This window comes from Typha angustifolia, chromosome 5, assembly GCF_048772165.1.
Source record: "Typha angustifolia cultivar Huaian chromosome 5, ASM4877216v1, whole genome shotgun sequence".
Taxonomy (NCBI): domain Eukaryota; kingdom Viridiplantae; phylum Streptophyta; class Magnoliopsida; order Poales; family Typhaceae; genus Typha; species Typha angustifolia.
Window position 1 is genome coordinate 2,109,307 of NC_133243.1, and position 50,947 is coordinate 2,160,253.

General features: G+C 37.1%; 1 protein-coding gene across 1 annotated transcript; it reads right to left on the reverse strand.

Moving 5' to 3' along the window:
• Positions 1-8,848: 8,848 nt before the first annotated feature.
• Positions 8,849-20,970, reverse strand: LOC140760504 (EH domain-containing protein 1-like). The gene is made up of 16 exons (XM_073097487.1): positions 20,771-20,970; positions 20,593-20,672; positions 19,785-19,853; positions 19,642-19,699; positions 19,474-19,526; positions 19,328-19,370; positions 19,188-19,249; positions 17,643-17,756; positions 17,384-17,486; positions 17,232-17,281; positions 13,190-13,318; positions 12,867-13,118; positions 12,708-12,787; positions 12,273-12,399; positions 12,050-12,193; positions 8,849-9,138 (listed from the first exon to the last, which is right to left on the reverse strand). The coding sequence occupies exons 1-16, from the start codon at positions 20,853-20,855 to the stop codon at positions 8,953-8,955; spliced, it is 1,635 nt and encodes a 544-aa protein (XP_072953588.1). The 5' UTR covers positions 20,856-20,970; the 3' UTR covers positions 8,849-8,952.
• Positions 20,971-50,947: the final 29,977 nt, after the last annotated feature.

A 50,947-nucleotide genomic window follows, 5' to 3' on the forward strand; every position in this document is an offset into this window, starting at 1 on the left:
GCATAAGCATCTCTTGTAGTAGGTGCACAGAAAAAAAATAATAATAATCTGTTTTTCCGTTTCATATCACCAATAAGAAATTCTGACCAGTTTCCTTGTAATATTTTTCACAACTTAAGCAGAACTTCATCACAATATTCTAGCAATTAATATAACTAACAGCTAACACTGTGAAAAGGGAAGGCTGCAAATCATAGGTTGCAAGGAGATTGGACAAATAAGCACAAAGCTAAATTAAACAAAGATTAACAAATTTAGAAGCAATTTAGAATATAAAAGAACGATGGTCCAGAACTACAACTAAGGTGCAAACAAAGAATTCCCACAATCATGATAGTATTGAAACAGCTTAACTAAAAAAGTTCAAGGGAACTAGCAAGAGTACCTTATGTTTAAGTTTATTATCACACTGCAGGAGACGTATTCTCTAGTATATCTCCTTCAGTCTTTCTTCATACACTGCCACATCTGTAAAATCTGACCGAAATTTACTACATAACCAGTGCCTAAGATTGCATTTCCGAAATCTCTTTTGTTGCAACTTCTTTATTTTTATCTCATTCTAGAAGGTAAAACTTGAATACTTTCTTTCTCTCCCTCAAGAAAATAATAGGAAGGATAAAGCAAAGATGACGATGTAATACAAGTCGGAGAAAAGAGGACATTGGGTAAGTTCAAAAGCAGGAAACACATACTCTGCTCATTTGAACCTATGGCAATCAATCAAAACGATATCCTTCAGACTATATGGGCAAACGAGAAAAGCATAATGACAGGAGGAAAAAAAAAATCAAAAAGGAAGTTGCAGCTTCAAGCAGGAAGTAAACCATAAGATACTCTTAACATAAATGCAGCAGATAGGAGCTCTGAGCACTAGTGTAACCAAAAAAATATAAAATCTGAGAAACATAATGTTTCTGGAAACTAAGATTAATCCAACATGTGAATCTGTCATTTATAATTACTGAAATGAAACACTGAAATAGAAACTGAAACTTGAAATACAAAATAAAATAATCACAAGTGATACTAAATGAAATAACATATAAATACAAAACCATATCTAAAACTAAATTCAGATACTAAATGAAATTTGTTTATGCATCAAAACATTCCAAGTTTATAAATAAGTATTTATCCTTTCAGTACATAAAATCGAATATGTCATGGTTCTTTTTTTTTTTTCTACCTGGGCAATCTTGGGTCATGAGAAGTAGAAGGTTTCTGCGTGAGTTGAGAAATAAGCATGTCTACATCTGCTCGTTGCTCATCTGTAGTAGTCGCCTCCTCTATAGCCAACTCCATAGTAGATGTAGCATGCTCCGCAACCTCAGTAGCATGCTCCGTAGTAGATGTAGCATGCTCCTCTATAGTCTCTCTCTCCCTCTCTGTCCTTTGCTCTGCCTCTACCTCTATCTAATGGTACTAATTGATGCACTGTGGGAGCTAGTATAATCTGTAGGTAGTCCAGCCAAAATTTCTTCTGTGCATACCTCTCATATAATCTGCAAAAAAGTAGAGCAAGTTTAATGTTTAATGTTACAAGTATTTTTACACATTTACAAATATTATCTATCATTGTTTTGCTAGCCTATTTGATCTCAATAAAAATGCAACGTGTGGTGCTGAATTTTGCTCATAAATTTGCTTGCACTGCTACTTGGCACCAAGTGCATCAAGCAAGATGAGCTGGTGTAGGAGCGGGCAGTCTATCAGGTCTGCCCACATATAGTTGCTCCCATGGCCAAACTTGCAATTATTTTAATAAGATAAGTGAGATATACAACTACATCTTGTACTGCTAATGATATATGAACATATAAATACTAGTAAGAAAACAAGTGGCCCAACTATCCCTCCCGCATCATGTCGACTAGCTTGACATAGCTTCCGGTAAAGTACTACTAATGTGGCACTCCCCTAACTAAGCATGCTAGTGTAGGCAAAGTCTCGTAGTAGACATACATCAAATGTACTACATCTCCAAACTTGTTTGCAAATGTCAACCTCCATATGATCACCAAAATGTAAGCCCTAGTGTACCATCAAATTATCTGATCATCGTCATCTATAGGAAGGTCACCAAATGTCTCTCTCAACCACTTTATGGGTAACAACAAACCACGCCTCGCTATTTGAGGTGAGATAACTCCTAGCAGCTCCTGACAGATGTCATCCCATCGAATACTTGGGGTACTCATCACGGTAGGTCCATGGATGCATAGACCTAACAATATCACAACATCTTGTAATATAACAATGACATCTCCAAATTTCATATGGAATGTGTATGCATTTCTAGCCGCCAATGCTCGACTAATATAGTGATCAATGCCCAATCAATGTGTAGCCCAGCGAGCCGCTATATATAATAGAACTCTATCTACACTAAGATATCAACTATCCATAGATTAAATTTCCACTGTCTACTAGTACGAGTGAAGCGATGCCTACATGCCAGATGCCCTGGCTCTTGAGAATGAAATATAAATAAGAAAATTGAGCCCTAAAATAAAAGTTAGGCATAATCATAAATACAAACCTCACCTTTCCATATCACCTCGGACCTATGGTGTTTCTGTAACCTCAACACAAATGTATCAACTTGGCCTGGGTCCTCGTGTGCAGCCATCATAAGTCTAGAAAATATAAGTGAATAATGAGTTTACTAAAATACTATTGAAATAACTTATGTAAAAGGTAATTAATCATAACTATTTTCTAAACTAAACATGTATATAATGTAAACACCTTACAAATGATTTAGGAAGGCCCTATACTTTACCCTTACAACTATGTCAATTGTGCCCTTCTTGCCTACAAATGTCGTATAAGAAATAATTTTGGACCTTCAGAAGGTGACCAATAATCTTTGTCACAGGGAGGATGAAATTCAAGCTCCTATGTACTCACATATGTTTACACCATATATATATGATGAATAAATGGTCTCCAATCTAAGTTCATAATTTTGCATGCGGCAAATACATGGGTGCATAGATATTTATATTGTTGCATTTTGTCACACGTGCAAATCTGGCTATTTAGATCAATAATTTGAGATAGTTCACCTCTCAAGTTACTCAAATTAGGCCATGCAGTATTAATCCTAAAAATATCACTACAATGATTGAATTCATGAAGTGTATGCATTCTAGCATCCTCATAAGAACTTGCCATAATAGCGGTGATAGAAGGAGTAAAATCTTGATGGTTGGTCATTGCTGCATCTCCCAATTTTTGTCTAGTATATGAGAAACTTACTGCATAATATTAAGACATTTCTACTAATGCCATTATTGGCAAACCGCGTGCACCTTTCATTACTTTAATAATTATCTCTGAAAAGTTTGTAGTACTGACACCATACCGATGACCACTATTGTGACCTAAAGACCACTTCTCCAGTGGAATATCATCAAACCATTTTTTTCAGTTTGGATTACTAAAACACCCAAACCTCCAAATACACGTGTAAACTGCGTGGATAAATTCTACCACGCGATGCGTCATATGACTTGTCAGTAATAGGTTTTCATAAGGCACATAGCAATATAGGTTCATACCATAAATAATCTCATCAATATGAGTCCGGATACAAGTTCCACAAGCCACAACAAGCCTTCAAGATACACATCCAAAATACAACTCTAAAGTCTAAAATACAACGTCAATCATAATGCCCTCGTAGGGGCTCAATACAACTAATAGACATAGACATAATTGAAATAAAAAGGCAGCTATTCCTCGCTACTTGCACCTACTTCCCCTAGCTCTGAAATGATGCCACCAAGAGATGGTGAGCACACAGCCCAGCAAGTAAAATCCATACAATCTATAATAATGAAATCACAAGTGCATATCCAATGTATGTCTATAGTTGCTAATAATAACAATACGCTTGTTTAAATGACTTACCATGAGTTACTAAATCAATGCAATCAATTAAGACTACATGTCACTATCTTGGAACATGCCAATTCCTAATCATATCAAGATAAGTCCACATAGATATAAAGCTTAATACAATCTTTTATTTATACAAATCTCAATCATAGTGTTTACATGTTATGCTTAGCAATAAAAGAATAGTTTAGTCATTTCATGCTCACCAAGATATTAATCATATTTTATCATAGCTCACGGAGCCACTCACCACACAGTGTAGATATTCTCAAGAAAATCATCCATCACATAACCATCCATCATCTCATACACCGAGGAGGGATATATACACATCTAACGGTAATGCCATCTACACATGCATGGCGACACTGTATGTGATCGATTGTCTGTAGCCATTAAACTAAGGACCTCGGTCGTGAGCCCATATCTCACTCTCTCTAAATCATCATCGCCCTCAGCAAGAGAATCGACAACCTTCGGCTCATCAACGGACGCCCTAACCCTACGTCATTAGGTACCGCTAGAGATATATCTCCGTCTCACAATCATGTTCTTCTATCATCATAATCTAGTTCTGACTATGTAGTATAATTACCTGAATGTCACACAGGCTCTCGACCTCAGGTGTAGGCCGCTAATAGTATAGTCATATATGATACGCTCTACCCTTAACCTGAGGCTGAATAAGTAGGGGCACTGCCTAGTTAGAACCTAACTACTAATGATAAGTGAAAGTGGTGTAGTGTCTGTGAGTGTATAAGGCACGTCATAATCATCATGATCATTATATTCTATATTCACAATAGATATTTATGCAAGAGTTTATTATATAGGATACATGTAGAGAATCATTACACTATGCACATGCTAACATTCTCATAATATCATGATGAGTAAACTATCAATAATTGCACATGTCAAGATACATCATAGTACACTAGATGTATGTACTAATACTAACATTCTTACAGTGTCATGGAAGGTATAATAGCTGTAACTATATTATTCTGGACTTGTATAAACTCTACTTGCCTAGGGGGTCTCCACAGTACTCTAGTTTTCCTCAACTAGCCGGCTCCTCCGGAATTCCAAAATCCTCCTCACGCAGTGTCGATCCAACTAATTCATACAAGTAAAGTCATACGTAAGGTTAGTGAATTAATAGAATTAATTACCTTTATTAGAGAATTTAGGTTTAGGCATATACACTATTTAAATGATAATAAATTATCTTTAGGGGACTGGTTAGGCTAATTAATCGGGTGGAATAGATAAATGGGTCTATACGGTCCAAATGATCCCAAATAAGCCTATGCTGGGGTGTTAGGTTGGGCTCAAGCCTAACCCAATAGGGCAAGGGAGGCCTTGGTACTACAACCCACAAGGTTGGCTAAGATGGGCTGGGGTTCAACCATAGCTACAGTCTGCAGCCCACCCAAATCTTTGGGTTAGTGGGCTGCGGTCTGCTAAAGGCTTGGGTTGGTGGGCTACTACCTGTAGCTCACCAATGCTCATCTCCACCCATCTCCTTCGAGGGAGGAAGACAGAGGGGAAGGGAAAGGAAAGAGGAGGAGGAAATTAAGGAGAGAGAGAGACACGGGGCGACCATTGTGGTCGATGGCATCGGCGGCGCAACCACGCGGTCGAGAGGGTAAGGCACGGCGGCAGAGGGGGGGTACAAGGAAGAAAGAGAAACAACAATAACAACAAAAAAAAGGTTTACCGAGAGGGGGTTGCGTTGTTGGCTTTGTCGGCCATCGGCTTCGGGCTTCGTCTTCGGCGTCAGCAACCCAAGAGAAAGAAAGAGAGAGGAAAGGGAGAGAGAGAGATGGCGGGGTGGAGAAGAAATAGGGGAGGGGAGCGTCGATGGCGTGCACGACAGGGGAAGAAGAAGAAAAGAAGGGAGGACGGCCGAACGCGGGTGGTAGGGTTGCTGGGATGCACGCACGCGTGCGCGGGTCTCAACCCCCCCCCCCCCCCCTCCACTTTTTCGGGTGTTATAATTATACTAAGCTATTCTACCCATATGAAAGTTAAACTTTTGAATATGAATATAGTTCTTTAAGCTTATATCCTAGAATTTCTTATTAATGTTGCTAACCATATGTTGGAGACAAAAAAGGTGATAGACTAACGGCTCAATCCATCCATTCTTTTTATCATTGATAGCTACTATAATTCTAGCATGATGATCTGAAATCAAACATATATTTTCCCTCTAAAGTACAACCCTAGAGCGCAAGCAAGGAACAAACCCTAATTATCAATATTCTCACTCTCGACAATAGTATATACGAGAGAAAACACACCATCATTCGCATTAATAGCGACAACAATAAGCAAAGTCCATCTATACTTTTTATAGAAGTGTGTGCCTAACACTGGATTATAATACCAAAATCTCTCAATGGAAGAACTATGACTAAAACATATGTTTAAATAACTTTATATTTGGTTCATCTGAATAGACTTTTTTCTACAACACAACTATACCCAGATTCTTATGTTATAGTTCGCGTATGAATGATGACATTTGGTTATAAAAATCGGCACAACCATTAAATACAACTTCTATGGTCTTTTGTTTTACATTTTTAGGCCTTTCTATATGAAATTTGATAGCAATATTTTTCAAAAATGTGAGTTTGCAACTAAGCAACACTAATTGTTGTATCGTTATTGACAAACATTTTAATCTCACGAATGACAAACTTTATATCCAACAAACAGTGGTCTTTATTCAAAGAAAAATTGAGACAATTATGTGGACATTTATTTTTAGTAATTTCTCACATTCTATGGCTCTTACATAACACTGCTCGTAAGCTCCGTTGGCATACATCCTCTTATTCACACTTAACATATGAAAATTGTTAGATTTAGAAGTCTTAACTTTGAATGAATGATGCGTGCTAATTGTATTTCTCTTTCGACATATTTGTACTTCTTTACTCATAAATAGCATTCCAACACCGCAAATCACTACCTATATACCTCGAAGGAGCAGGTAGGCCGACAAGTGGATTAATAACATCAACACTCTACATTGTAGAAGAATTGCAACATCGGGTCAAAACTACCGATTGGATCGACTGCAATTCTATCAGACTCGTCATTAGTTGAATCACCTACTAATAATGCATCAATATCCTCTTCATTAGGTATTTCAAACTATTCGTTATCCCGTAGTGTATAATAGATCAATCAATAATGCGTGCAATAGCTGTATCAACAGATTGATTATCCAAACCTATATGTGATAGTTGACGACAGCCTTCCTTACCTATATCAACAACTTCACTAATTTTAGCAAATCCAAGTTGTTCACTAGGGCCTTCATGGCTTGGTTGAGAAGACCCTTTATTAATTGGTTGACTAGGGTCCTTCATTAGGTATTCATGTAACATCAACTGGCGTATCAATATGGTTGTATAGTGGAGCTTCAATTGGTAAATCAGTATAGTTGTTTTCTTCGTTGATAATTGATGTTCTCGGGTTTGATTGGAACCCTGCTAAAAATGCTTAACTTATTGGCATTCTAAGCTGCAAATCACTAGTAAGTCGCTAAACTCTTTTGTGTTTTAATTAAGTCATCATTAAGTTGAGCATTTATTAATTAAAAACACTTAAAAAGATGAGCGTCTCATCTTATTTAAGACGCTGTTAATTCAACATTTATTTAGTATTAGACCACTATATAACCTTGACGCACGAGAAAGGAAGGTGTCACATTGGTTGGATCCCTGATAAATATGCCTAACTATTGAGTATCTTATGTAAATGAAAATGCTTAACTGATGAGCGTCTTATGTTAATAAAAATTCTTAACTGATAAGCATCTTAATGGCAACCAATACTGCTAAACCACCTGCCAACTAGAAATCGAGCTAAGGTAATTATTAGTAAATGCTAAACTAGTCAGTGTTTCTTTCTGCAATAAAAGCGCTGAAGACTTCAACGATTTATCAAAAAGAGTAAACACTAAATTGATAAGCATTTTTATTAGAGTTAATCTAACTCTTTTTGGTAATATATTTGGGCAATAGTCTATTTCAATAAATTAAAGTTCAAACTATGCTATTTTGATCAACTCAGTATTCGTTGCTACTTAATCTATTATAATTTATACGATAAAGAGTTTCATAAAGGGTGTTGGTTGCTAAAAAGTTTAAAAAAAAAAAAAAGTCATTTTTAGAAACTTAACTACTTCTCATATTAGATCAGAAAAATAAATCAAATATATAAATTCCTTACCTATCAAAAGCAGTCACACTTCTTCATTTGGAATTCCTTTTACAAAGGGTCACTTTGTTGAAGTCTAACACAGTCAACTACGTGCATTGGGGATTAAATCAGAACACAAAAGTTGAAAAAATGAACAGAAATCCTGGCTCATGTTCGGCTTCTTAAAAAGAATTCGAGCTCGTTTGCATTGAAAACACCTCATTTAAATCCATCTGGTTATAAAATAAGCATAAATTTATTCTAATATAATAAGATCTATACTAATTTAATAAAACACATTTCTCCCTCCCATTACTTTTGACTGCCAAATTAAACCAATATAATAAAAAAAAACGTTATCATTTTACTCTTAGAAAGACATCAGTACATCACTTCAATTAACTATTTATTTCAGTTCTCCCTCTCTCCTCACAAAATTTTTTTACTAAAATATCTCTTAATCCTACTTTCCAATCCTTCATGCGCATACATCTGCCACCAGTGACACATACGTCTTTGTAGCTCATACCTCCCCCGGCAAAAGTAGATGGATTAAGGATATACCGGGGGGGAAAGAAATACTGACCATTAAGAAGACTATTAGGTCACTGGTGACCAAACATCTAAAACTTGTATTCCTACGCCCTAGGATTTCAGTATAATATCTAATGTCATTCTACTTGCAGCCTACTACTTATCCAAAACTAATAGACAAGAATAAAAGAAAATGCACATCGCTCTTTCATGCAAAAATAATCTGTTTACAACTCAATCGTCCTTGTACTAGTGATTACAGTTGTATATATTAGATAAGTGCTTTAATCATTCATATGGGTTTCTGAAGCTCTTGAGGAGTTCCGGTATGTCGTAACCCAGCATATCATCAACAGCCTGTATCATCTTGGGCTTAAGTTTCTCAAACTTGTCGATGCTGTAACCACCCAACACCTCTCTGAAGTGGTCCACGTTGGGGAAATCTCCTATTGGTAGATGATATTCTCTTTGAACCTGTTTCAGCAGCTATCAGTAAATATGGTTCAAATTATCTTATCCAAAATAAGAGTTACATGCTGGCTGATCAGAAACTTATTCAAAAACTTGTTATTACCACAATTAACAATAGTTGACAAATTAAAACTTGTGGTTAGCTGAAGGACCATCAGAACTTAATTCACCAACTACAGATTTGCAGTTAGAGCAAAAGTTGTTTGTGGACTTTTCATGCTGACCAGTAAAATATTTGATTTGAACGGGAGACGGCTTGGTGTGACCGTAAGGCCTGCCTCCAGCGTCAATTAGGTCACTTATGGGTTCAAGTCATAGAAACAAATTAAGTAATAAAGATAAGGATGTGTATATCTTCCCTCACAGACCCTGCATAGAAAAGGGTACTCTGAGATGGCCTTTTTCAACAGACAGCTGAAAAAACTATATGTACCAGACAGGCCCACACAGAAACATGTACAGAGCAATTAAATAAATGGTATTAATTTGTTGTGGCATAGAAAATTATGAATAGGTGTCCCTTCTTCTTGTTCCAAAACCATTCCTAATTCTCTATCAGTAATAGGGTTAGTCCATCAGCAGCATGCTGGTTCTCTATGCCCCACCTCCCAATCTCTCACAACAGCTTCTCAAATCTAGCTCTTGTAGTGTTTAATTAAATTTTCTAAAACAGAACTATTCACCCACTCAGGTTTCTATATGATAGAAACATAAGAAACTTCAAATTAACTTCAAATTGCCCACTTAAAGTATTGCATATGTGGAGTTGGTTTTTGGTTGGAACCACCACTATTGCTAGTAGTGGCCACATCCACCTAGTCCCAACAGGAAAAAATTGAGAGGAGAAAAAAGACTCACATGGTCAGAGCTTAGAACACTTAGATAGAGCTTCAAACTCGTCCAGTCTCCATCTAAGTTGGATCTACTTGTGATTTATTGTGTTACCCATAATTGGTCGAATTCTGAGGTTTGTACATGGAGAGAAATTAGGGAATTGGAAAAAGGAAATATTATACATCGATCATTTGATGTCTCAAGTAGGATCCCCATCAGATCCAACACAAAATCAACCAAGATTAGCTCCAAGTTCACTTCAAGAAAATATCTTTTTCTTCACTTTATATCACATCAAAGTTAATTATTACACCTTTATTTCAGAATACATGTAAACATAAAAATAGTTATTCCTAGAATAAAGACATCATTTTGAGAATAACAAAGATGAATACCTATTAGAATTGACTTTATTCTTAAACTAAACAAGGCCTAAAGAAAAAATCGTAATTTAGCCATTTAGGCTCATATGACCACTGAACATCACTTGTATCGATCAATAATACTGAAACCATTCCGAAACAGCAGATGAACATGCCCAGTATTGATCAATACCAAAATCTATTCAAATTAGAAACTTATCCAATTCGACTATGGTCAATTGTTGAAACCAATATCTCCGTGAAAGTTCCATAACTGGGACGAATTAGGCTATTTTTTCGGCCCAACCTCAATCTCCACGGTAGCCCCCACAAAAGTGTGGATGTAAGATAAGTTTAGGAAGGCTCAAGAGATAAGTTGCATGATGGAGTGATAGAGCTTGGAGAAGGCATGGCCTTCACAAATGAGTGAAGGAAGCCTATGAGTGGGATAAGAGAGAGAGGGAAGAAGAAAAGAAGATAGAAAATCTAAAAGATAGTTGTTAGGTCATGAACTTGAACACCGCTCTTCCCTGATGGTCAAGCTAAATGAAGATTGCAAAAAATAACAGCGCATAGAACTTGCTTCCTCTATTTAGGAATTTTGGAAAATCTATCAATGCCAAATTATTTCAACATGTGATAATGATCTAGACCAAGCCTATAAAAATAAAATGTTCACATAAATTTAGCTTTTATTTCTTGATAAAAACTATTTGGACGAGTGAGTTAGTCTAATATAGGAATGCAAAAATTGATGGCAATTGAATATGGACATTTATAGTCCTTCCATATGCTTAAAACCAAAGTTTCAAAATTCGATATCGCGATTGAAATCGGCCATTAGAAAAAACGATACGTATCAGCCATATCAGTTGTATCGGTTGCTCGTATTAGATTGGACTATTTCTAATTATGTAAAATTCTAAATATTATTTAAAATACAAAAACATTTCTAAAAATTTATAAAAAATATAGAAAAATAAGAAATAAAAATTAATGACATATGAACTTTAAAAACTAAAGAAAAAACTCACTCAAAACCATAATAAATTGACTTGAATTAGACATATTTTTATACTCATAAATTATTACTGTAGAATTACATGAAGAGAGAGATATCTCTTTATTGTTGTTTTATAGCAGTAAAAAATTAAAATGGGTGAGAAAAAAGGAAAAAAAAAAAACTCATCCGAGCTCACCAAAGTGTGGATTAAGAGGGCTCACCAAAATGGCCGCCAAATGAATTCGGTGAAATGTGACAGTGAGAGAGCAGTGTGTAAGAAATAAAGTAAAAACTAGAAATTTAAAAAGAAAGCAGTTGATGACATCAATTATTAATGTCACCTAAATTAGATACATTTAAGATTCGACCTAAATTTTTAAAAAAATTAATTTTAGTCGACATTGTTGTTTTTAGCCAATATAGCTGAGTTTCGGCCGATACAGCCGAAACTGGCCTATACTGGCCAAAACTGGTCTGATCGAGATCAATCATAACCGATCCCGATCAAGATCAACCAATCCGACTCGGAATCGGCCGATATGACTTAGGATCAGCCAATTTTGGGATCCATGCTTAAAACCCGCCAAAAGTGTCGAGCCAAAGTCTCAACAATAACATAATCTATATAACAAACATGTCACCTAAATCATTTTCTCTGTTTGCATTTGTTACTTGGAATTTAAGAGTAATGTTATATAGTTCAGTAGCCCAATACCTTCGCGAACTCCTCTTCTAAGTTATCTATAAGTCGTTGTTGAACCTTAGCCTTGCCCATCATTGCCGGCATCTCTTTCCTTAGGTGGCTGACTATATAAGCATGAATTTTGGCTGCTCTTGCACGTTTAACAAACTCATTTATCTGCAACGGAAGGAGGTAAAGATCCATTCTCTGACCAGTAGTTCAAAGAATTTATAAATGACAAACTGAAAAAGTTTACCCTGCGGTCACAAGCCTTCTTAGGAATATCTTTCAAATCAGAAAGGAGGTCATCTTGCTCTCTCTCAAAAAGCTCCTTTCCAAGTGGGCCAACAGCTGCTTCATTCACTGGCTTGTCATTGAATGATCTGTAAATTATAAAATAAAATGCAGAATTAGTAAAATAGAATAAAGATTTTAATGTGACACAAGAATCTACTACTAGTATGTAAACCAATATAATTGAATGACCTATGAGTAACACTCATGAAGTGTGGAGTACAATATATTTTGAAGGTGAACAAAGAAACTGATAACATTTAGCCTGCAATTATGATCAACTTTTTTGCAGAATCAAGAGTATTTCTTTATATCTCAACAAATTAAAACATTCTCACGAAACAGATAACTACTAAAGATAATAGAACGTAATAATTGCACAAGAAACTTTTTGTACCCAATATAAACACGGACAACTTCAGGAGTGTTCAGCACTTTTCCAAGGGACCACATTAATGCACCATATACTCTCATAAGCTGTAACAATAATGTAAGAATTGGTATATATGAGCAATATTCACTGATAAACAAACAAAATCAGCATATAATCCCATACCTGCTGAGTATCAACCTGGTCTGCCTTATTTAAAACCACACGTATTTTGTCATCATGGCCACGGAGAGACGCAATTACACGTTTGAACTCATCACTTATATCAAGTTTATGAGGATCAAAGAGAAGAAGAATAAGGTCGCACTTAGCTGCAAACCATGATGTAACACCAGTAAAATCATAGCTTCGTTGGGTCCGTTGCTTTTCTCCAGAAAGAACTCCAGGGGTGTCAACAAATGTGATATGTTCCAGTAGCTTCAGAAATACAGAGTGACTATTAATCCACATAGCATTTGAGAACATTTCGCAACCAGAATTATTCTTACCGGATGTGGCATCTGGGAGCACTCAAACTTCGATAGGAATGCAGTTCCAAACATTGTAAGTCCACTATAAGGCATATCTGCTTGCACAGCAATAGTATTTCCAGGAATACTCCGTTCATCAGGTCCTGACTGGAAAAGAAATGAGATAACTTAGTTATGCTAGACATCCTTTCAGATGTTTCAAACACCATTATACTGTATATTCATCTAGATATGAAATGAGGTTTTTAGATTCACAGCACATGCCTGTCCTGACAAACCACCAACATGACATGCCAATATGCATCATGTCATATCAACATAGGCATGAAAAAGAGGGACAGACAAGAAGGGAGACATTAGGGAAAGGGATACCAGCAGCGACAGAGTCCTTCGCATATCAACATCTAATTTAACTTGTTAGTATTTAAGCCAAATTTGCAAAAGGTTTCTTCCTTTTAAAAAGTTTAAAAGTTGTCTCCTTTTCCAGATATACTTCCAATAAACAGCAATTTTATAAGTGCCACTACATGCTTATTAAATAGCACTTACATGAATAAATTCCAATAGGCTTACATATATCAATGTCATATGTAAACAAAGACAAAAAAAACAGCAACCGAGAATTATTTTTATTAAAATTTTCTTCAAGAATCCTAAATTTCATATGAAAAAAATTCATCAACAGGGAGCTTCTTCAGCCTGGGACAACAAGATCTGCCACAAATTTTATTGCATTAAATTCTATGCTGCAAAATAAAGTAGAGCTAAAGGTCAGGTTAATTCCCAAGAGTGGAATAATTGTAGAGCTTAAGGTCAGGTTAATTCCCAAGAGTGGAACGACTCTTGAATTTTACAATCACAAGATGGCAAGATCACTTAAAGTACTATATTAGCCATTAAATTTTGGGACGCAATTTAAGAAATTGGAACGCATAATAGAACCCCTTGATATTGTTTTAAGAATGTTTAGCAAAGAGAAGAGACTGAAAATAAAAATATCTCTAGTACTTCCTGTAGCAAGCAAAGAAAGAAATTATGAGAATTGCTAGAGAGAACAAGGCAAAGCCCTTCATTGATATAATCAAGCAATGCTGGGATTTTCATATGGGCAAAGAGCCAAAGATTACACATGGCAAGTATATATAATTATGCACTGTATAAAGTAGTAATAAATATCTACTTACAAGTTTTCATTCTTAAAAAAAATGGCATGTTATTACCTCAATCCAAAATACCATTATCAATATAAGTTTGCCAGTGAAGATGACTTGCTTTGTGGACTACAAAATTGTATTTTTCAACTATAGAAAGATCCTCATGCAGCAGACGTACATTTAAGAGGCCAATGGAAGTTTTGGGAAGTCTCCAATGGAATATACAAGACTAATATTGATACTTAACTAAAAAACCTACTTATACTCAACTTTAATCTCTTAGACCTCTAACAACTCTTTGATGCATATTGATGTCACAATTAAATGGTAATTGAAGTTTAGAAGACAGGAAACTTATTGTTCACATCCTTTCCTAGATGACCTCATCTAGTGGATGTGAGCGTAATTGGTCAAGTTTTGCACTAATTCAGACACAAGTTAGATATGTCTGACATATAAACTCTTGGAAAAGTTTTTATACGTCCACTACAATATAAAACTATATCTGACATCTTTTAAGGATTCAAAAAGGGATTAAGCAGATTATGAACTTGTAGACACCGATTTTGCTCAGTACAAGGATCCTATAGTGGAGTAGATACAGAACACTGAGAATTCAGAGGACCCATTGCTTAATAAGGGGATAGATTTTTTGTCAAAGAGCCTGAAGTAATGAATATGGAAGGATGGGTTGTAGAGAACATTGAAGGGACTCAAGCTACTAGAAAAGTGCAACGTGGACATAGAGATACTTAGATGGAGCACCATGAGGACTCAGATCAGGGATTCAAGCATCTCATGTTAGCTGAGGTCATCAAAGTCTGACATGGAGTAAGAATCTAGAGGTTGAACTAGTGGATCGTCTAAGTATTGGACGAGGTACTAGGCGAGTTGGATCATTTTGGTCACCATTTTTGTGATCAATCGATCCTTTAGATGTAGTCGATAACAACCATTAGAAGACAAGTCCAATACTGCTTCTCCTTTCTACAATGATATGCCTCGATCTAGAGATGATAATAGTGATGACAATGATGAGATTCAATCTGACTGTAACGACGGTGATGGGAGTGAGACATACACCCCTCCCTCCTACAAAGCTTCTCAAAGAGGCATTGATTTTAGTTTCAATCAAAAGCATATTTTGTATGGGATGATCATGCCTCCCAATTCCTAGAATCAAAGATACCAAAGCTATAGCAGCATCATTATATTATGCATGAGCCTATACCTATCCTAGCCTATCGTTTGTGTGTTCAATATGATTATCATGTCATATGAGAATTGCACAGTATATGGAGAGTCAATGAGGCATTACAATGAGCATTACTATCAATGGATAAGTTTTAAAGATTATCGACAACATTTGATGCAACATATCATCTCATTTTTGTGCCAGCAAATAAAGTCTTTAATCATCCTCATTATTTTAATTTCAACTAGGTATTTACTCTAATTTTGGTTTTTAATTACTAAATATTGTCAATTAATGAATGTGCTCAATCATATTATATGTTCAATCATATTTTTAATTGATTAATGCTATATTTTTAACAAAATAAGTCATTTACAACATTATCCAAAAATATTCTAATGTAGACTTTAATATTAATAAATACATTAGAACTTAATATATATATATAAATACTACAAAATGTATTTAGAGGCATGCCAATGTGCCAATAGCACATTAGGGCATGCTTAGTCAGCATGAGACGTGCCAACCAAGTGGCATGGCACATGCCACTGGCATCCACAGTTAACATAAGGATCATATGAATAACTCAATACTCAATAATGATTAGGATAATCTTAGGACTAGATCCATGTAGCAAACGTGTTTAAAGTCTAAGTTGGAGTCTATAGAGTTTTTTCATACTTCACATTATTAGTTATATTTTTATTTTTTTCAAAATAATTGTAGCAATCATTGTAAAATGATACTAATTGTGGTTCTGTAGCAGGTTAGTTTATTATTATTTTCTCAATAAATCTTAAAAGTCCATATTAAGGTTTGTTTCGATTACTTCAAGAGTCCGACAACATTAAAAGTTGCAATCCTTAGAAGTTAGGATTTTCTTAGAAAAACACCACTACAAGCTAAAAACACTATTTTCTCAAGAAATCCTAAAAGTCAATAGGCTCAATACTAAAGTTTGTTTCAGTTACTTAAAGAATCCTATTAGATTAAAAAGTTAGTTCTCTTAGGGAATAAGTTAGGAATTTCTTGTAAAAATGCCACTACAGGCTGAAAATTGTCAAGGGAACAATGCATTTATGAGAAGAAAATTCTCTTCTTTTTTTGCAAAGCATGTCATGTTTAATCTTTCTATCTATTCTCTCTCTCACTCTCTAAGAATGATATACTTTCTCTCTTGTTCGGTTTATCTTCTACCTTTTCTCATCTTTCATTCATATCCATCTGATAGTCCATCGTGACCATCGAATTCCTAAATTAGATTAATCTCAATTGTTTACCAATTAAATTAGTATCATGAACATCTATAGCAATTTTCCTTTTATTGAAGTATCAAATATTTGGAAAACCTATACATAGTAGAGATATTATACTAATTTGATCAATAATAAAGATATGTAAATGTTAGAAGCTCCAAATATATGGTAGGTTATATAAACATAATGATAGCTGACTCCTTAAAAACCCTACACAACATCGTCATAGAAAGTACATTTTTCCCTCAAATTCCTATGTTTACTGTGTCAACCCGTTTCTTTACTCATGTGCATCTTTTCCAGTTAAAAAGCCAACAAATTAAAATTTCTACATTATTTAATTAAAAGACAGATTCGTGCCCAGATATTTTCTTGTAAATTAAGTAAAAGAATAATTTCAAAAGAACATAAAAACTAATATAACCCAGAGTAGTCTTATTTTATTGGTTTACCATGACAACTACAAATCTGTCAGTTGTTGGCTCTGGTCCAATATGAGCGCCTGCATTAAGTAGCACAAACAAATATAGTGTTAGCAAGCCAAGTTTAGCTAAAGTAATCAATATAAATATAGGAAAACCGGTGGAGCAGCCAACTACTCAACCTGGATAGTTAGATCTAAGTAGATGTTTAATGAATGTCGTTTTCCCAGTAGAATATTGACCCAACAGCATAACCATGGGTTTGGCATCAAAATCACTGTTTGTCTACAAAAGGGACCAATGAGAGGAACTAGATTATACACTGTTGATTGAACCAGATAAGCTACCAATGATACAAAAAGAAACTAGCACTGCTACTTAAATCTCAACAGAAACAATCTCTTATTACAATGAGAGTATCAGTAGTAGATGTCTACTTACTAACAATGGAGATACAAAATCGTTGAATCGATATGTAACTTCCAAAGGCTTCAGCTTTTCAATGTATAGTCTCTTTAAGCCATCAATGATTGAAGTAACTGAGCTCAGTGGTATCTTGGCATCACAAAATCACAATTAAAATTAGCACATACGCTAAATGTAGGCATCAAGCATAAGTATGCCATCACAGATGGCGCCTCATACTGATGAAAAAAGTATTTTGACATACTTGTGACAAAAAAGAATCCCATAATCCATGAGTTTATATCTTTTAGTGATACTCCATAATGCTAGCATCATGTAAGAAAGTTCCCCATGTATGTCCATGAGTTTATATCTTTTAGTGATACTCGATAATGCTAGCATCGTGTAAGAAAGTTCCCCATGTATGCATATGCTTAACAAGACAATTTCAAAGATAATGAAAGCAAGTTCACCTTTATCAAATGATAAATATATTGACAAAGCAATTTCTCAAAACCCTATCATCAACGAACTCTACTACTGATAAAAGTGATGCTTGAGATAACTAGTTAAGATTTCTCAGCAGTTATAACCTTGGAAAAAACAATTTTATACACATTTAATCACAAATCATGAGTAGAAGATATTCATAATAATAGATATAATAACAAGTGGATAGTAGAGCTATTAGGATTTGAAACTTCACAAACAATAGCAGCATTTGCTAGAATGTATTTTTGACTTGCTAATGGTGATATATATGCAGCTTACTGGGCTCGAAAGTGAAGGTTAAAGGACCATCGTTCTGTTTTGGATCAGCCATGGACTAACATAGAATAATCTCAGAATTGTAATTCATTAACTCCTCTCAAATACATGTTACCTTGAAGGCCAAAATTCCAATCCAAATGTAATAAATGAAGAGTGACATCAAGCAAAGAGTAATCAGTGAAATGAATGATTTTGGAGAGTCAAAACTCCAACCCATCCTCTTATTTAAACTAAAGATGAATTCTCCACAATGCATGTTAATTATAGGGAAATAATCAGCATAAGACACCAAGAAAACTTGTACTTTTCGATTTTGGTAAAACAAGACACTTCTTTATACATCGATTTACAACTGTAGGAAGGAAACTCCACCTGTTTCCTCCATTTTTTCTAAAAGAGAATGATTCCCATCTTTGTCTAGATGACTTCAATAAAAGGCTTGAGGACATTGCAATCATTGTACTGGGATCACAATAGGAACTAAGATGTCCATGAAGCCTAACATTGTGACTCTACGAAGATTGAATTAGCATTTCAAAGGAAACAAAAACATGGATCTGCGTCACAAGTTCACAACCTGTCAACCTCTAGAACAAACCAAAAGGCTGTCAAAAAAATTGACAAGCTTACAACACAAAGAGTGATTTAAACTCAGTAATGCATCAAAAATTCAACAAAAAGAAAAATATGATGAATGTGGAAAACTCTATGAAAGGATAAATAAATTCAAAGGTTCCACACTTAAAGATGAAAATCGATGCTCGAACCCTGAAAGATAAAAGTGAAATAAGACACAGGCAAGCATAGTACCTTTTTTGCTGATTTTGAGCTAAACCACTGAACGGTTGATGGTGCTTGGGGCTGATAACCAACTGGACCAACCAGAAGAAGTTAAATAGCAATAACAATTCGACAAACTCTATTTCTAGTGCAGTGAATATCTTTTATACCATCCAGATCAGGATCAGCTTTCTTTGGTGAAGGCTTAGATTTCTGGAAAAGAAAATGATATACAACAAGTTAAACTCTCAAGTAAGATGGAAACAAATCAACAATAACAACACAACATTATTTAGATATAGCATTATCAACTTACAGCCAGTAGAATATCCAAACCTTCCATCACAGGTGTGTTCAGGCTACTCAAATCTGCAGAAATAGTAAAGAATTGGTAAATTCAAGTTCACCTAATTATAAGCATCCTAGTGAATAATTAGATCTTTAGTACTGCAATTAGAATATTTTAAATAAATCATTCTATCACCTGCATTATGAAGGGTATATTGGGTAATCTCATGCCCTACTTGTGCTAACGCAACAAGCTGTACAATTGAAAGGGATCTTAGTGATTACGCCACATTGATTCTACTTCGATCCAAATATACGACAGGAAGTAAGGGGTTAAACCTGCATTGCTGAAACAAATTCATTGAAGCCAAGGAAACCTTGCCGTTTAGAGTCTGCAATGGCCCACACCTTCAAATATAATTTGACAAACAATTTATCAATCCGCATGTAAATACAATCACAACAATAATCAGAATAGAGCTAAATGGAGATCATTGACAAAAAAAAAATATTGACTACTAATTATAGAAAGAGAAAAGTATGTGCTAAAAAGAAGTAGCTTATTCCGTAAATTATTATCAACAATGAGAATGATAGAACAAAAAAAAGTCTACATTTCAATTCATGATCTCTACATTGTGTTCCCTTTTTATTACGATCCTTCTTTTGTCTTTTCTAATAAGAAAAAAAATATACTGACATGATACGTCCTAAGAACATAAGTTCCAATATCTCCTATGGTATTGGACTTTTATTTTCTCTAATAAGCAATAAGGAGCTTCCTAGGGGTTATATAACTTCTAATCCATCCAAAGGGGTCATTTATGACGAGCTCCTATCAACTCAATCTACTAGACTAGAAGTGCCTTGACATCCTTTCCTCAAAAACAAACATGGTGCTAAAATAATGATCAGACAAATTAATTTTAATTAGATATTTGAGTTGTTGTTGGCGTCAAAAAAAAAAAGCCACGTCCTTCGAACTACAACGAATGTAGCCCTAGATATTGCTCAATGGCAGAAAAGATTCCCAAAGACATCAAACACTCTTCTTTCATTTTAGGAATCAATGACATCACGTCGGACCAACCAAAGCATAAGAAAAGTAAGACAATGCATCAAACCAACCAAAGTAAGGGCATTGTACCTGTTTGAGTTCCGGGCGCGATAGATTCGACATGCCGAAGAACTTGATGGCGTCGGGACCCGTGATGCGCCCATCTCCATCTACGTGGGAATAATGGAGGAAAAAAAATAAGGAAACGGAAGTAGATCGCAATCGCTGGAGAGTTCGAGAGGAAGAGGACGAGCAGTAGAGATCAAACCTGAGTCGGCCAAGGAGAACCATTCCTGATAGATCTTCTTGTGCTCTCTCGAGCAACTACTCACCGGAGAAGAGCCGATCTCCATATCTACTCTTAGAAATTTAAGAGAAAAGAGAAGAAGATCTCGATCGAGATAGAGAGAGGAGACTCGAGAATAGTAACTGGCCTGGTCAGAGGATTTTGAAAGATGGGCTTTTGACAAAAAATCTCTCCTTTTATTTTATTTAATATATAGCTTTCTTCACAAATCTAGGAAAGGAGTCCGACGCGAAGAGGGTCGGGCCCCGCTGTCAATATCAGTTGTCTCGATCAATAATTATATATGAAATAGTGCATTTATCGAAATTTTAAATTCAAATGTTAGAAAATTTGAGTTTTTGGAATAATTTGTAACAAAAAGCCTCACTATTATCGGATTGGTAGGAATTGCTAATGTAGACGGTTTTTACTATTTTAATCCTAACAAATCTTAAAAAGACTATCGTATCCTAAAATAATAGAATTAATACACTCAAATCACCTTATTTACTATTTAGGCCTAACAAACTAAAAAAAGATTTTCGTATCCATTGTGATTTCTAAATACCTAGTTCCTTCTATCATCTTCCTCTTATTCTTATGACATTTGTTTCCTCTCATTCTTCTTCTCTCATTCTTTTTTCTTATTTTTTCATCTATAATAATTCAAATGCTCTTTCTCCTCTAAAATTGTCTCTTAGAAGATAGTTTCTTCATTCAACATCTCTTTTATCTTATTCACTATTCATCTTTCTCTTTTTGTTCTTCGGTGATTGAAATATTATGAATGAAGTTAATGTTTTGGTGACTATTTTATCTTCCTCAAAACATGTGTATCACCCATGTAAATATTGTCAATATTCGTATATCATTTTGACAATGTCTTTCACTACTCTAATTTTGCAAATGTATTTTTTGTTGGTAATTTCATGTATTTGACATGAATTTTTTATTATCTTCAAGCTAAGTTTTAAGTGAGACCCACATATTATTAATAATGGTTTAATGATGAAATTAATTTAGCTCAAATAGTACTTTATTGTCATATATTCACTTAGTCAAATTCATGAAGAGAAACGAATGAAAATTGGCTGTAAAGTGGATATCATGGCAATGGAAAAAGTAAAGAGAAGTGAGTTTAGTACCATATTGGATATTTGAGAAATGTTAGTATAGTATAGAAGTGACAAACTTTGGATACCTATTTTGTGGGTAAAAGTTATTATGCAACTTAACTTATATACGTGCGCACTGCCTGGCTCAGCTAGGTTCGGTTCGCACGCGCAAGTCAAGTCCAATTTTAATTTTTTATCTGATACAGGTTTAAATCTTGTCTAGTTCGGGATGGTTGGTTGGTTGAACCTATCTGAAGTTGAAGAGTGGTGTGTCCTTTCGATTAAAACAGTTAATCAGTCAGTTAGTTCATTGAACCCGACCCAAAATGGTGCATCCCTTCACAATATAACTGTTAATTAGTTTCAGACCTGAAATGGTGCATCCATTCATGACCAATTGCATTCTTTCATCGAGCTTATTTAATTCTATAAATAAGCTGTCAATATGCATAATTTCATACACTGAATTTTGGTTCATTCCTTCTAAATCTGGTTCAAGTCTTAAGTCTGTATTTGAGGGAGACTATAGCACGATTCAGATTTGACAAGGCATTCGAATAACTGCTTCATTTCAAGTGCAAGATAGGCATTATATTTTAGGAGATCGACGTCCACTGTTCCAAAAGCAATCGGTGGAGGACGAATTAGTCTTAAAAAGATAATGTCCAATATTAGACTCGACTATATAGAATTTTATATTTTATAATCTGTAAGTTTATTTAATTTATTTACTTACTTTCGATCGGGTTTCTTCTGATCGAATTTTTATTTTTCTTTCATTTTTTTAGATGGCTAAAATAATAAAGAGTATTATTACCCCTATGGTTATGAAACAATTCTTTCAACATCTGAATTTATTGTACGAAGCAGTCCACACAACTAAGGGAAAATATTTACCAAATATTCTTCCGTAGTGATACACTTAGTTAGGATTTTATTTAATTAGCTAAATCTAACCCTGCGTAGTTTCGGGAAAATATTCGTAGAATATTCTACACATAGCTAAATAATATCAAACTAATTGAATAAGGTCACCAACCTCCAGATCTATAACTTTGATATTTATGACTTCTCTAGATTCAGAATCTATCTGTGATAAAATAAAAGCTTAATTTGAAAGGTAATTGGAGAAGATAAGGAATACATGTTTAGTTGGTTTGTTAAGGTTTCATATTATTTTAGGACTTGTTGGCTAGCATATATAAATATGTGGATGGCAGCTAACTTTATTATGGAATTGGATTATTAATTTCTTGCCTCCTATCTTCTTTATAGACTTCTCCTTCCTCTTTCTTCACCATCCTTCCGCCTCAACCGTTGACAAGGTTTCTCCTAACTTCTAATCTCCCTTGACTGTCGAGCCACCTCTCTTCTTTGAGATATTGACTACTTCATTATCTTCATCTACTTCCCTTAATCATATCCACAACCCATCTTCATCTCCATACCCATCTATAACCCTAACATCCACTCCACCCGTCACCACCACCATTACCCATGTTATTTCATATTTTCGTCCCAGTTGCAATTTGAATATGCGAATGGCGTAAATACGAAAGTTGTAGATTAGGAAGTTACGGATCTAACCCAATTAGTTTTGTAATTTTTTGACTACCAGAGAATATCTGAATAATATTTTTTTCATGGTTGCATGGACTACTTTCTGTAATAAATTCAAATCTTAAGTAATTATTCCATAGCCAATCTTTTGGTACAAGAACCGATCAAATTGGCATCAAAGCTTATCATTGGTATCAGAGCCCATCAATTGGTACCAGAGTAGGCGAACCTTAGATCTCCATTAATGGTTGAAATAAGTAAGATGACATCAATAAAGAGACCTATAGAGAGCACACTGATAAAGGATGACTCAATGCATGATGATCCTAACCATGAGGCCGATTCTTTTGGAACGACCACGGCAGGACCGAGTCAACCAACGTCCATGGGTTCGAATATTGATGAACTTAGGTGTAACAACCCAATCTTAAAAAAAAAAAAAAATTCTGGGCACGACGCGGCCGGCCACAGTCAAGCTGCGCATGCAGCTTGCGTGGTGGGGGCGCCACGTGCCCGCTGCCGCTGCCGCAGCCAATGGGCTGCGACCAGCTGGCCGCGGCGGGCCCCGGCGCCGCCGCAAACCGCCCCCCCCCCCCCCCCCCCACCGCCTTCCCTCTCTCTCTCCCGTTTGGTCTCTCTCTAAACTCTCTCTCTCTCTCTCTCTCTCTCTCGCCGAGGCCGGACTATCGCCGCCGCCGCGACCTCCACGAGCGCCGGTGAGCTCTTTCTCCTCCTCTCTCTTCTTCTCTCTTCTTCTCTCTCTCTCTCTCTCTCTTTCTCTTTTTCTTGCCTTAGGCTCGGGCCCGTCGGAGCTGAGCCGCCGGTGAGAGGCCGGCAGTTGGCTGGCCACCAGCTGCCGGTGCCCTCCCCGCCGGCCCGGGTCCGCAACCGCCTCCCTCACCTCCCCTCTTTCTTCTCTTTCTCTTCTGTTCTTCTTCTTCTTCTTCTTCCTCTTCTTCTTCTTCTTCTTTCTTTCCTTATTTCTTTCTTTCTTTTTCTCCTTCTTCCTCAGCTCCTTCTCTTTCTTTCTGCACAGTGTTGGGCTCGGCCCAGCACAATAGCAGACAGTGCTGGGCCGAGCCCAGCACTGATGGCAGATGTGATTAATTTATTAATTAATTAGTTTATTTAGGTTATTTATTTAGGTATTTTTCTTCTTAATTAATGCAAATAGATTATTTAGACATGAACTATGTTAATAATATTATATATCCTTCAATATAATTCTATTAATGATAATTTTTATCATTAATGATTAATTAGGTATAAATATATGTAATACTTATATTTATTTATTTATTTACATATCTATTAGATTAATAGATAGATTTGTAAATTATAATTATTAGATTTATATTCTAATATTCTTATGATCTACATTTTAAGTAATTCTATTAATTTATTATACATTATTATTTTGTATCAAATAAGATAATGACTACATAGTCCCTAATTAATCAAGATATAATTTAATTATAATTAGGTTTTTATCTATATTTATATTTTATTTATAATTAAAATCTAGTCAATCATAAAAATAAGTAGAAATTCTAAAATCTAATAAATCATCATATTTTATTCGAACGGATTATAATGGGATAAACAACTAACTTTATGTTACTTAAACATTTTCAGATCCCGAACCCCTTATTTGAGACCCCGTTGTCCTTGCTAGCGAGAAGTGTCACACGGTTGATGGGCGGATGTAAGGGATACGTGGTTTGTATCTTCTGATCAGTGTGAGTAGTCTTATCCCCTAGATCCCTTTCTCAAATTAGGATTTATTATATATTATGTACATGCATGTTTTGGCCTCCAGCATGATTATATGACTTTATATAGAGATGATTTCAGTCGAGCATATATTTTATCGTGCATTTGATTAGACTGATCTGGGATATGAGTACATTGGTGATATATAGAGATGATTGGAGATGATTATGCTATTATGGTTTTATGTCGGGATGATCTCTATCATGAGTATGCATATGATAGATTAGCATGAGTATGCATGTGTTAGATACATGGTTGGAGTTTGCATTACATCATTTTTCTCTCGGCTTCTTTACCGCCTAAATTCCTGAGTTGTATGATCTGTTGTCGTACTGGATATATGCATATGATTTATCATGTATAGGAAATCATAAAAGTACATGTGTATGTGATGTGATGGCTGGAACGGTATCTGGTCCGGACTGGTACTAGACATACTCTTAGCGTATGGCAGAGTATGGTGATGGATGATAGTTGTACTCTTAGCGTATGACAGGGTACAACTATCATTGATATACCCTTAGCGTATGGCAGGGTATGATTACTTTCTTCAGAGATACCCTTAGCGTATGGCAGGGTATGATTTATCTACAGAGATACTCTCAGCGTATGACAGGGTATGCTCTGAGCTTGTGACATGATGTGTATCGAGTTTGGGGCCGGGTATCGTAGTCCAGCATGGTGGATGATATTCAGAGTTGAGACGGATGATTGTGATAGTGAGAGATATGTGAATTATATCTGGCTCTGACATATATGATTATCTAGTAGTTGGCATGCATCATGCATCATCATTGTTGTGACTAGTATCATTGGATCATAATTGTTATACATGATATGGTGTTATATTCGGTGATGTTATATGGTAATTTCATCATGTTATATAATTTCGGTTGAGGATATAATATGGTCATTCATGAGAACTAATTTCATTCATATATATGTCATTGAGGATACATATATATATATGTTCATACATGACATCATACTGCTTTCTGATTCATATTATCCAGTACATGATTTACTCTCTGTTTGGCTTCACTGATTCGGGGTAAGGTCTATTCACTGAGCCTTTTGCTCATGACTCTCTTTATTTCTTTTCTAACCCCTCAGATTTGTGGTACGTGATAGCGACCTGAGATATCTTGAGAAGATATTTTAGAGTGATGATGAGGTGAGCTATTGATGCGAGACGGTATGGAAGATAGTTTAACCAGACATTGAGTTGTATCGTTGTTTGCTATATTTGTACCTTATTGTATCAGATGATGAGTTATATTATATATGTCAGATTTTTATAACACTCGTGTATCAGCTGTTTAGTTGTATCTTGATGGTTTGTTGTGGCCTGTATGGGTCCTACCAGATTATGTAGCGGTCTAGTGTTTATTATTGTGATCTTGGATATTCATATGTTAACAGATTTATTTGATTGATAGTACGATTTATTCGACGATGGATTATGTGATCATGGATATGTTAGTAGGTGTTATTTGATAATGTCATGTTTATAGGTGCACAGGAGAGTATCTGTGCGTGACGGGCCCCGCCCGACCTGTCGCGTGCGCCGCGCGTGCCGTGTGGGCGCGTGTGCGTGCACGTGCCCGTGCTGGGCGAGGGCGTTACATTAGGGGCATGTTCCAGACATTATTGCATAGAGTTGATAATATGCAAAGGATCACAATGAATTCAAGGAATATGTCGTGAATCGATTGGGTTCACAAATTGAGTTTCAAGAAGGACTAGCGATAGGACCTCATCGAACCGATACCCTATAGGTCTAGGTGCGTCATATGAGTGTCAATGATCCCCTCTTATCTATGCCTACACATCATCCTCCACCTCCGTTACAAAACCCAAGACCGGCGGTGGTGGAACCCAAGAGGCGTGCGGCACCGGTGCGCTTCGTCAATGAGGAGGATTGGCACTATGAGGATGAGATTGATCCCTATGGAGATGTGACAGATGTGATCGAGGATTTAGAGAGGGTGATCAACCTACACAAAGGTTTAGACCTGAATCAAGGATATTTTGCAAACTCGACAACGCGATTCGGGGGAGAACTGCACGCTTAGACTTTTCAAAATTTCAAGGCGGTGATCCAACGGATTAGGTGTTTCAAATTGAACAATATTTTGATTGTCAAGGTATGGCGGAAGATACAAAAATCCAGATTGTAAGCTTTCATCTCCAAGGAATGTCATTGCATTAGTATAGATCGGTTATTTGTGGTGATGGATTTATCAGATGGGCTGATTTTTATAGGAGGATTACACGCAGATTTGGGACAGCGGCATATGAAGATCTTGTTGCCACATTAAGCAAGATGGTTCAAAGGATAACCGTATTGTTGTACCAAGCTGAGTTTGAAAGAGTTAGTAATCATTGTGAACTACTGTGGCCCAAACGAATATTGATGAGTACATTTATTTCAGGACTGCGGGATGAGATACAAGCGGATGTTTGTGCTCTATGTCCTACTACTCTTGAGGAGGCCATGAGGATGGAACAAAAGCATAGGGCTCTAAAGATGGCAGCGAAAACCAATTGGGGCAACCGAGATAGGCGGTTTGTACCTAGAACGCCGAGTGAAAATTCTGCGGTTTCAAAAATAGCGGCTGTGAGTACTAGACCACGACCACCTTTGAGATATTCTTCCGATGTTAGAGGAGCCACAAGACCCCCTACCTAGGAGGAGGAGCAAAGAGGGAGAGCCTTTGCTTTCGATGTGATGAGTGTTTCACTATCGGTCATCGATGTTCTAAATCGATCAGGAGTGTGATACTTATCGACGGTCTTGAGGAGGATGATGAGGTTGTTGATGATGACGAGTGTCTAGAGGAGGTCTATGAGGAAGCTATTGTGGAGGGCATTGAGGAAAATATCCAAGCTGAAATATTGATGTATGCATATTCGAGTACTTCACGTTGAAAACGTTACGGGTAGACGGACTCGTTAGAAAGCATTGTGTGCATATCCTCATCGATTCGGGGAGTACACACAACTTTCTAGATAAGAGGTTAGTGAGGAAATTGGGTTTGGATGCTGAACCGACCACGGGATTTGACGTTGCTGTTGGAGACGGCACGAAGCTTAGGGCGGAGTGCTTGTGTCACCGGGTCGGTATGCGGGTGCAAGGACACGGCATCATTATGGACTTGTATCTGTTGGCGCTACGAGGAGCGGACACTGTTCTTAGTGCCCAATGGTTACAAAGTTTGGGACTCGTCACATTTAATTTTCGAAGCATGTGGATGAAATATAAACAAGAAAACAAAGATGTGCGGCTTGATGGTGTTCGATTTTCGCCGATTCCTGCGATGCAGCCTATGGTAGGGCTGCCTTGTGCATTTGATTTGGCCTATCTTATTCAATTAGGACCAATAGGAGATGAACATCAAATGAGTTCAGGTACTATTATTGAATTGTCTAATTTGTTAGATAACTTTTCTGGACTGTTTGAAGAGTCATAGGAGTTGCCACCAAGGAGAGCAGTAGACCGTCGCATAGTGATTGTATCCGAGGTTGCACTGACGAATGTGAGGCCATATCGGTATACACATATGCAAAAAGAAGTTATCTCAAAGATGGTTGCCAAGATATTGGAGCAAAGCCTCATTCAACCAAGTCATAGTTCATACTCATCCCCCGTGCTATTGGTGTGAAAAAAAAATACGGAACATGGCGTTTTTGTGTCGACTATCGGGTACTAAAATACTGTCAAGGACCGGTATCCCATTCCAGTTATCGAGGAGTTGTTGGATGAGCTTGCAGAGGTGACTATATTTAGTAAACTTGACTTGAGGACTAGGTATCATCAAATTAGAGTTCACCCGACGGATGTGCATAAAACTCTATTTCGGACTCCGAACGGACATTACGAGTTTCGGGTGATGCCTTTTGGTCTCACCAATGCTCCAGCTACTTTTCAAGGCCTCATGAAGGATATATTTCGGCCTCTATTACGATAGTATGCCTTGGTATTTTTTGATGATATTTTGGTGTATAGCAGGACTGAATTTGAGCATTGGCGATATTTGGAGAACGTGCTGAATTTGTTGAAGCAAAACTAATTGAAGATCAAGAAGTCCAAGTGCCTTTGGGAAGTACCAAAGGTGGAGTATTTAGGCCACATCATTTCAGCGGATGGTGTAGCGGCGGATCCTCAAAAGGTTGAATGCATGACCGCTTGGCCTATTCCTACTACTACCACCGAATTGAGAGCATTTTTGGGGCTGACGGGATATTATCGCTGATTTATCGCCGAATATGGCAAGATTGCCGCACCTCTCACTTCTTTGTTGAAGGACTCTTTTAGATGGACGGATGAAGCCACTATAGCCTTTGAAAAATTAAAAACAGCAATGATGACGACACCCGTTTTAGCGCTATCGGACTTCACCAAAGAATTCAATGTGAAATGTGATGCGTCGGGTGTTGGCATAGGAGCTGTACTAATGCAAGAAGGACGTCCCATTGCCTATCTTAGCAAGGCTTTATCACAAAAATCTCAGCAATTATCGACTTATGAGAGAGAGTTGTTGGCAATTCTGCATGTGGTGACAAAGTGGAGGCCTTATTTAATCGATAGACGATTAATTATCCGAACTGATCAAAGGAGCCTTCGATACTTTATGGGATAGTATATACACACTCCGGCACAGCAGCGATGGGTTACAAAATTATTGCGGTATGATTATGAAATTCAATACAAGAAGGGAACGGAAAATACAGCGGCGGATGCACTATCACGCCAACTCGATACCACCGAGCTTGTAGCCTATTCTTCTCGTAACTTTTTCTTCCTTGACGAGCTGAGGTATGTATGTACATCTGACTCTGATATTTTGAGATTGTTGTAGAAGGTGATGGATGATCCGGAGCGCCATCCAGAGTTGGAGAATCGAGGTAGTTTGCTGCTGGATCGCGGATGCATTCGGGTGTTGGAGCGTATTAGTCCAGTTGCATATTGTTTGGAGCTACCGGAGGGGTCAAGGGTGCATCCTGTCTTCCATGTTTCATTACTGAGAGAGCGCATTGGTGATAATGAGGTTGTTGGATTAATTCTACCGGAGTCATTGGAGGAGATAGAGATCGTAGAGCCAATTCGTGTACTTGCTAGGCACCGACGATGATATGGTTCGAGATTGGAGATGGAGATTCTAGTTGAGTGGCTTAGTAAGGCATCCAATGAGGCGACATGGGAGTTGGAGACAAATATCTTGGAGCGTTTCCCCGACTTTTCACCTTGAGGGCAAGGTGAGGGAAGCATGGTGAGCTAATACACTTAGTTAGGATTTTATTTAATTAGCTAAATCTAGCTCTGCGTAGTTTTGGAAAAATATTCATAAAGTATTCTACACAAATCCAAATAATATCAAACTAATTAGATAAGGTCGTCAACCTCCAAATCTACAATTTTGATATTCATGACTTCTCTAGATTCGAAATCTATCTGTGATAAAACAAAAACTTAATCTGAGAGGTAATTGGAGAAGATAAGGAATACTTGTTTAGTTGGTTTGTTAAGGTTTCATATTGTTTTAGGACTTGTTGGCTAGCCTCTATAAATAAGTGGATGGCAGCTAACTTTATTATGAAATTGGATTATTGATTTCTTGCCTCCTATCTTCTCTCTAGACTTCTTCCTCCTCTTTCTTCACCATCATTCTAACTCAACCGTTGACAAGTTTTCTCCTAGCTTCTAATCTGGCTCAACTGTTGAGCCAATCCTTTTCTTTGAGATATTGACTAATTTGTTATCTTCATCTACTTCCCTTAATCACATCCACAACCCACCTTCATCTCCATACCCATCTATAACCCTAACATCCACTTCACCCGTCAGCATCACCATTACCCACTTTATTTCATGTTTTCATCTCAATTGCATTTTGAATATGTGAAGGGCGTAAATATAAAAGTTGTAGATCAAGAAGTTAGGGATGTAATCCAATTAGTTTTACAATTTTATGACTACCAGAGAATATCTTAAGAATATTTCTCATGGTTGCGCGGACTACTTCCTACAATAAATTCAGATATTAAGGAATTGTTCCATAGCTGATCTTTTGGTACAAGAATCTATCAAATTAGTATCAGAGCTTATCATTGGTATTAGAGCCCATCAATTGGTATCATTGGTATCAGAGCCCCTCAATTAATGGTTGAAATAAGTAAGATGACATCAACAAGGAGACCTATAGAGATCACACTGACAAGGGAGGACTCAATGCACGATGATCCTAATCGTGAGGCCGATTCTTTTGGAGCGACCACGGTAGGACCGAGTCAACCAATGTCCTTGGGTTTGAATATGGATGAACTTAGGGGCATGTTCTAGACATTGTTGCATTGAGTTGACAACATGCAAAATGATCATAATAAATTCAAAGAATATGTCGTGAATCGATTGGGTTCGTCATCTCCTCGACCACGAATTAAGTTTCAAGGACTATTAGTGGGACCTCATCGAACCGATACCCCCACGCACATTTCATATTTTATTTTTTGCGAACCTGATGCAGGCGTTCGCAAAGGCGTTTGAACACGCCCCTAACCGGGTTCAAACACGACCTACAAAAAATTTATTTTAATGATAACAAATAACTAATGCAATAAGAAAAAACTCTTAACTAAGTGTATCACCCTATCACTCCTCCCCTAGTACCTATAGTTCATGGTGAAATGCCTAAGAAGTTCTATGATGCGGAATTTAAGAGATGGTGGCATTGTTTATTTATTTATTTATTTGTTTTATTTTAGTTTTGTTTAGTTATGTAGTTAGGTATTGCTTTCTTGATTAATGTAGATAAATTATTTAGACATTAATTATTTTAATAATAACGTATTTTCTTCAACATGATGATTATTAATTATAATTAGTATAATTAATGATTAACTAGGTTATAAGCTATTATGCATAAATATAGGTAATACTTATATTTATTTAATTATGTATTTATATTTCTATTAGATTAATAGATAGTTTTGTAAATTATAATTATTAGATTTATGTACTGATATTCATAATATATGCATTTTAAGAAATTTTAACAATTTATTATATACTATCGTGTGTAGAATAAGATACTAGTCTTATTAATTAATTAATTATTTTGCATAATTAAGTAAATACTATATAACTTCTGATTAATCAAGATAGAGTAAGAATTATAAAATTTATTATAAAATAGATCTTGTCTATACATATATCTTATTTATAATTATTTAGCTTTTATTTTATAATTACATATTTGGAATATTTTAAACAAAAAGAAACAATTATAACTAGCATTTTATGATAATAATATGTTATAGTATTTGAATCGTACCTATAATGTGAATCTAGCTATGTACAAAATAAAAGAAGTGATTCTAAACCTAATAAACCTTTATATTCTGTTTGAACTAATTCTATTTGGATAAACGACTAACTAATATTACTTAAACATTTTCAGACTCTGAATCCCCTTATTTGAGACCTCGTGAACCTTGCTAGTGACGTGTGACAGTTGATTGGTGGACGTGAGACATACGTGTGTTGGGTCTTCTGATCAGTGTGAGTAGTCTTATCTCCTAGACACCTTTTTCAAATTAGGTTATATTATATATTATGTATATGCATGTTTTGGCGTCTAGCATGATTATATGACTTTATTTAGAGATAATTACAGTCGAACATATTTCATCATGCATGCAATTAGGCTGATCTTGGATATGAGTATGATGATGATATATAGAGATTATTAGAGATAATTATATTATTATAATTTTATATTTAGTTGATCTCTAGAATGAGTATGCCTGTTGTGATAGATTAGTATGTGTATACATGTGTTGACTACATGATTGGAGGTTACATTGCAACATTTTTCTCTTGATTCCTGTTCCACCTAAATTTCTATTATGCATTGACTTGTTATCATACTAGATATATGCATATGATCTATTAGGTAGTAGTTTAGTGTATATTATTATGAACTTGGATATTCAAATGTTAACATGTTTATTTGGTTGATAATATGATTTATTTGGTGTTGGATTATGTGAGCATAGATATGTTAGCAGGTATTATTTGATGATGTCATGATTATATATGCACAGAAGTGTATTTGTACATGATGGGCCCTGCCCGTCCTATCGCGTGAGCCACACGTGCCGTGTGGGTGTGTAAGTGTGCACATACCTGTGTCGGGCGGGGGCGTTACAATCAACATGCACAAAGGTTCAGACCTGAACCAAGAAACTTTTGCAAACCCGATAATGCTATTCGGGGGAGAATTACACGCTTTGACTTTCTAAAATTCCAAAGCGGTGATTCAATGGATTGGGTGTTTTAAGTTAAACAATACTTTGATTGTCAAGGAACAGCGGAGGACGCAAAGGTCCAGATGGTAAGCGTTCACCTCCAAGGAACGACATTGCATTGGTATAGATTGGTTATTTGTGGTGGGGGATTTACTAGTTAGGCTGACTTTTGTAGGAGGATCACACGCAGATTTGGGACGGTGGCATTTGAAGATTTTGCTGCCACATTAAATAAGATGGTTCAAAGGATGATCGTATTGGAGTACCAAGTTGAATTTAAAAGAGTTAGTAGTCGTTCTGAGTCACCTTGGCCCGAACTGACATTGATGAGCACATTCATTTTAGGGCAGCGAGATGAGATACAGGCGGATGTTCGTGCTCTTTGTCCTACCAGTCTTAAGGAGGCTTTTGAGAAGGCCGTGAGGATGGAGCAAAAATATAAGGCTCTTAAGATGGTAGCAAAAACAAGTTGGGGCAACTGAGATGGGTGGTTTGAGCCTAGAACGCCGGTTGAAAATTCTACGGGTTAAAAAATAGCGGCTGCGAATACTAGACCACGACCACCTTTGAGACTTTCTTCCGATGTTAAAGAAGACACAAGACCTCCTGTTTGAACTCTCATGCCTGCCCAAGTGGAGGAGCGCAAAGCGAAGGGCCTTTGCTTTCGATACGATGAACGTTTCACCCCTAGTCATTAGTGTTCCAAACCGATTGAGAGTGTGATGCTCATCGACGGTCTTGAGAAGGATGATGAGGTTGTTGGTGATGGAGAGTGTTCAGAGGAGGTCCATGAGGAGGCCGTTGAGGAGGCCGCCGAGGAAGATATCCAAGCTGAAATATCGATACATGCATATTCGAGTACTTCCGCGCCAAGGACGTTACGTGTAGACGGACTCATTAGAAAACGTTGTGTGCACATCCTAATTGTTTTCGGGAGTACACATAACTTTCTAAAGTAGAGGTTAGTGAGGAGATTGGGCTTGGATGCTGAACCGACCATGGGGTTTGACCTATTGGAGACGACACGAAGCTTAAGGCGGAGAGCTGGTGTCACCGGGTCCGTATAGGAGTACAAGGACACGACATCATTATGGACTTGTATCCGTTGGTGCCGCGAGGAGCGGAAATTGTCCTTGGCACTCAGTAGTTACAAAACTTGGGACCCGTCACTTTTGATTTCCAGAGCATATGGGTGAAATTTAAGCAAGGAAACAAAGAGGTGCGGCTTGATGGCGTTCGTACTCCGCCAATTCCAACGATGCAGCCGATGGTGGGGCTGCAATGTGCGAGTGATTTGCCATTTCTTCTTCAGTTAGGACCAGCAGGAGATGAGCCTCAAATCAGTTAGACAAATTTGCTGGACTGTTTGAGGAACCAAAAGAGTTGCCACTAAGGAGATCGACAAACCATCGCACGGAGATTGTACCCAGGGTTGCACCGACGAATGTGAGACCATATCGGTATCCACATGTGCAAAAGAAAGTTATAAAATCTCCAAGATGGTAGCTAAGATATTGAAATAATACCTCATTTAACCAAGTCATAGCTCATACTCATCGCCCGTGCTATTGGTGTAAAATCAAGGACGGGACATGGCGTTTTTGTGTCAACTATCGGGTACTAAACGCTATTACCGTCAAGGACCGGTATCTTATTCCGTTTATAGAAGAGCTGCTGGACAAGCTTGCAGGGCGACTATATTCAACAAGCTTGATTTGACGGCCGAGTATCATCAAATTAGAGTTCACCCCAGCGGATATGTACTAGACTACATTTCGAACTCCGGATGGGCATTACGAGTTCAGGGTGATGCCAATTGGTCTCACCGATGCTCTAGCTACGTTTCAATACCTCATGAACGATATATTTCGACCTCTATTGTGAAGGTATGTTTTGGTATTCTTTGATGACATTTTGATTTATAGCAGGACTGAATTGGAGCATTGGCGACATTTGGAGGATGTGCTGAATTTGTTGAAGCAAAACCAGCTGAAGATTATGAAATCCAAGTGCCTATAGAGAGTACCAAAAGTGGAGTATTTATGCCACATCATCTCAGCGGAAGGTGTAGCAGTGGATCTTCAAAAGATAGCATGTATGACCGCTTGGCCGATTCCTACTACCACCACAGGATTGCAAGGATTTTTGGGGCTGGCCGGATATTATTGTTGCTTCATTGCCGGGTATGGCAATATCGCTGCTCCTCTCACATCTTTGTTGAAGAATGACTTTTTTAGATGGACGAATAAAGCCACTACAACTTTTGAAAGACTGAAAACAACAATAACGACAGCGCCCGTTTTAGCGTCGTCGGACTTCACCAAAGAGTTCATTGTGGAACGTGATGCATCGGGAGTTGGTATAGGAGCCATACTAATACAAGGAGCACGTCCCATTGCTTTTCTTAGCAAAGCTTTATCATAAAAATCTTAGCAATTGTCGACTTACGAGAGAGAGATGTTAACAATTCTGTATGTGGTGGCAAAGTGATGGCCTTATTTGATCAGTAGGTGATTCATTATCCAAATCAATCAGAGGAGCCTTCCATACTTTATGGGATAGCGTATACACATTCTAGCATAGCAGAGATGGGTCACAAAATTGCTAGGGGTATAATTATGAAATTCAATACAAGAAAGAAACGAAAAATAGAGCGGCGGATGCATTATCACGCCAACCTGATATCGCCGAGCTTATAGTATATTGTTCTCCCATATTTTCTTTTCTTGATGAGCTGAGGTATGTATGTACATCTGACTCAGATGTTTTGAAATTGTTGCAGGAGGTGATGGATGATCTGGAGCTACTAGACTGCGGATACAATCGGGTGCCCACAAATAATGGATTACGGCAGAAATTGTTAGAGCACTTTCACCAAACTCTAGAGGTCAGTCATGAGGGTGTCTTGCGGACTTATAGGAGGATATCTCAGAGTTGCACGTGGCTAGGATTGAGGCGTGATGTGAGGAGTTTTGTCCATGCTTGCGAAGTCTGTCAAAAGACTACTATGACAACTATATTAAAATCAGCCAAATTACTACAACATTTACCTATACCGGATCGTGTTTGGAAATACTTTTCTATGGATTTTATAGAGGGTCATCCGCTGGTACATGGCTATTAAGTTATTTTTGCGGTCGTTGATAAGTTAAGCAAGTATGCGCACTTTTCAGTATTGTCACATCCATTTTGAGTTAAGTTAGTGGCTAAAATTTTTGTGAGACATGTTGCTCGGTTACATGGCATGCCACGCATGATTATCTCGGATTATGATCGTGTATTTATGAGCAACTTTTGGAATGAGTTTTTCAGATTGCAGGGGACTCGATTGAACTTTAGTTCGGCCTACCATCCACAGACGGACGGCCAATCCGAGGTGGTCAATTAAGGCATTGAGCAGTACTTGAGGTGTTTTGTTAGAGAGATGCCGAGACGATGGTTGGAGTTCTTACTATGGGTGGAGTGGTCTTACAACACTGCCTACCATAGCAGCATTGGCATGACTCTATTTGAGGTGGTGTATGTACGCACAACTCCGACATTACATGCTTATGACTTAGTGGCATCTACAGATCGGACGGAGGTGGACTTAGCTTTGATGGATAGAGATGCCACATTGAGGAGGTTGCATGCCTATCTTAAATTTGCTCAAAACCATATGAAACAAGTTTATGATCGTAGTTATAGAGAGTAGGAGTTCGACATTGGTAGTTGGGTGTTTGTGAGGGTGCAACCATATCGACAGATGAACTTGTGTTCGATGCGAAACCAGAAGTTAGCACATCACTACTTCGGTCCGTTTCCGATGTTATAGCGTAATGGTCCGATTGCATATCGTTTGGAGCTGCTGGAAGGGTCAAGAGTGTATCCTGTCTTCTATGTTTCATTGCTGAGGGAGCGGATTGGAGATCATGAAGTCGTTGGATCAATTCTACTGAAGCCATTAGAGGAGACAAAGATCATAGAGCTAGTTTGTGTACTTGCTAGGCGTAGATGATGACATGATACCAGATTAGAGATAGAGATTCTAGTTGAGTGGCTTGGCAAGCAATCCAATAAGGTGACATGGGAGTTGAAGACTGATATTTTGGAGTGTTTCCCCAACTTTTCACCTTGAGGACAAGGTGGGGGAAGCATGGTGGTCTGATACATTTAGTTAAGGTCTTTTCTTATTGCATTAGTTGTTTATTTTCATTAAAATAAAATTTCTATAGGTCGCGTCGCGTTCTAATGCGGGAGGGGTCGTGTTCGAATGCCCTTGCGAACATTTGCATCAGGTTCGCAAAAATAGAGAACGCAAAATATTCGTTCGAACACGGTCAAAGTATTTCCTAAAGTATAGTACAATAGGAAAATTGCTTTCTTGAACAGTGACTATTATTCGTGTTATTAGCTAACTCTTATCTCTATGTAATTGGTGAAGAAAGCAATTCAAAAATCACTCTACGGGAAAGCAACATGAATTGCTCTACGAAAAAGTTATTCATGAATACAATTCATCAACTTATTATGCAGCCATATAGCCTTATTTTGTAGCCATATAGGCAAATAAATCGCTTTCGAAAAAGTGACTATTAAATCACTTTCTAGGAAAGCGACTTAATAATTGCTCTCCTGAAAAGAGACTTAATAATTGCTCTCCTGAAATGCAACTTAACAATCAATATTCTGGAAAGCAATTTCACTTATACAAAAACTCTGAACCTAGCTAAACCTATGACACTTGGTTACTTTCCCAACATGCCTTCCTCATCTCATATCTGAGCTAGAGTGACTTTTCCTCACATTCTTCGTAGGTTGCCGACCGGTTGTTGACGAACAATGCGGCATTTCCTTCCCTCTCTCTCTCACGATATTTTCTTCCTTCTCTCTTAATGTAAGCACTCACTCACACGCTCTCTCGCTCTCTGTGTGTGTAAATCCTCTCTCCTTGCCATCTCCCTTTCTCATAGTTGATCTCTTAATTTCGCATCATTAGAAAAGTTAGTTGTAGTTCTGGTTTTCTAGTTGGCATGAGATTGTAATCTGATTAATGTTAATTTAAAAAGGAGATTGTTCAATTGCTGAAACTTAAAAAACAAAAAAATTGCTGGTACGTATGTTAACCTAAAGTTTGACTATATGTTCTTCAATTTTGGGTATTATACTACATTTATCTTATATTATGTGTTCTTCAATTTTATATCATGTGTTTTTCAATTTTATACCATATGTTCTTTAATTTTTGGTATTGTGGGTGAACAGAGAATTCACACTTAGTTTACTTTAGTTCGATAGCACTAGACAATTTTTATCAGCTACAACATCACTCAGTATTTGATAACGGCAACTTTTATACCTTCTTTAATACACCCAATCATCAATTGTTCAATTTGTAAGTACTTTTAATCATTATGCCCATCAACATTCTCATGATGAGCATGCTCTCCTTGGCCCATTTACGGTCATGCATAACTTGCATTATTGCCATTGGAGACTCTAGCTGTAGGGTCCTACAACAATATCATATAATAACTTGTTTGCATGATATAAAATTATTTTGAAATCTACAATTATAAGCATAAAGCACTAAAGATTCCAAGAAAACTTGCATTATTGTTTTATATTTGGGATTGTTAATACGACCGTATATTATAATTCTAACTAACAGATAATTTTAAGAAAATAATAAATTATGGCCAAAAGTATTTGTACAATTATCTAACCAATGAAGCAGTTTCAACTATCAAAATGATATGCCAAGCTGAATTTTATCTATTTAACAAATTCTGATATTTTAGAGAGTCCTCATAGTTTTTCAATTAAATATTTGATGGATTTTCTTATTATTTTTCATATATGGCTCTAAAATTAGTGTCTATCGCTTGTTATTGGAGTGGCTCAATTACAAGGAGGCTCAATGGTATTAAATATAATGTTGAAATGAAAAGACTTGTTAGAGTGGATAACAAGTCAACATATGAGGAGTTATTGAATAAAATATCGATATTGATACATCTTGCTAGAGTTCTTTGTTATTGCATTAGTTATTTATTTTAAGAAAATAAACTTTCTATAGGTCACGTTCGAATGCAGAAGGGGGTGTATTCGAACGCCTACATCAGTTGGCAAAAACAAAGAACGAAAAATATGCGTTTAAACATGGTTGGGCGCATTCGAACGCTTGCGTGCAAACGCCTAACATCAATTCGCATCCACAGAGAACGTTTTTTGTGCGTTCGAACGTAGTCGACCCCTTTCAAACGCGATTGACGAGAGTCCATTAGTATTAGGGTTAATAATTATTATTTTGGTTTGATGGCTAGCCTCTATAACGGTGTGGATAGTAGCCAAAATTATTATGATGAATGAATATTGGTTTCTATCTTCCTTTATCCTCTCTCTACCCTAATCTCCCTCCTCCCTCTTCACCTACCAGCCAGCTCTACTGTTGGCAAAGTCTCATTTATCTTCTAATCTCCCTCGTCTATCGAATCATCCCTCTTCATTGGGATCTCGGCCACTTATTCTCCTTCATCCTTATCCCTAAAACTATATCTATGATCCACCCTCATCTCCATTATTATCCATAACCCCACCATCATCTCCACTCGTCACCACCACACCACTCTAGCATACTTTTATCCTAGTTGCAGTTCGAATCTGCGAAGGGTATAAATACCAAAAATGTAGATCAGGAAGCTATGGATTGACCACCCTTAGTTTCATAATTTTTTTGACTATGAAAGAATATTTACTAAATATTCTTCCTCGGTTGCATGGACTGCTTCCTACAATCAACCCTGATATTGAAGAGGGCGTTCCGTAACTTATCAGATACTTACCAGACTAGCTAAGGGCGAATGGAATTTGGAATTACATTGTAGGATATGCAACCTTAGTCGTGAGTTCAATACTATGCTAAATGTTGACGATGAAAGAGTGGATGCAATATTTGATTTGCTTAAACAAAGTGGTGGTTTGGTGAAATTATTTGTATAGTCTACGTCAAATGATAGAGTACATGGTTGCTCACCCAATGTAATAAACAAGTGTTACCTTAACCACTACTAAACTTGAATTTTCATGAACAATATTTCGCAGACCTAAGTCAACCAACTTTTAAAAATGTCAACCTAGTGATATTGTAATGCCCCTATCTTGCGAGCATGTGCGATACATGCGACAAGACGGATGAGGCCACCGCTGGCACTAAGGTTGATGAAAGTGTAGATGTAATGCATGGCACGCGCAATGTATGCGACAAGATGAACAAGGCCGTCACGCACGAGAGACATATGTGCTCACATCATCAATCTCAAGATAAATCATCATATTATCCAAATAAATATGTTAACATATCAATATCCAAATTTTCACAAAAATCATCCTGGATAAATCATCAAGATACAACTAATACAACTAATATAACAAATACAATACCTTGCAACATGCATAATATTTTTTATACAACACAGTCTAATATAGTGATATCCAAATATATATAATACCGGTACAACTTAATTTATAGCAAAGCTATCTTTTAAATCGTCTCTTGTCTAGCTTACCTTATTTTTCCTCTAAAAATATACCTTCAGGATATCTCAAGTTGTTATCAATTACCTCATATCTGAAGGGTTAGAAAAAAAAATTAAGAGAGTCATGAGCTAAAGGTTCAATGAATAAATCTTATCCCGAATTAGTGATGTCAAAAGGAGAATAAATCATGTATTGGATAATATAAATTAGAAACGAGTATAATGTCATATATGAATTGATAAGATCTTCCCTGGATTAGGTTTGGTCTATTCTGTTATTAAATTTGGGAAGGACCTTGCACGAAACTTTAAAAGGAGATTTCTAAAGATATACCTATTGGATTAATGTGAAATTTTGATAGGTCGTAGCCCTAGAAAAGACTTTCCATCGAATCTAATTTTAGGTGATTTAGATAGCGAGATCCAAAGATATCATTAGATAAGTGGGCAAACATCAGGGAGTCTGATTTGCAAGATTCAGATCAGAACGTGATTTTGGATTCGTGGATGGAGGCATGGGATCCTAGGTGAAATATGGAGGTGGTAGGTCCGCGAGGATGGGTGGCACTAACAAGGTAGGTGGTGGGGAAGGATTATGGATGGTGGAAAGGGTTAGGGCGAAGGTAGAGAGAGATTTGAAGAAGGGGGAGGAGTGGGCCGCCCTTAAGGGACTAGGGTGAGTGGCTGGTCGAGGGAGGCTAGAGGCGACAGAGCTGTGGGATAAGGGAATGAGAGGAAAGGAAGAAGATTAGGGCAAGACACTTAATTCATTGATCATCCTCTTTTTGATTGCCATCTACACCTTAAGAGGCTAACCAAAGAAGCCAAAATTAACAATTATTAACTCTAAAAACAGTAGATTTCTGTCGACCGCGTTCGAACGTAAAAATTGCATTCTGAAAAAATCCCTAGACACACGTATGTATCTAACCTCTAGGCAATAATATTTCTCGTTCGCTTAAGTAAAAGTAGGAAGAAATATTAAAAACGAAAGTAGAGATGAACACCAAGATTTTAACGTGGAAAAACCCAAACGGGAAAAAAACCACGGATCCAAACTCAGATCAAAACCAATCACTAAAATATTAGTAGTTACAAGACTGACTCACAAAACAACCCGTCGATCCAAACGACTTTGTTCCTCTTAGTCTTGATCGCTAGAACCCACGATTCACTGTTTCTCGTGATTGAAATCCAATCTCAGTAGCCCTTAAGACGAAAGATTAAATTCTTGTAGATGAGTGGAACCTTGTTCGTTGAAGAACCGATGTAGCCTCAAGAAGTCTCCTTCAATAATCTTCTTCCACTGCACTAGAGTTAGGGTTTCACAATCCTTATATATGATATTCAAGATAGAGCCAAATCCGAGTCTTATCCGTACTCATGATCTTCAAGATAGAGCCAAATCCGAGTCTTATCCGTACTCACGAAAGTCCAAGATTTTCAAACTTCGTTGGTATGACTTGATCTCATCAACTTTGCTTCAATAATTTTGCAATTCTTCAATCAGAGATTTTTTAGACTTGTGTAAAGCTCATATACATGTAAAAAATATACTTAGAATATTTTGTACACAATTGCCAATAATTAAAAAACTTAACAATCTCCCCCTTTGGCAGTTTGTAACAAAACAACTAGATTACAAGATATTACAAAGAATTCAAAATGAGCATTCAATAAGTCTAGAAGATTTCGCACTTCAATCCCTGCAAATAATAAAAATATACCAATCCAAGATCAATTGAAAATAACTTGAAATGAATAACAATCCAAACACAAGTTATCAAGCAAGCAAAAGTTCAAAAATACTTAAGCAAAGTTATTATACAGTAAACATAAACCAGTAAACTCTAATAAACTCCCCCTATGCCAACACCCCCTACACCAGTAAACTCCTAAACTCACCACACACTACACACTCTCCCCCTTTTTGACACAAATGCCAAAGCTAGGAACTCAGAGGGAACTGACGATGAAGAATCGTCAACACCAAGTCGAGGTAGGTGACGAAGGCGGCCTTGGTTTCTTGGTAACTATAGATTTTTTAGGCATTCTAGAAAAAAATCGCAAGATTCAACATATGCCCAAAGCATACAAAAAAAATAACACGAAATCCAAAAATTCTAGAAACCATGAAAACCCTAAGTGAAATCCATCTTCCACTTGAAAATGCTAAGTTATCACGTTCAATCACAAGAATCTACGTTCGAACCCCCAATTCAGAAAAATCAAAAATAACCACGGGTCGTTCATAGATAACAGGTGGAGTGCCAAAATTATGTTTGTATCGCCCTGCAGCCGTTGATGTAGAAAACCTTGAAAAAAACCCTTTTTTTTAAAAGTAAAAAGTCTAAGAAAAAATCAGAAATCTTTTTGGAGATGCACTTCTAGAAAATCAAAATAGATTCAAGACATAGAATATGACAATCAAATAAAATAAGTTATACACAGATCAATCAAATCATCAAAAGCATATTATAATCAATTCTAATGTATCACTCAAAATTAAATTAATCTTGATTGATCATAACAATATGTATATGCAAGTTGAGCATAGATAACATGAAACTATCTTCATAAACAAACTTTCCTATTTAACCAATGATGCAAAATAGTAGTCAAACCGACTTAGTATAGAAAATTTTACACTTTTCGACTTATTCTCCATAACATGACAGAAATTTTTTCTGTTATTTTTTTTACTGAAACATATAGGTGCAATGATGGCTTTCACACATGAGTAGGTAGCCTTTTTCTTGTAGTACAAATCAAACAATGTGCAAAAAAAATTCGCATATATCATTTTTTTAATTTGCAAATAATATACTAAGTCAAACTGGACTCTAAACAAGACGGTTTTCACACTAAATCATTGTAGCCCTTTTCATTGATATGTTATAAACAAATTTTTGATGACTAAGCATGAGGTCAAACTGTGCAAATCAAGGTTAATAGTAAGCTATTTAAAAAAAATAATTCATGATATCATGCTCACTCAAGAATACACATACGTTATGAGTGCATTAAATTAGTTTCATTATAATAGAAGTCGAGGGAGTGACAAAATCAAAATTGATACAATATGCTACAAGATGACAAAATTGACTATAATAACTCATAATCAAGAGAAAAATCATATTTTTATGTCAAGAGTATATTATTGAATCTAGGAGTGCATCAAATTTTTTTTATGACAAAAACTCTCGACAAATCTGAAACTAAAACCAAAAAAAATTTCAGAGTAAAAGAAAACCTAAAAAAAAACGAAACGAAAGAAACTCGCAAACTAAAAAGAACTCAAATCCCAATAAAATCAGTCCAAAGCACAAATCCCTAAAGAAGTACGAAGATACTCAAATCTCTATAAATCCAAAGGTTTTGTAAACAAATCACCCAACTGTTTCTCCATCTCAACATGTTCTAGTGCTTTTGTTTTGTCTTCAACTAACTCGCATATAAAATAATGTCGGATATCAATATGTTTTGTACGCGAGTGTTGAATAGGATTTTTCAATATATTAATAGCACTCATGTTGTTACAATAAAACACCATAGTATCTTGTTTAATGCCATAATCCTTGACCATCTGTTTCATCCATAGTAACTGAGAACAACAACTCCCTACTGCAATGTACTCGGCCTCCGTAGTAGATAAAGATATCGAATTTTGTTTCTTACTGTACTAAGCAACCAGATTGTTTCCAACATAAAAACATCCACATGAAGTACTTTTTCTATCATCACATGAACCTGCCCAATCAGAATCCGTGTATCCTGATATGATAGCACTCGAGTCATAAGTAAACCAGATATCTAAATCAACTGTGCCACTGACATATTTTATGATACGTTTCACAGCAAACAAATGTGACTCCTTAGGTTCAGACTGAAACCTAGCACACACACCGACACTAAATGAAATGTTAGGTCTACTAACAGTTAAGTACAAAAGATTATCAATCATGCTCCTATATAGTGTCTGATCAACACTTTTTCCTGAAGTGTCTTTTCCTAGTTTGGTAGTTGTACTCATAGGAGTTCTAGCATGTTTTGCATTGTTACATTTCAGATTATGTGAAGTTCTAACAGCATAGCAATTATCAGATGTTCTAGATCCAAAACATATAACATTACCATCATGATCTAGAATAGTACAATCATTTTTGGAGAATTTTATCCCATAACCTTCATCACAAAATTGACTGATACTTAGTAGATTTGCTTTCAAGCCCTTAACATAAAGAATATTTTCAAGAATAGGAACACCTTGAGTACTTACCTTTCCTTTACCTATTACATTGGATGAGTTACCATCTCCAAATGTCACAACTCCCCTTCATGTTTTTCAAGATTAGAAAATAACAACTTGTCACCCGACATATGTCTTGAACAGCCAATGTCTAAATACCACAAATCAGAATTTAAAGCTTTCAAGGCTGTATGTACAACATAAAATTTCAAATCACTTTTCTTGACCCATATGGCCTTTGTTTTCATCCCATAAATGAAAGGATTTCTAGGTTTTTGCAAAAATTTGCAATGAGGTCGAATATGCCCTAGAATGCCGCAATGATAGCATGTCGGAACAAACCCTTTTCTACTCACCTTTCGTCGAGGAGTGTGACTGGAGTTTACCTTTGGTACCGTCGAAGATTCACCAGTTTGTAGATTCAACTTCAGTTTAGAAGGATTCATCCAAGATTGCTTTGAAAATACGATTGAAGGCTTCAGGTATTCTTCCTTTTGTATACCTACAGAAACAAAAACAGTTTTATTATTATTTGAATTACCAGTATATCCAACACCATACCTGTCTTTTCTAGAGATCTGAGCTTTTAGAATCTCGTCCAATTTGTTCTTCCCTTTTAGAAATGCAACTTCCTTATGCAATCGCTCTAGTTCAATTTCATCAGCTTTCATTTTATTTTTTGCATTGTCAAGTTATTCAGAAAGGTCTTTGACACCTTCAAGCTCCAATTTGTACTTCTCCTCAAATTGAATTCTTTCTGGTTCAATTACCTTGAGTCGTTGAAGTAGTTTAAGATTGTTTTTCTTGAGTTTAAACGACTCCAGGTACAAGTCATTATATGCCTTTTGAATTTCAGATTCATCTTCCTCAGCTGGTAGCATATCAAAATCATCTGTACTATCAATATAAACAATAGAGTCAGTATTAAGCAGAGAAGAGGCAAAGGCTACAAAGTTTTCTTCGTCTTTTTCAGAATCATCATTAGATTCATCTAAATCATCCCAAGTAACTTTCATAGCTTTACCCTTTCTCTTAAGACGATTAGGGCATTCTTGTGCGATGTGTCCAAAACCAGAACATTCAAAACATTGAACTTTATTCTCAGAATTCTTATTTTTCTGTTTGACATTGTTGTTACTACCACCTGTATTCGAACTCACAGTATTCTTCTTTTTCACAAAAGTTTTGCTTTTTTCAAAATTTTCAGCATTCAACTTGTTTGGCTTTCGAAAGAATTTATTGAACTTTTTGACAAACATAGTCAACATCTAAATCACCTTCATCATCAGACTCCTCTAAATTTTGTTCAACTGTGGATAGGGCCATCCCTTTGGACTTCCTTGGTTTTGAAAGACTGGACTCAAATGTTTGTAAATTTCCTACCAATTGTTCAACTTTCATAGAGTCGATGTCTTTACTTTCTTCAATAGCTGTAACTTTCGTTTGAAACCTTTCTGGAAGAGACCTACGGATCTTACGGATAATTCTGTTTTCAGGAATTTTCTTTCCTAGGTTGAAACTGGAGTTGACTATATCACTCAGCTTTGCATAGAACTCATCAAATGTCTCATTCTCCTCCATACGTAGGGTTTCAAAACTAGTAGTCAACCTCTGAAGTTTCGAAAGTTTTACGGCCATAGTTCCTTCATAAGTTGTTTCTAAGATCGTCCAGGCTTCTTTTGCTATTTCACAACTAAAAATTCTTCTAAATTGCATTTATTGCTTTGCTATTCCAGCCAACTTTTTCATAATCTATCTTATCCCATGACTCACTCGGTTTCTCAATAAACTCATCATTCACCATGTACCTAGGTGGACTCCAACCGTTCACAACCATCCATACTCGCTCATCTATAGATTTCAAATAGGCTCTCATCCTAGCTTTCCAATATCTATAATTTGATCCATCTATGATAGGAGGTCTAATAGATGAGGGTCTATCTCTATGAAAATCCATGCCTATCTGATCTCTCTCAAGAGTGAGAAAACCTGCTCTGATACCAATTGAAAAAATCCCTAGACACACGTATGTATCTAACCTCTAGGCAATGATATTTCTCGTTCGCTTAAGTAAAAGTCAGAAGAAATATTAAAAATGAAAGTAGAGATGAACACCAAGATTTTAACGTGGAAAAACCCAAATGGGAAAAAAACCACGGATCTAAACTCGGATCAAAACCAATCACTAAAATATTAACAGTTACAAGACTGACTCACAAAACAACCCGTCGATCCAAACGACTTTGTTTCTCTCAGTCTTGATCGCTAGAACCCACGATTCACTACTTCTCGTGATTGAAATCCAATTTCAGTAGCCCTTGAGATTGATCTTTCGTCTAGATAGCCCTTAAGACGAAAGATTAAATTCTTGTAGATGAGTGGAACATTGTTCGTTGAAGAATCGATGTAGCCTCAAGAAGTCTCCTTCAATAATCTTCTTCCACTGCACTAGAGTTAGGGTTTCACAATCCTTACATATGATATACAAGATAGAGCCAAATCCGAGTCTTATCCGTACTCACGAAAGTCCAAGATTTTCAAACTTCGTTGGTATGACTTGATCTCATCAACTTTGCTTCAATAATTTTGCAATTCTTCAATCAGAGATTTTTTAGACTTGTGTAAAGCTCATATACATGTAAAAAATATACTTAGAATATTTTGTACACAATTGCCAATAATTAAAAAACCTAACACATTCTCTATCGGTGCGAACATATACAGCCGTTCGCATCTTGGTGTTCGAACGCGGTCAAGTGCGTTTGAACGCACAATTTGTGTTCTCTGTTGATATGAACGCCTGCGTTCACAACACACCCCCTCCCGCGTTCAAACGCAACCTACATAAACTTGCTTTTCTTTGAATAAAATAACTAACACAATAAGAAAGGACACCCATAAGGTGTATCCATTCTCAAGACGACTCAGTGAAGTTCGAATCAAATCAATCCACCATGCTTCTGCCATATTGTTCTCGAGGTGTGAAATTGGGGAAGTGGTCCATGATATTTGACTCGAGCTCCCAGGTAGACTCGTCAGTGGGCTTGCATAGCCACTCGATCAATACTTCTGTCTCTAATCTGGATCGATGGTGCCGTCTCCTGCAGCCTAAGACTCAAATCGGTCCAGCTTGGTTGTCTTCCTCCATTAGTTCGGGTAAAACCAAGCCAATCACATAATTAGGTTCGATCTAGGCCTTCAATGCTGACACATGGAAGACCGGATGGACTTGGGTTCTTTCAGGTAGGTGCAATAGTTAAGCTACTGGACCGATTTGTTGTAGCACTCGATACGGTTTGTAGTACTTGTGACCTAGCTTCTGGTTCAAAATCGGCTTCAATTTGGATTGACGATATGGTTGGGCTTGAACAAACACCAATTGATCCACCTTGAACTCGCATTGGCGCCGGCCCTTATCATGAGTCTGCTTCATGCGGTTTTGAGCTGATGTTAGGTGAATCTTGAGCCGTCTTAAGGTTTCATCTCAGTTCGCAAGTTCCAAGTCAAGCTCGATCCGATCCGACGTTGCATGTAAGTAAGATAGGGGGAGTGCGTCCATAAACCACCTCAAAGGGGGTCAAGCCGATGCTAGAGTGATGAGCCATATTGTAAGACCACTCGTCCCATGGGAGGAATTTGACCCAATCCCTTAGTCGGTCCGCCACAAAGCTACGCAAGTATTGCTCGAGTTCGCGGTTCACCACCTCAGTTTGTCCATCTGTCTCGGGGTGATAAGCTAAACTAGGGTTGACTCGAGTCTCGTGCAATATGAAAAAAGCGGTCCAAAACTCGCTGATGAAGATGCGATCCCGATCTAACATGATCGTCCTAGACATCCCATGCAAGCATGCCACTTCTCAAAAAAAAATTTCAGCAACCTTCTTCACTGAAAATGGGTGTGTTAATGCTATAAATGAGTGTATTTATAATGCCCCCTGCCCGGCACGAGCACGTGCACGCCCACGTGCCCACATAGCACGCGCGGCGCACATGACTTCATTGCTATCCATGTATAGCTCTGAGCCAACTGCTTGTAGGTGCATAAGACCCCTTTGTGGCCTACTATAGGGGTATCATAGAAGTGTGCCACTAATAGTCTCTACAGCCTCTCGTCCATAGGTAACTTGATATGCTTGCGCTCAAGCACCAACCCCTCGCGCTCCTCATGCTCGAAGTGTCTCGACGGGTTCTCTCTCAGCTCTTCCATGAGTCAGACCAGATCTTGATCCTCTGCACTGGCTCTCCGTAGATCTGAAAAGAAAGGGAAGATTGGGGCTGAAAAAGAAGCGAGCTCACTTGTGTCCAATTGGTGCGAAAGGGCATCGACAGCTTGGTAGTTGATCCCCTTTTGTAGACTAGCTTGTAGTCATACCCAAGGAGCTTTGTGACCCACCGTTGCTATGCCAGGGTGTGCACACATTGCTCCATGAAGTAGGGTAAGCTTCTTTGGTCTGTGCGGATAGTAAACCGTCGATCAATCAAATATGGTCGCCATTTGGTGTCGGCGTGCAAAATTGCAAGCATTTCGTGCTTGTAGGTGGATAATTCTCACGACTGGTCCGATAATGCCTTGCTCATATATGCCACGGGTCTGTCATCCTACATCAAAACAGCTCCAATGCCTGCACCCAAGGCATCGCATTCCACCACGAAGGGATTGCTAAAATTCGACAAAGCCAAAACCGGCGCAGTAGACGTGGCTATCTTCAATGCTTCAAAAGCCTCCATTGTCTTGCTCGTCCATTGAAACCCTCCTTTTTGAGTAAGGAGGTCAGGGGGGTAGAGATCTTACCGTAATTGGCAACAAATAGCCAATAGTACCCCGTCAACCTAAGGAATTCCTTCAATTCCAATGGATTAGTAGGAATCAGCCTGCCCACCATGTGTTTGATCTTGCTTGGATAGGCCTCCACTCCTCTCATTGAAATTATGTGCCCCAAGTACTCCACTCTTGGAGCATCCTAAAGGCACTTGCTCATCTTGATTTTCAACTAGTTCAATCGCAAGATATTTAACACCTTATGCACATGCCACAAGTGTTTACTCCAATTCCTACTGTACACCATAATATGGTCAAATAATATGAGCATATATCGATGCAAGAGCGGACGAAAAAGGTCATTCATCAGCCCTTGGAAGGTCAACGGTGCGTTGGTGAGCCCAAGTGACATGACTTGAAACTCATAGTGGCCATCGTGAGTCCGGAACGTCGTTTTGTATACATTTTTCGGGTCGACACGGATTTGATGGTACCTCGCTCTTAAGTCAAGCTTGTTGAAGTAAGCCAACCCTCTGAGTTCGTCTAGTAGCTCTCGATCACTGGTATTGAGTACTAGTCTTTGATGGTGATCGCATTCAAGGCTCGATTATCAACGCAAAACTGCCAACTCCCGTCTTTCTTTCTAACCAGCAATATTGACGATGAGTATGCAATATTGATAATGGGTTACGATACCAAAAGATAGGCTACGGAACGATTCCTTCAAGATCTGGATTTATTATAGAAATTAGTTCATGCAACTATAGTAAAATATTCACCAAGTATTCTCTAATAGTCAAAAAATTACGAAACTAAGTGGATTAGATTCATAACTCCCTGATCTCCAATTTTTGTATTTACGCCCTTCATAGATTC

Excerpts from the sequence above, each read along its gene's own strand:
- LOC140760504 (XM_073097487.1), bottom strand. The coding sequence starts at position 20,855 with ATGGAGATCGGCTCTTCTCCGGTGAGTAGTTGCTCGAGAGAGCACAAG. Across the intron at positions 17,757-19,187 it reads GCTCAAAATCAGCAAAAAAG|ATACCACTGAGCTCAGTTAC; the intron begins GTACTATGCTTG and ends TGTGATGCCAAG. Across the intron at positions 12,788-12,866 it reads ACCAGGTTGATACTCAGCAG|CTTATGAGAGTATATGGTGC; the intron begins GTATGGGATTAT and ends TTATTGTTACAG.